This window comes from Vipera berus, assembly GCF_964194415.1.
Source record: "Vipera berus genome assembly, chromosome: Z".
Taxonomy (NCBI): domain Eukaryota; kingdom Metazoa; phylum Chordata; class Lepidosauria; order Squamata; family Viperidae; genus Vipera; species Vipera berus.
Window position 1 is genome coordinate 25,886,694 of NC_138205.1, and position 54,947 is coordinate 25,941,640.

A 54,947-nucleotide genomic window follows, 5' to 3' on the forward strand; every position below is an offset into this window, starting at 1 on the left:
TTTGTTAAATGGCTGTCTTGATTTTTGTTCCTAAGAACTTGAAGACACTTATTTTATGTGCTGGTTCACTGTATGTTTGGTATCTGTGATATCTAATTGCTTCCTTTGGGGCAAATGATGTACAATCTATTGAGGAGATACAAAATGCATTTTAAGAATCACATTTGAATTTATTTTCTTTTATTCTCATGCTTCCAAATATGTAGAATAGGGAGGATAAAAGTTAAGAATTTGCTACCAAATTCTTTCTAATACCATTTCAATAAGCAGTGTGTGTATATATTACACAATCACAACAACTTATACCATAAAGACACACCAAAACATATTTATTTGTTAAATATAGCAACACATTAGCTCTGTTTCATTTCTCCTTCTCTCGGAGATCAGTGTGAAATTAGAAGGCCCAGAGGGAAAAGAATGGGATTTTAGAACAATGGGAACTGAGAAAATATTTGTCCTTCTTAAGTCCTCAGAATCAGAATACATACTAGTATTTCACTTGTGAGTAAATAACTTGCTATCTGCCATTTTTTCCCCTGCACATTACAAGCCTTCCATTTATGGTGGAAGAATTCTCCATATACTCTTGACACATCTGAAAGATGCACTCTATTAACCAATTTTGAGTAAAGATATCAAAAAATAAATTTTCAATTTTTTAGTGAAGCAATTATTCCCCTTTCTGTTTCACAGAGATTTCATGAAAGGACTCATGAAATATATTTCATGAATATATTTCAGTGGAAAAATAATTTGACATATTTAATATTGGGAGAATTTTTCCCTCAATGGGTAGTCAGAACTTTTATTTTAGCTTCTGCCTCTTTCCAAAATAAAGAGTATGATGTATTCAAATAGCACCAACTCTGTTCCAAAAAGTATTATACAGTTACAGGATGAAAGATTCAAGCAAGAGCAGCATACATTCAACAATACAACCAAGTGGGTGGCATTATGCACATGGACAATTCCACAGTGTATGGACTAGACCAGACATGTCAAACCCGTGATGTCATGTGACGTCGCACAACATATCGGGATGGTCTTGCCATTGCCGGCAATGGGGTGGGAGCAGCTTTCGGATGACATGTCTGGCCCATGGGCTGGCAGTTTGACACCCCTGGACTAGACCAAGGATAGGCAACCTTGCTTCTTTTATGACTTGTGGATTTCAACTCCCAGAATTCCTGAGCCAGCATGGCAGGCAGACAGGTACTGATCAATCAAGTAGACATCATGGTAGCAGACAAGGGCCAAAAGACATTGGTGGTGATAGATGTAGAGATCCCAAGTGAGACTAACATAAGGGAAAAGGAATATGAAATGCTTGAACAGTTATGTGGCCTGAAAGTGGAACTAGAGAGGATGTGTAATGTTAAAGTCAAAATGGTCCCAGTGATGGCAGGAACACTCAGGGATGCAACTCAACTGAAAGAGTGGCTCCAACAGATCTCAGGAACAACATTAGAGCTCTCTGTCCAAAAGAGTGAATTGCTATGAACAGCAAAGATATTGCCAGAACCCTCAAACTCCCAGGCCTCTGGTGGAGGACCTAGGTTTAGGAAGATATAGACCACCCAAAGGGCTGAGAATGGAATATATACATGCTTGTGTCTGTGTTCTCATGTACTTCACTTTCTAATAGATTAATGGACAGACCAGTTATTCTGCATAGATCCACGTATAGTTTCAGATGCAAATATATAGAGAGATATAAGTGCATGTTTCTGAATCTGAAATAAATAAATGAATTTTGTCCAAGGGACAAATGTTGTTGAGTCTAAATCATGAAGCCCATTAATCCAGTTTTTATCTTATGCTAAAATAATAATAAAATAAAATATTGAGGAGAGCCAGGGTAGCCATAATGTTTGAAAAGAAGTAGATGTCAACAATTTTATTTTAATTCCCCATCAGGTCAGAGAGAAATGTTTGCATTGCAACTCAAAGAATTAAAAACACAGAATGGATTTAGCTGCTCCCTCCAAGGACAATGAAAATAGAGTTTGGTGCCATTTTTAACTAGTCACTGATCAAACTGATAGAATAGCTTGGCCGAAAATTCTATATGATGAGGCAGAAAACTCTGAGCCCATCTTGGAAAATAAAAACCCTGGTTGATGATGTGTATATATCAATGAATTTAAACCAATATTCAATTGTATCTATTTGCCTGCACCAAACAACAAGATTTGGGGAAAGTTCCAATATGTTTCATTTATTTTTTCTGCTCAGTAAAAACAGAATGGTCAACATATTAAACAACAAAACAGTTTAGATTTTAGGTAACTATAATTTGTAGCCCAATAGCTTTTTGATGGCTACCTTCACTTCTCTGTTTTTCAGGCTGTAGATAAGGGGGTTTATCATGGGTGTTGAAATGCCATATTGAATGGAGAAGAGTTCATCCACAATAATTGAAGAGGCTGAGTTAGGCCTCATATACCTAAAACATCCAGTGCTATAATACAAAGCCACAACAATAAGGTGAGCACTACAGGTAGAGAAAGTTTTTCTTTTTGCTTCTGTGGAGTTCAGCTTCAGGATAGTTGAGATTATATGGATGTATGAAAGTAGAATAATAATCAATGAACTACCTGCAAAGGCACTTCCTGTTGTGAAGAATGCCAGTTTATTGAGAAAAGTTTCTGAGCAGGAAAGTGCAAGAAGATTTGGAAACTCACAACTGAAATGCCTGATAATATTAGGTCCACAGAAACTTAACCTCAAAATAGGTAACACATTTATTGTGGAACATAAGAAACTAGTTGCCCATGCACCACCCACCAGCACCCTACAAAATGCTTTGTTCATAATTTGCACATAATGGAGGGGCTTGCAAATGGCAGCATATCGGTCATAAGCCATTGCTGCAAGGATGTAATGTTCAGTGGTCCCCATTAGAAAGACAAAGAACATTTGACTAAAGCAAGCAGAATATGAAATAGTCTGGCCTGCATAGAACATAACTAGCAACTTTGGAACAGTAGCAGAAGAAAAACAAATATCAAGGAAAGCCAGATGTGCTAGAAAAAAATACATGGGGCTTGGAAGATAAGTTGTAACCACCATAATCATCATATTTCCCACCAAAGTTGTTACATATATAAGGAAAAATACAAGGAAGAGGAAAATATTGACTGACAGGTTGTATGAAAATCCCAAAAGGATAAAGGAAGTCACTGTGGTCGTCTGATTTTCCATTTCCAGACTGTGTAGGAATTTCAAAAGAGAGAGACAGAGAGATCAAATAAACAAATGTATACTTTATAAGGTTATAACATGTGGCTGATGGCCTTTTTTAAGAAAAAGAAATTAACATAAAAACAAAAATAGAACTATACATTAAAGATAATGCTAACAAATTTGAAAGATTGTCACCAAAATTTAGGCAGACATTTTTAATTTAAATTAATAAGAGCCAGTATGGTTTAGTGGATAAATCACCGGGCCAGAAACTAGGAGACTGTGAATTCCAATCCTACATTAGGCATGAAACCTGGCTGGGTTATTTTAAGCAGTCTCTCTCAGCCCACAACATCAGATCTGAGTGACAAGCAGTTTGGTCAATTCTTGCCACAACAAATGGATTGTCTCTAGGTTGATCTAAACTTGCAGGAAAACACTAGGAAGAAAAAAATAGTTAAACTATTTAAGGACAAGTACACATCATACATAAAGAGGAAAATTAAACCTGCCATAGTTCCAATTTTTCATTTCTAGTTCCATTATAGGATAATCATTTAACAAAATGAAGCCTAACTATACAGTCATAAAAAGAATATAAAGAAAATAAGGGGGAGGGAAGTCTTGAATGTTTGAAAATGAATGTGAAGACTAAATTTCACTAGCTAGTCAATACTGTTCCAGAGATTTGGCATACCTATCACAGTATACATGTCTTAATTTCCTCAACTAGCTCCCCAGTCTTATAGAAAGACTTCCCACCATTCCAAGTAGCACATTGACTAAAATTAAGAAAATTTGCACATTAAACAGATAATACAGTTTAAATTTCAATACATTTTAAAGACTCAGTTTTACAAGCATAGTTTTCCATATTTTGTTTACAATACCTCTCTCTAGGTTCAAACTGAAAGGACTTTTTTCCGGAGGAGAGGAGAAAAAATATGCTATGTTTTCTTAAGAAATTTACCTAATTCTCCCTTGCTTCTCATTTCATAGAAAGCAGTGTAGAATAAATTCTAACTAATGCTCTCTATATATTTTTAGTTTCAAATTGTTGTACATGTTCTTAGTTGTGAAACATGTATAGGTACTCAATTTATATATTAATGTGTATTTAGTATCTATGTTATTGTATTGCTTTCTTTGGGATATGATGTTAAATCCAATCATACATATCTTCTCAGGAGACAGATACCATCCATGTGCAGGACTTACATTTGAATTTTATCTTCTCTTTTCTCTTTCCTGTTGCCCAAGGTGTAGAGTTTGAAAGCTGAGAATTTCTTAATTGGTCTCCTGAGTTTATTAATTACCCCATGAGAAGTTACAACATTTGCACTGTGGAAATAATGATGGTGTTTTTACTTGTCTAGATTCCATTGTAAAATCTGGCCTTGCCAATTTCTTCTTTATTTATTGCTTTTCTGTGAGAATTTGAAGGAAACCTATATCATTGGGGTCTTTTCTCCCTTTTCAATAACTTAATGAATAGATTGAAGGAAAAAGATTCCCGTTATTTGTGGTGCACATATCTGCAATTTTCATGACCCTGGCTGTATCAAAGCAAACCACCCATTTTTGTGATGCTTTGTTTTGGGTATTTGGTTATGCATTTAGTTCCACTTTAAGACATGAATATATATTTATGGCATAGAGAATATTCATCCACAGCAACTAAAGAAGCTGAGCTGGACACAGACATGTAAACAGGCAGTGTTGCAGAACAAAAACACAATAAATGATAGAAAAATAAGGGAAGTTTTCTTGTTTTCCTTTGAGGTTATCTTGAGATACCATACATTATGGGGTTTTGGACAAAGAGTTAATGTAAAAACAACAACAACAAGAGTTAACAAATAATGTAAAAAGACAACAAAACTGCTTAGCATTAATGGAAATTGGTACACTATTCAGGTTAATTTTTGTACAAGATAAGGCAAGAATAAATGAAAATTCAGAAGTATGTAATTTAATCCACAGAAAATTAGATTTATAACAGGTAATGCATTGACCAAGATAACACAAAATTAACAGGATATAGGGAACTGTATATGGCAGCATAATTATTTATAAGTCAATGCTGCAAGAAAGTTGTCTTAATTTATAAAAGCTTTAAAAATATGGGGAGATAAAGAGTAAAACAAACTCATTTCTTCTTAGGAAATCTATACAGCATATTTATCTTATTTCACTTTGCTAAAAGCCATCATATTAGGTAAAGACATAACTGAAATTCTCTGTAGATTAATTTTCAGTGTAATTTCTAGCAAAGACTCTCTCAATGCTCTTTTAAACTATGGGGTGATTTTTTTTTTTTTTGCATTTGAAATAACTTGTTGCTTTCTTTGGAAAATGATGTGAAGCCTAATGATCTAATGTTATCTGATGAAAAAAAAAATCAAAATTAACTTTTCCTGTACTCATTATCAAGGAGATAATTAGACATTTGTGATCATTTATTGAAGCTTATTATTATTCAGTATAGGTTCATTAAAATATTGTTTCCTTCAACAATCTTTATGGTGACAGGAGACTAACCAAGAGTTTAGAATTCATCTTCCATTGTTCCCAGAAAGATATAATGAATGAAGGGGGAATTCTGAGCTAACCAATATAAAGACCTGTAATCAGTTTCTTATTAATAATCCCTTTGATGCTTAACTAGTTTTCTAGATATGAGAAAGCTGTTGCATCCCTCTTGGAATGATTGAAAAAAGTCATTACTCATAAGCAAGTGATTTTGAATGCCTTCCATCAATATCTAGAATGGTTTTATTTCTCTAACAACTTTTTGTACAAATAATGTGGAAATAAATATTCAGGTGGAATTTCGGTCCTTTTAGAACTCAAGTCAGGTAAGTCTTATATTAAATAATATTTCTATGATGGTTGAAATACAATATAATAGTATCTAGGAGAAACAGGTTTACACTAATGTATGCTTGAAATACACTTTGGTGTAATGATTAAAGGCACTGGGACAGAAACCAGGAGACATGAGCCTTAGACATAAGATTTGTTGCCTTAGGCACAAATCCAGCTTGAGGGCCAATCACTCTCTCTCAGTCCCAGGAAAAAAGAAGTTCCAAACTATTTCTGAAATAGGCTGGCAAGAAAATTGTATGGATGTCAATGGAGTTGAAAGGCCATGCTTAACTCTTAATAAATTATATGATTGTAATTGATGAAGCAAATAAATCACAACTTAGCAATAGCAATAGCACTTACATTTATATACCATTTCATAGTCCTTTACAGCACTCTCTAAGCAGTTTACAGAGTCAGCACATTGCCTCCAACAATTTGGGTCATCATTTCACTGACCATGGAGGGATGGAAGGCTGAGTCAATGTTGAGTTGGTCAGGATCATACTGCTGGCAATTGGCAGAGTTAGGCTGTAATACTGCATTCTAATCACTGTGCCACCATGACTCTTGGTCTTACTGATTTTAGATCTTACTCTCATCAATCAATCAGTCAAGGCTATTTGGAGCCTATCTGTTGATTTATTTTCCCTTTTTTCAACTTTTCAATGAAATTTTTAATTCATTTTGATATCACAGTGAAATCTGAACACTGCACTATTGTTAAGAACAAAACAATGGTGTGCTAGCAAGAATTACAAAGATTGTGAAGCCATATGTACTTGCTTAGATAAAAATTCACTAAACAACTATGTCAATGAAAAACATTCAGTACCACAATACATTAGCCATTACTATGAGGGGGGGGGAAGTCATTCACTAAAATCTTGCCTTAATATTGAATTTGGTGGGTGTTTTTGCAATTGTTAATCATCTAGCTTCATGTCCCATCCATAATCAGGTCAAATCTCCCAAAATAAAATAAAATGCCTCCCTACTGAGATGAGATGAAGCTATAACATTGTCTCTGTTTGAAAGTTAAATGATACAAAGGTAGTAATGTTGATAATCACAATAAAATTTGACACTAATTTATGTCTTTTCCCCTTTAATGCTGAATCACTTCCTACTTCCTACCAATGGTGGGAAATCTTACATCATATTTCTTCCTCACTCCTTCAACTGCAAGGAATTATTTATATCTCCAAGGTAAGTAGTTATAAAATAAATCATTGAATTAAACAAAAATCAGCACATCATATTTTTGGAGAGGATCTGAATCAAAATTCTTATTCTTATTTAATAATAATAATAATAATAATAATAATAATAATAATAATAATAATAATAATAATAATAATAATAATAATAATAATAATAATAATTTTATTTATATACCGCCCTTCTCCCGAAGGACTCAGGGCGGTGAACAGGGCAAACATATAAAAATACAAAAAAGTACAAAAGTTAAAAGAAAATTAAACATATGCCCAAGCTAAAAACAGTAAATACATGTATTAAAAATGACAATAAAAACCCAACCCATCCCCCATCAGGCCAAGCCGGCTTGTTCAAATAAATGCATCTTGAGATCGCGTCGGAGTGTGACATTCCCCCTTCCCATTATTATACTGTTAGATTTATAAAATCAAATGCTATTACACACACATGGACACAAACCCAAGTACTTATACACATGCACAGACACATATTTTTTAAGCAGAAAGTATTTATCCATAGGAAATTCATAAATACCTCCTAACATTAAAAATAAATAAATAATTTAGTTTATTTCCAGGTAGCTCAGCCCCCTGGTATAAAGAAAGGTTATAAGCTTCAATTAAGCATGTTGCACAGAATCTTCTTTTTGAGATACAAATGAGAAACTATAATTTATTAATATAAATATATTAATAAACACACATACACAAAAAGAGATATAAAATAATCATATTTTAATGTCTCAAAATATCCTTCAGAATATGAAAATGCCATAACTTTACTTTACTTCCTTTTCTAACAACAATGAAACTAATAAAACTTGCAAAAGATCTTAACTCTAGTAGGTTCCCCAAACATCATCTAGATTTTTATGTCTTATTTTCAATCATTATAGTCTTTTCCAAGCTGGAAAATCTCCTTCAAGTATAGCATTTTCTTTCATTAGAATATTCTGCTGCAGTTGACAAATGACATCTCATTCTTGTCAAAATTATATGCCTGGTTAAGCTGGATTAGCCCAGCACAAATATCTGCATAAAAAATGTGTCTTATCTGAGTTTTGCCTTACTGACAAAAAAGAGGATGTCACTGTGTTTTTAGTTTTGTCAGTAAGCTTCTTGCAGTTTGTACTTTGCAAGCTGTCTTGTTATCTTATCATTGTAACCATAGTGAGTGTCACATGTTCAGCCAGTTTACTATTGTGTGGGCATGCCTAAAGCAAAAGTTACTTTTTCCCCCTCTTCTTTGTGGTCTCTGGGATATAGACATCCTCTTTTTTGTCAATGAGGCAAAACTCAGATAAGACACATTTTTTATGCATATATTTGTGCTGGGCTGATCCAGCTTAACCAGGCACATAATTGTGACAAGAATGAGACATCATTTGTCAACTGCAGCAGAATATTCTAATAAAATAAAATGCTTTTTACAAGTTTCTTTGTAATTAAAAGGTTAAATCGTAGAATATATGCTTCGGGTTTTCTTTGTTTATCATGCATCAAAAAGAACCATGATTCATCCCCTCTGATAGAGTTTTGATTACTCTTCTGACAGGATTAATATATTTTATTTATTTATTTATTTATTTGATTTGTATACCGCCCTTCTCCCTAAGGACTCAGGGTGGTGAACAGTGACATAAATAACAGAATGCACAAATACAGATATTGAAAACAAATTAAACCCTAGTTTTGCCTAAATGTAGAAGATAGTTACCTTAAAACAATAATTACAACAGAACCCGTCAGACCAGACTGGATTGCTTAAACAGATATGTTTTTAGGTCGCGTCGGAAGGAGCAAAGGTCAGGAGCCATCCGGAGCTCAACCGGTAAACGGTTCCATAGGTCAGGCGCGCCCACAGAGAACGCCCTCCCTCTGGGAGTTACCAGATGGCATTCTCCGAACGGTGGAACCCTTAGGAGGCCCTCTCTGTGGGAGCGCACTGGATGGAGAGACGTTGAAGCTGGCAGCAGGTGATTCTCAAGGTACTCCGGACCCATGCCATGTAGGGCTTTGAAAACCATTACTAGCACCTTGAATCTTACCCGGAGGACAACTGGGAGCCAATGCAGCTCACGGAGTAGAGGTGTAACATGGGAGTATCGGGAGACTCCCAACACAACTCTCGCGGCTGCATTCTGTACCAGTTGGAGCCTCCAAGTGGTCCTCAAGGGCAGCCCCATGTAAAGAGCATTGCAGTAGTCTAAACGAGAGGTCATGAGTGCATGAGTGACCGTACATAGGGCATCTCAGTCTAGATAGGGCCGTAATTGGCGCACCAGGCAAACCTGGGCAAAGGCTCCCCTAGTCACAGCTGTTATGTGGTCTTCCAAGGAGAGCTGTGAATCTAGGAGGACTCCCAAGTTGCGAGACCTATCTGTGGGGGGTAATAACTTACCCCCTATAGAAAGAGATGGAATGTTCTGAATATTCCGAGATTCCGGTACGTATAGCCACTCAGTCTTGTCAGGGTTGAGTTGAAGCTTGTTCTTCCCCATCCAGACCCGAACTGCTTCCAGGCAACGGGACATCACATCAAGGGCATCACTGAGGTGGTTTGGGGTCAAAATAAAAAGCTGGGTATCATCAGCATACTGGTGATACCCGACTCCAAAACCACGAATGATCTCACCTAGCGGTTTCATGTATATGTTGAATAGGAGAGGTGAGAGGACCGATCCTGGAGGGACTCCACAAGTGAGAGGCCTTGATCTCGATCTCTGCCCTTCTGTTAATACCGATTGCGAACATCCCATGAGATAGGAGGAGAACCACTGGAGAACCGTGCCTCCCACTCCCAATCCCCTGAGACGCTGCAGCAAGATACCATGGTCGATGGTATCAAAAGCCGCTGAGAGATCTAGAAGAACTGGGACAGAGGAACAGCCTCTGTCCCGAGCTCTCCAGAGATCATTTATTAGTGCGACCAATGCCGTTTCTGTGCTGTGTCCGGGCCTGAAACTCGATTGGTACGGGTCCAGATAGTCAGTTTCCTCCAGAACCAAAGGGAGCTGATGTGCCACCACACTCTCAACAACCTTAGCAAGAAAGCGAAGGTTGGAGACCGGATGAAAGTTGTTTAATATAGTTGGGTCCAAGGTAGGTTTCTTGAGGAGGGGTCTCACTACCGCTTCTTTCAAGACGGAGGGGAAACAACCCTCACTCAGGGAGGCGGATATCACCGCCTGGAGCCAGATTCGTGTTCCCTCTCGAGCTGAATAAACCAGCCAAGAAGGGCACGGATCTAATAAACAAGTGGTGGAGCTCAGCTTCCTCATAATTCTGTCCACTTCCTTTGGGGTCACAGGGTCGAACTCATCCCATATAACATCGACAAGACCATCCATGTTCTGATCGTTAGACTCTGCCCAATCGGAGTCTAAGCCGGTCCGAATCCGAGTGATTTTGTCTGACAGATGTTGGCAAAACTCCTCGGTGCGACCCTGTAAGGGATCCTCCCTCACCTCTTGATTAAGGAGGGAGCAAGTTATCCTAAACAAGGTGGCCGGGTGGTTATCTGCGGATGCAATGAGTGTAGCGAAGTAATTGGACCTCGCCATCCTCATTGCTGCAAGATAAGATCTAGTAAAGGATCTTAGTCGTGATCGGTCGGATTCAGATCGGGTGGATCTCCAACGGCTCTCTAGGCCCCGTCTCCGACGCTTCATCTCCCGGAGCTCCATGGAAAACCATGGAGCGAACTGGGATCTGCATCGGGTCAGGGGCCGCAAGGGAACAACTAGGTTAAGTGCATCCATGGCAGCCTTTTCCCAGGCTTCCACTAAGGCATCAACCGAGCTGTGAGCAAAGGAGGCAGGTGGAGACCCCAGTGCTACCTGGAACTTCTCAGGGTCCATTAAGCGCCTGGGACGGAACCATCTTGATGGTTCCACAACTCCACAACGAGGGGTGGCATAGTAGAAGACCAGTCTCAGGAGATGATGATCGGTCCATGACAGGGGTGTAATAATTGGGGAACCCCCACCAAGATCATCTAACCACCGTCTAGATAGAAAAGCCAAATCAAGCGTGTGGCCTCCTACATGAGTCGGGCCCCGAATTACTTGTATCAGGTCCATGGCCGTCATGGAAGCCATGAACTCTCGGGCTAACTCAGATGATCCTCCTAGGGATGGTAGATTGAAATCACCCAAAACTATAAACTTGGGGAATTCAACCACCAGCCCCAGGATATCGAGAAGCTCAGGCAGGGCCGTTGCTGTGCGACTAGGCAGTATATCAGCAGTAGGCCTAGTTGGGACCTAGGGCCACATCTTAGGAGGAGGGATTCACATCCGGCTATTTGGACGATGGTGGCTTCCTGAGGACAAATAGTCTTTCTTATAACTATTGCACTCCCCCGCCCCTACCCTGAGCCCGAGGTTGGTGAAGCACTCGGAAGTCTGGTGGGCAGAGATCAACCAGAGGCACGCCACCCTCTGGGCCCAACCAGGTCTCTGTAATGCAAGCCAGGTCCGTATGCTCACTTTCAATCAGATCGCGAATGAGAGGGGCCTTGTTGATTATGGACCTGGCATTCAAGTACACCAACCGGAGTTCAGGTGGCTGTTTATCCTTGTTCCCGGAGCCTTGGGAAGAAACCTGAGGGTTGGAGCGCCTCACCGCTTGTAGATAGCGGGGACGTAATCCCAGATGTCGATAGGGTCTTTTGTCTTTACACCTGCTGCCATTCCCTAATGTCGTAGGAATAGGTAATCTTACGATCTGTTCTGGAGCTCCGGTGGCAACCAGCCTTATAGAGTGCTAAAGCTTTTGATAAGTTAATGTTTTAATTGATAAATATTTAATTTAATAGACAAATTGGATAAGTGGTACTGATTAGACAGAAATGTCTGCTATGTGGCAAATTGCATTGTATGACCGTATAAATTATATGATGCATAAAAATGTAAATTTTATTTTTTCTATTAATTATTTTAATATGTAGACATTAAACCAGGGACCCAGGCACCACACAACACAATTAAACATAGGTACAAAACAATCACATTTCTTCTTTTTCTCTATTGTTCTTTGGGTATCTCTTAAACTGCTTCAGTTTTAGAGGTCCTTGAAAAAAACAGACACTTAACCAGAATTTATGACTCAAAAGATAATTTCATCTAGACCATAATTGTATATGAATTATATAGATTGTAGAATTGCATAATTGCATTTTTTTCTGCCACTTGTAAAATGACAGAATAGAAGACAGAATCCAATGCTCAAATTTTAGATATCATTCCACTTGCAGAACTGAGAAAACAATTTTGTCCTCATCTAGTAGATCTTTAAAATTTGCTCTTCAAGATTGTGTTGTTGTTAGTTGCAAAGTCATGTCCGACCCATAACGACCCTATGGACAATGTTTTTCCAGGCCTTCCCATCCTCTACCATCTTCTGGAGTCCGTGTGGGCTCACGCCTACTGCTTCAGTGACTCCATCCAGCCACCTCATTCTCTGTCATCCCCTTCTTCTGTTGCCCTCAACCTTTCCCAGCATTAGGCTCTTCTCCAGTGAGTCCTTCCTTCTTATTAGGTGGCCAAAGTATTTGAGTTTCAGCTTCAGGATATGGCCTTCTAAAGAGCAGTCAGGGTTGATCTCCCCTAGGACTGACCGGTTTGAACACCTTGCAGTCCAAGGGACTCACAGGAGTGTTCTCCAGCACCATACTTCAAAGGCCTCAATTCTTTGGTGCTCAGCCTTTCTTATGGTCCAGCTTTCACTGCCATACATTGCAACTGGGAAGACCATAGCCTTGACTATACGCACTTTTGTTGACAGGGTGATGTCTCTGCTTTTTAGTGTGCTGTCTAGATTTGCCATTGCTTTCCTCCCCAGGAGCAAGCATCTTTTAATTTCTTGGCTGCAGTCCCTGTCTGTTGTGATCTTGGAGCCCAGGAAAATAAAATCAAGATTTTAAGACTCTTGAAATCCAGAATTCTGTTGGGTAGTCTACAGCAAAAAAGTAATTCAAAATCCAATCATGTAAGTGGGCATCTGATCACCAATAATAATAACAATGACTATAATGATAATCTATGTACTTTCTCTCTCTTAAAAAAGCTGCTTTATACTTTATCCCTCATTCTTGCTGCTGACTCATTATTCCTCTCCTCTCTAACATTTCAGCAATTTGTTTGAAAGTAAATGACTGTGTTTAAACTATAAACACAATACTTGATCACTTCAGTCACAAAGAGACCAAAATTTAATGACAAAGAGATATTGGCATTGTTGGGTTTTGATTTGTAGATATTATATTATCTTATTTTGTTTTTTATAGTTTTCTTTTACTTCTGCTTTTTCTTCCATAGGTCAAAAATATGATCATTAGCAATAAAACCATAGTAACTCATTTCATCATTTTGGGCTTTCCTAGTCTGAAGGACTTTCAGTTTCTCCTCTTTGGGTTGCTCATTTATGTCTTGACTTTGAGTGGACACCTCATCATTATCAGCATAGTCTACATTGACCGACATCTTCATACCCCCATGTACTTTTTCCTCAGCAACTTCTCCTTCTTAGAGATATGGTACACTTCCAATATTATCCTCAAAATGCTAGATGTTTTTCTAACAAAAAACAAATACATCACATATACTAGCTGCATTGCCCAACTCTACTTTTTCATTTCATTTGGCGCAGCTGAATGTTTTATTTTGGCAATCATGGCATTTGATCGCTATTTAGCCATATGTAATCCTCTACGATATCAAAATCTCATGAGTAACAAAAATTGTCATCAAATGGCAGCTTGTTCTTGGATTGGTGCCTTTATAATTAACATACCTCCACTTGTGGCCCTCTGTAAGCTACCATTTTGTGGACCAAATGAGATCAACCATTTCTACTGTGATGTATCACCTTTACTGAAACTATCTTGTGTAGATCCAGATGAAGCTGAATTGTTCAACTTCCTTGTGGCTACTAGTATCATTGTTAGTTCATTTTCCCTAATTTTGGTCTCTTACATCCTTATGTAAGATCCTTATGGCCTGAGGGGGGATTGGTGGGGTTTTTTATCATTCTTATTGGGGTTTTTACTATGTATCTATTGTATTTTAATCGGGCATGTATTTAATTATCTTTTAATTTTTGTAAATTTCTGTGTTTTATTCTTGCCCTGTACACCGCCCTGAGTCCTTCGGGAGAAGGGCGGTATAGAAATGATAATAAATTAAATTAAATTAAAATTAAATTAAATAATTGTCACTGTTCTGAAAATCCCCTCAACTACAGGCCAGCAAAAGGTTTTTTTCTACTTGTGGCTCCCATCTGGCTGTAGTCACTATTTTTTATGGCAAACTGATGTTCACGTATGTCCGTCCAACCTCAAAAACTTTCAACAGTTCAGTGAACTTCAACAAGACTGTATCTGTGTTTTACACAGTGGTCACTCCCATACTGAACCCTATTGTTTACTGCCTGAGAAACAAAGAAGTCAAAGATGCCTTAAGGGAAAGCTATTAGTGGGAAGCATGGAATCACAATGAAATCAACCTGCATCAACCTCGGAGTCTTAGTAGACAATCACTTCAATATGAGCCAGCAGTGTGCTGCAGCTGCCAAAAAAGCCAACACAGTGCTAGGCTGCATTAACAGAGGGATAGAATCAAGATCAAGTGAAGTACTAATACCACTTTACAATGCTTTGGTAAGGCCACTCCTGGAATACTGCATCCAGTTTTGGTCACCACGATGTAAAAAAAGATGTCGAGACTCTAGAAAGAGTACAGAGAAGAGCAACAAAGATGATTAGGGGGCTGGAGGCTAAAACATATAGGGAACGGTTGCTGGAATTGGGTATGTGTAGTTTAATGAAGAGAAGGGTGAGGGGTGACATGATAGCAGTGTTCCAATATCTCAGGGGCTACCACAAAGAAGAGGGAGTCAAGCTATTCTCCAAAGCACCTGAAAGCAGGACAAGAAGCAACGGATGGAAACTAGTCAAGGAGAGAAGCAACGTAGAACTAAGGAGAAACTTCCTGACAGTTAGAACAATTAACCAGTGGAACAACCTGCCTCCAGAGGTGGTGAATGCTCCAACACTGGAAGTTTTTAAGAAGAGACTGGACAGCCATTTGCCTGAAATGGTATAAGGTTTCCTGCCTGAGCAGGGGGTTGGACTAGATGACCTCCAAGGTCCCTTCCAACTTTATTATTATTATTATTATTATTATTATTATTATTATTATTATTATTATTATTATTATTATTATTATTATTATTATTATTATTATTATTATTATCAACATTTTGTATCTTACTAGTTTTTTGATAGCTGTATTCATTTCCTGCTTCTTTAGATTTAAAGCAAAGGATTGAAATGTAGAGGTTCAAATCCTCTGACATTTAAAACAATGTGCCTGCAGCATACATAATTGAAAAATCTGAAGAAAATATTTTCTTTCTAATATGGGGATGGGAAGGACTAAAACAAACTTATTTTTTTCTAGAAAACATACCTGCAAATTGGTCTTATTTCACAATATTAGCAGATAACATTTCATTTAAAGACCTAACTAGAATTCTCTATAGATTGGTTTTCAGTGTAATTTCTGGTCTTTCTCTAAATGCTTACTTAAAACATGTTGTGATTTTCTGTATTTGAAATACCTAATTGCTTCTTTTGCAAAATAAAGTAAAGTCTAGCAATCTAATGTTATCTTAGGGAGCATATATTTTTAAGGTTAACTTTTCTTGTACTCATTAGAATATGTGTTGTCAGCAAGATAACCATACTGTCAGGACCCACCTCAATCCACATCTTAGGAAATAAGAACTCTTGGATGCAAGTTAGTCCAAAAGGAAAATGTTTACTAGGATGGAATCGATTGTGGGAATACAAGACGGAATCTGAGAAAAGTTACATTTCAATCCTATATAAACCATTCCCATTCCAGCCCCTCCCCTCATCCATTTGGTCAGGCTGTGGTCAGTTGCTAGGTGTCAGGTCCTTCCATGGGAAAGGGAACTCTCCTTGGTTTTATGGTTATTGCTTTCCTTTTCAGTTGTAAATGAAGACAATCCAGACCTGTCTGTCCCCCTCCCTTCCCCAGTTAAAACATCCCCTGTTGTTTGAAAATCGCTTTAGTAACCATCCTCTCCCCCCCCCTTGGAGAGATGGCAGAATCCCCAGAAATAGCACGTTGTTCTACCTATACAATTATGAAATGTGATATAAATGGATTCTGACACATACATTTGTAATCACTTATTGAAGCTTATTCAGTATAGTTTCATTAAAATATTGTTTCCTTCAACAACTTTTATGGTAACAAAAGAAAGAAATCTTACATTCCTCCCAGAAATATTTAATGGACCAAGAGAAAATTGTAAATTAACTACTATAAAGACTTGTAATCACTTTCTTATTAACAATTCCCTTGATTAAAAATTAGTTCACCAGCTATGTGGAAGCTGTTACATGCCACTCAAAAAACAGTTTTAAGGGGAAAAAATATCAGTTCCTATCATGCCTAGCTATACTATTATATAAAGTAGCTAGTGGTGAGAAATATTTCCAACACCAATTACGGATAGCTGATGTCAGTACAAAAATGGACAATGTTAAATACATTTACTTGTAATAAAGTAGTTTTCTGGAAAAATGTCAAATGATTTTATCAGTATACGAAGCAGAATATTGCTATGCTTGATTCATAGTATATGACTCATTTTCTCCATAAATAAATATGTCCAAATAAATCTGAAATATTTTTAAAATTAATTCTATAGAATCATTGCCATGGAGAAAATTGACTTGTTTTCATATTTTTTCTAAGACATAAAAAGTTAAACAGTTGCAACTTTCAATTCACATTGAAGATGCAAAATATTATAATATTCCACTATTATAATATTGGAAATATTGAAGGATACTTTGGGGGAAAAAATGGAACCAGAAGTTAATATCAGCAATGGCAATAGTGAAATTTTCTTCTATGGACAGACTTTGTCCGAAAGATGTTTCAGAAAAACTGGCAGAAGAGGAATAAGTCTTATTTAACAACATAAAGAATCTGATCTTGAAAATAGACCAACAAATGTTAGACTACAAGAATGACATGAAAAAAGAAATGTTATTGAATATTCAAAAAATATTGATTGATGCTTTAAAAATCAAAAGGGAAATACAATTAATAAAGCAATAAGAGTGATGATAATTCTTTTATATTGGAGTTACAAAAAGAGTTTTGTTAAAGGTTGGTTAAATCTTGTGTAAGGATAAAAAAAAGAAGTATAAAGAAATCAAGTTCTACAACATTACTTGAATAGAGTAACCATTAAGCATTTAGTAAAATGATGGAATATAAATTTGGTTTATTTGATCAAGGTTGAAATAGTTATGGTGTTATTTCTGGTGACCCTTAATGGTCTTTTAACACCAATTTTGAAATGATGGGTTTTTTATGGATTTGTTTATATATAAGCGATGGGACATGGGATGGTGAAATAATTGGTTATAAATTAAAAGGAATTAAGTTACTGAAATTATTTAAATTTGATGTGATGAAGGTTGGAAATAACTTCTTTATATATTTACTTTCTTTTTTCTTACTTTTTTCTTTCTATTCTCTCCTTTTTCTGCATGTTTTACTTTTTCTTTCTATTCTTCATTTTTTTTCTTTTGTAGTTTGTGTTCATTTTTACAATTATAAGCTTAAATTGCACTAGAAATGAATTTGGAAATCCACAAATCTGGGTTTATTATCAGTCCTTCTGGGTAAACCAGGTAGGAAATAAGACTACATGAGCTAATTCTACTTTATATTAAGGCTACAGTAGCAGAAACATAAAGGTCTGAAAGTAGAAACTTCTCATTGCCACTTTTAACTGCTTGATCCATTAGGGTAAATCCTCCCTCAGTTCCTTTCTCTGACCATTAAGCGGGGGGGGGGAGGGGTCCTTCCTCTCTTGTCTCATTGCTTCCTAGGCAGCATCTCTTCTCCTTGTTCTCCAAGGTCATCCAATTACATCACCCTCTTCTTCAGAATATTCCTCTCCTCACAAGTTCCCAAAGAAAACAAATTATGAGTTACGAGAATTAAATGTAGTGGTATTGTTTCCCTCTTCTCCTGACAACTCCCTGTGACCACACAAGAAATCTCATAAACCATTTGCTCCTTTGGGAATCTACTGATCTTGTATGCCTTGTATGCCTGATATGAAAGGAGCCGATTCATTGCCCCCTACGCAATGTCTTAGTATACTCAAAACTCCCTTCATCCCAGAAAAGAGCTCCTCCTCTTTGTTTGTCATGTTTTACTCCTGACACACAGGTAGCTCCTCATGATAGGGTTTGTTGGGGTATTGCTAGAGAAGTAGGTGTATTACAAACTTGTGTTAATTATTGGCAAGAAGTTTCAAGTGGCAGTATTTTCCCTTCTGGAAAAAAAAATCTTTTTTAGGTGATAGAATATCACCTTTATATAAAACAGGTAATATTATCCTCAGAATACTTTCCACCTGGGCATTTTTACAAAAAGAACTAAGGATTTGTTTTGATTAACTAAACACTCATCTAAATGAGTGAGCTTTAACTTTGGGGTGTATTTGCTCCCTTCATACTGAAAAGTTCATTTTAAAAGGTAAGTGCATTTTTTCCTGCCTCCTTTCCTTCAAGCTTCCTCTCTCTTCAAGAATCTTCACAATGACAAGCAGGTTTCTGAAACAGTGATCAATTCTTAAACCACCTGAATGCTCCTCTTTATTTACAAGTAGACTGATCAATAGAGAAATATCCATCAGATACTAATAGGGTGCCAGTGTATGGCAACTTTCATGCATTCTGGTTTGAACTCTCTCTTTTCCACATTAACTCATTAACATATCAGACTCACAAGATTAGAATTCGTGACCTCCCAATTTCTAGCCTGGTGCCTTTAACCGGTATACCACACTGGTTCCATATCTTTACTTTCATGTTTATTCTTGTTTTACAGATGAATAAGCAGAAATGGAGAACCAAACTGATTTTATTTTGCTTGGACTTTCCAGTGATCCTCAACTACAGAACTGGTTCTTCTTGATCTTTTCAATCATTTTTCTCATCACACTGTCAGGAAACATCACAATCATTCTGATAATCAGAATAGACCCTTCTCTCTCTGTACCCATGTATTATTTTTTATCTCATTTGTCCTTTGTTGATATGTGTTATTCAACTAATATTGTTCCTAAAATGTTAATGAATTTTCTTATGAAACAAAAGACTATTTCCTTCACTTCCTGCATTTTACAAATGTTTTGCACCCTTCTACTAGGTGTTACAGAGATTTTCCTACTGTCAGCAATGGCATATGATAGATATGCTGCAGTATGTCACCCACTTCATTACATAATGATCATGAATAAAACAATATGCACTTACTTGGTTCTAGGAGCATGGCTAATAGGTTTGCTATCTGCAACAATAAACACAGTGCCCATTTTTAAGTTACACTTCTGTGGCCTCCGTGAAATTAATCACTTCAGCTGTGAGCTTCCTCCATTATTGAAAGCATCCTGTTCTGACACTTTTCTAAGTAATGTGATCCTTTTGTCTTTTGCTGCTATGTGTGGTCTTGGTTCCTTCTCACCAACATTGGTCTCTTATGTTCATATTATCTCCACCATCATGAAGATCCATTCTGCAGAGAGCAGAAGTAAAGTTTTTTCTACATGCAGTTCCCATCTCATTGTGGTAGGCTTACAGTATATGACAGGAATGTCCCAGTACATGAAACCCAGCAATGTTTCTTCTATTACATTGGATAAGATTATCTCTATTCAGTATAACATTTTGACCCCAATGCTGAATCCAATTATCTATAGTTTGAAAAATAAGGAAGTGAAGAGAGCACTTAAAGGAATGTTTAAGCAAAAAATAAATACTTGATCTAACTTATTGTACTTATTAGTTACATATGGATACTTATGTATCCATAAGATGAGTCTGCTTATTTTTGTGTTTGTATATGTAAAGAGGTGAAAAGAGGGTAAGAAAAGAGAATGTGGTTTTACCGCTTATAAAGTTCATTTACATTTGGAAAGCTTCAATTTATTTTAGCAGTAGTTTGCTGTCCAAGCTTGTTTCATACAGTTTCTGAAGGTTTTGTTATCAAACTAGGTAATATCAGCAGCAGGATTTTCTTGTCCTATTTCTCTTATCTTATAAATGTCTTGTGTGCCAGTGTGGTCAGCTGGTTGTGTGATTGGTTGTTCGTTTGGAGCTATATTTAAATTCTGAGCAGCTGATTGGTTCTCTTGTTGATTGGTAGTTCAAATGGTCTGGTTTCTTAAATTTATATCCACAAGATATAAGTATGCAATGCAGATGACTGCAATCTGATAAATTACAATTCTTTTAGGACTCCCTATGTCCATTTTATTTACCCAACCTGATTCTTTTGCAGGCTTCTTCTCCAAACTGTATTAATCTGGTTAAAGTCTAGGGGATTCCAAAATCATGGTTTAATGCTAATGAAGGCAAATATATGTGTCCCAGTATAATGTTGCAGGATCTAATCTGAGTCAGTCACCAGAACAAGAGACTTGTTCTTCCAAGCTTTCATACCCATGCTGGAACTCATTCTCAGGGAACTTCTCAATCTCCAGGATGTGTGGAAATATCCTGGAGATTGAGAAGTTCCCTGAAGATGGGCTCCAGAACAATTTGAAGGCTTGGAAAAATAACTTGTGGTCCCAATGATTGGTTTTATGTTGTTTCAGTTATAACTGTCCTTTTTTGTAAATTTTACCTGTTTTCTATTTCAATTTTAAGTATATTTTGCCAATATTTCTTTTTTTTACAAGATTGTTTTTTTGGGTGACACCATTAATACATTAATCAGCATGGTTTTATATATTTTCCTTTTGAACAACTCCTTTTCTGAACATCAGCATCATTTATTAGCTAGTACTTGAACAGGAGACCAAAAAGCTCCATGGTTGGAAAAACGGGGGAGGGGGAAAAGAGAGATTCTGAAATCTAGCAAAATATTACTGTGTTATTGCTAAATGTATTTATGCATTTAGTTACTAGAAAACCAGAATAACACAATGATGTCCTTGTCAGTAAAGGCAGGAAATGGTACTTATTGACTAAATTAGTAGCAAATATAGAAATTTTTAGAAGGAAGTAAGTGCTGTCACACTTATAATAATGAATAGCACAACAGTTCATAAACTCAGTTTGCATCTTCCAAACATAGCTGCACTTACATCATGGCTGTTCTCAGAAAAAGTTTAATTCATATGCAACATAGGAAGTTTATTTTAAATATGACATGAATTTTCTTTGTATGCAGTATACTACAAACATGCAATAAATTTATTCCCCCCCCTCCTCCTCCATCACTGGAGGTTTTTAAGAAGAGATTAGACAATTATTTGTCTGAAATAGTTTAGGGTCTCTTGATTGACCAGGGGGTTGGGCTAGAAGACCTCCAAGTACCTTCCAATACTGTTAATTTTATATCCTGTTTCACCCTACATTTTTTTCTGTTTATGTTTCAAGTTCTTTAACAGATAGTGCTTATCTCCTCCCCTAGTTATGCACTTAGGATAAAAAATACAGTAGGAAAGACACTGATGTTTTTCAACTTAATATGAAATGGAATCTCAGATTTTATTTCAGGTTGATTATAAAGCTTAAGGAAAATAAAATATTTTATCCTATGTCATTCATTCACTAATTGTTTAAAATGGAATTTGGTTACTGTTTGACACCTGCAAGACTTTAAATGGTTCACAGAATTTATAGTGTAAAACTGTAGATTTCAGAAAATAAAATAGAAAAATTCCATAATCATAATTGCAATTTAAGTATTCAAAATCATTATTAAATTTTAACATTTAGTGTGACACTAAGCTTCTTAATGTTTTCACCTGCTTCCAGATGGTCATGAGTGGAGCCATTCTTTGTGGATTAATTATTTCCAGATAGGGGAGCTTCTACATGGAACACCCACTGTCAGGGCATGTCAAACTCGCAATGTCACATGAAGTCACATGATGTATCATGACCTTTTCCCCATTGCCAGCAATGGGGTGGGCATGGTTTTTTCATGACCCATCTGACCCGGGGGCTGGCAGTTTAACATGCCTGCTCTATGCCTTGTGGTAGAAGGTGACTCGTACCATGTACTCCATAATTGTTCAAGTAGATTGTACTCGAACAATTGGTAAAAAATGATCTTTAAGATATTTAGGCTCTAGGATATAAAGGGCTTTATGAGTAGAAACCAGAACATTTAATTGCACATGAGAACTTACTGGCAGCTCCTTTAGTTGATGAAACAGTATAACATGAGAATGTGTGCAGCTAGGTCTCATGGCATCGGACTCCATTTCAAATACATTGTGGGGCTTGAAATATGTTTCTGAAAATTTTGGATTGCACACACTTTCTAAAAGAGTAAAGTATGGCTCCAATTGGTTTCTTTACAAAAGCTGTGCCTGCACTGTAGTTAAAAATATGAGTGAAAGACATATAGTAGTTCTTTTGAAAAAAAGATAGAAATAGAGGCAGAGGTTGCTATACATGGGGAGACAGAATGATAGATAGATAGAGAGGGAAGATAGAGAGAGGGATAGGGAGAGGAAAATCTGAAAATATTTTTATTATACAGTTATATTTGGAAGTTTGGAAGATCATATAGGAGCCGTGACCAGGGGGGCTTTTGCCCAGGTTCGCCTGGTGCGCCAGTTGCGCCCCTATTTGGACTGAGATGCCCTATGCACAGTCACTCATGCGCTCGTGACCTCCCGGTTAGACTACTGCAATGCTCTCTACATGGGGATGCCCTTGAGGACCACTCAGAGGCTTCAGCTGGTGCAGAATGCGGCCGCGCGAGTTGTGATGGGAGTCTCCCGATACTCCTGTGTAACACCTCTTCTCCACGAACTGCATTGGCTTCCAGTTGCCCTCCAGGTGAGATTCAAGGTGCTGGTGATGACCTATAAAGCCCTAAATGGCTTGGGTCCGGACTATCTAAGGGAACACCTGCTGCCGGCATCAACTTCCCATTGTCCTGTGCACTCCCATAGGGAGGGCCTCCTTAGGGTGCCACCGGTCAGGGAGTGCCAGCTGGTGGCACCCAGGGGGAGGGCATTCTCTGTGGGTGTGCCTGCCCTTTGGAAAGATTTACCTGTGGAACTCCAGACTGCCCCCGACCTGTGCTCATTTCGCCGGCACCTGAAAACCTGGCTTTTCGTTCTATCTGGCCTGGACTGAGGGGGGTTTTAGTTTTAAGTTTTAACATTGTTTTATTTTTGGGCTATTATTAATTTAATTCTTTTTAATTCTATTTGTATCTTAATTTATATTGTTTTTTAAATATTGCCCTGTAAACCGCCCTGAGACCTTCGGGAATAGGGCGGTATAGAAACCTAATTAATTAAATAAATAAATAAATATTAAATATAATAAATTATGGTGTAAATCTTTCAGCATATCTGTAGCCATTCTTTGAGAGATGATGAACATGCCTTTTTAAGCATTTAATCATCAGGTAACTATTACTACATCATCATCATCACTACCAGCATAATCACTGATAAGGAATCATGTGGGAAAAAATGCTGTCAAAAACATTTAAACATTGATTAAGTCTTCAGCATGGTCATAAAATGGGCAGAGGATTTCCTTTAAGAATCAAGTTTCAGATTATCAATATACAGATTTAATGAAGGACATGCATACAGCAGTAGCAATAGATTTTATTTTGAGACTACTGGTTTTGCATCATAGTGACACAGCTGAGGGATTGCAGGACTTTGCACCCCATGGCTGATTTCGGCCTGCCAGGGGACCCTAAATGGGTCTAAAGTCGGCCCGGAGAGGCGTCAAAGAAGGATGGCCCTCCCATTGATCATGGAAAGATGGAGGTAAATCCATTTGATCTGGGAGAAGCCTTTCAAACTGACAGGAGAAAGGCTAGATGTACCTCAGTGACTAGCCCAAGCTACTGGCAGCTGAAGTCCAAAAGCACCAACTAGAATAGACTGTGAACAGCGTATTTGAAACTAGGTGAGAATATAAATATTTTCTCTTCTATCTTGCAACTGATTTCCTGGAAAAGATCCCCAAGAAGCAAAAGTCCTCTGAAAGTGAGAAGGAAGGGGATCACCCCACCCTTCCATGGAATTTAATATAAAGCTATAGTCTGGATAAACCTGAAAATTGTGGAAATTGTTAAGATCTTCTCTTTGAAAGAGGATTGATGGAACTACAAGAAAATAATTTTCTGTTTTAAAAGTTGGAAAATGAATAGCTACTGACATCTAGTGTTCGACTAGAGTACAAAATTATAGCTGTTTTGGCTCAGAAACTGGCAAGATACCCAGAAACAGATAACAACCTGGCCCTTTGATGTGACTCTCAGCTAAGCTGCAGAGAAGAGAAAATACACTGGGCTATCTGCTACAGAGTGAGAACTACAATTGTATTCAAAATCATTATTAAAATTTAACATTTAGTATGACACTAAGCTTCTTAATGTTTTCACCTACTTCCAGATGGTCATGAGTGGAGCCATCCTTTAATTATTTCCAAATAGGGGAGGTTCTATATGGAACACCCACTGTCAGGGCCCCTCCCTCTATGCCTTGTGAGAACGGGTACTGGGCCACAGCATGCCAGGAACCAGTCAGCACAAACAAGGAAAGCCCCAGGCAGCAAACAAAACCATGCCCCCATTATTTATTTATTTATTACCTCTCTCCATGTAACCAGTCCCTGGTGCTGAAAAGGTTGGGGACCTCTGTACTAGGGGAATGGGTAAAGCATTGCATACTTTGTAAATTGAAAAAATGGGGATAATTTATATTCAAATAATATTTCCAAGCAAAGAGGCAGTACAGTCCTTGGGAAGTTTTAGAAGCAGCCTACTTTTTGGACTTCAGAATAAAAAATAAAATAAAATAACCTACCATGTTTTGAATTTTCACTGTTCCATACAATAAATTATTTTAAAAGCAAGGGAAAATTCCATATTTTATCTTGAACTCAGGGGGGAAAAACTATATTACTAGATGTTTTGTTATCAGTTTGAACATTTGAAAGTCTATGTCACAAAATGTCATTGATGTCACTAAATGTCACTAAATATTTGCCTAAAGAATCAAAAGCAATGGCATATCTATGAATCAAATCAGCAGTTAATTAAAAAATACTGTGAAGATGGCAAGGAACTGACAATGTATAGTGGGGTAGATGAAATAACATGATCGGGGCAAAAGGATATAATAGTTCTTTTGAAAGTATTACTATACAGTACCCATATGGAAATATTCTTATTCTATATTTATTCAATCTAGTGAATTCTGATGAAAGTATTTCAGCATATATATAGCCATTCTTTTAGGGATAATTAATATTTATTTATTTAACATTAATATCTCTCAGAATATACGAGAAAGGGAAAAAATGGCTAAAATAGTCCCCAAAATAGAGAATTATCACTAGGGAAACATCATCACACTCTGAGTTTGCAATTCACTAATCTTCACTAACTTAAATACTTATTGGAGGGGGGGGGAACCTGATAAAAAGACCCAGGCAATATACATTTGAATTTGCTAAAGAATTAGGTCATAAATTATCACTTGATAGGCTTCCCCATTATGCACTTTATATATTTATGGTATAAATTGGGACTTTTCAAATTTTAGTCAAGAGATAAAAACATGCATTGAGTGGAAGCAGGATATCTGTTGAAACATAGATGGCCATCAAAACACAGAAGCCCAATGGACAAACACTTAAATCTATACACACATACTGTAGAATGGACAGTGATAATGAAATTGTTCAAATGAAATAATAATAAGTTTAACATGTAAGCCCTAAACTCAGTAAAGTAGAATAACAATGCTTAGGTTTCTCATGGGCAACTCAAAACCTTTTTGAAACAATGACCATACAGCAACATAATTTGCAGCAATTCTAACATGAACTCAATAAAAATGTCTACAAAATAAAGCGACACTGGCACAAAACAATTCTAGCATTCAACTTTTTTGTAAATATTCTTTTAAGTGCCCTCTTCACTTCCTTTTTTTTCTGACTATAGTTAATTGGGTTCAGCATGGGGGTCAAAATGTTGTACTGAATAGAGAAAAGCTCATCCAGTGTAACTAATGCATGGTAAAGGTAAAGGTAAAGGTTCCCCCGCACATGCGTGCTAGTCGTTTCCGACTCTAAGGGTCGGTGCTCATCTCCGTTTCAAAGCCGAAGAGCCAGCGCTTGTCTGAGGACATCTCCGTGGTCATGTGGCCGGCATGACTAGACACCAAAGGCGCACGGAACGCTGTTACCTTCCCACCGTAGTGGTCCCTATTTTTCTACTTGCATTTTTACGTGCTTTCGAACTGCTAGGTGGGCAGAAGCTGGGACGAGTAACAGGCGCTCACTCTGTTACGCGGCACTCGGGATTTGATCCACCAAACTGCCGACCTTCTGATCGACAAGCTCAGTGTCCTAACCCACTGAGCCACCGCGTCCCTAAACTAATGCATGAGGAACTCTTAACCTTTAATTTGATCTCTAAAAGCTGTCCTGACTTCTGTTCAAGCAGTACAATATTTTCACAGCAATAATACACTAGAAACATTTCTGAATACTTCTACAGCTCTCATACTATATTGAATTTTATCGATTCTCAGTCACTGGTGGGGAACATAACTTCTCAATATCAAAGTTTAATTTAAAGTCATTCATGGTCTATATTCTCAAAAACAGATTGTCTAGGCACCCTTTCTATAGTAAATGTCATAACAAATTTTTTTGATAACAGCAAGATGAGTATCTTGAGTTATTATATTCTAGTGATTTTGAGTTATTAATTACTGTGGTTAAAAACTGAAATTTGCTATTATTTCAATAATTTGTATTGTATAAAATATACAAGTTAAATAAAGTACAATATACTAACAAATAGAAATTAAGAAAGGACAACATTTTTCAATATGATAGAGTTCCTATGAAAAGAGGGGAAATTTGTTGTTTGTTCAGGAGAAGAATGGAGCAGAAAAAGAGCCAGAGAAAGAGAAAGAGAAATTCACTTTTTGAGCTATGGACTTTAAGGTTCATATAGCATTTACTTTTTTGTAAATATTCTTCTAAGTGCCTTCTTCACTTCCTCATTTTTCAGACTATAGATAATTGGGTTCAGCATGGGGGTCAAAATGCTGTATTGAATAGAGAAAAGTTCATCCAGTATAATGGAAGATACACTGCTAGGTTTCATGTACTGAGACATTCCTGTCATGTATAGCATACCCACAACAATGAGATGAGAGCTGCAGGTGGAGAAAGTTTTTCTTCTGCCCTCTGCAGAATGGATCTTCATTATGCTGATGATAATGTGAATATAGGAGATCAAAGTTGGTAAGAAGGAACCAAGTCCAAAAGCCAATACAGAAAATAAAAGAATCCAATTATTAAGAAAAGTATCAGAACAAGATGCTTTCAATAATGGTGGAAGTTCACAGCTGAAGTGTTTAATTTCAGAAAAGCCACAGAACTGTATACCAAATATGGGAACTGTGTTTATGATTGCAAACAACAAGCCCATTAGCCATGCACCTATAACCAAATAAGTACATAATGCTTTATTCATGATCATTGTGTAATGAAGTGGGTAACAAACAGCAGTATATCTATCATATGCCATTGCTGAGAGTATAAAAACTTCTGTAACACTTAATAGAAGACTGAAAAACATTTGCGTAACACAGTTGGTGAAGCAAATTTTCTTATGTTTCATAAGAAAGTCCATTAACATCTTAGGAACAATATCTGCAGAGTAACAGACATCAACAAAGGACAAATGAGACAAGAAATAATACATGGGTGTGGAGAGGGAAGGATCCATTCTAATGATCAAAATTATTGTGATGTTTCCTGACAGCGTAAGTAGAAAAATGATTGAAAAGATCAGGAAAAGGAAGTACTGTAGTTGAGGATCACTGGAAAATCCAACAAAAAGGAAGACCAATGAATCAGTTTGGTTCTCCATTTTTGTTTATTCATCTGTAAAACAAGAATAAGCATGTAAGAAGAGATACAGGACAAAGTAAAACTCAGCTTAGGTGATACTAAATCTTTTGCTTTCAATTCTTTCTCACATTCACTCAGGTTCATACTGAGCAATATATATATATATATATTCTGTTGATGCATCAGCTTAATGGAATTTGTTGAGAGCTAAAAACAAATATATAAAATATAAATATATAACTAACTTCTATATATAACTAACTTCTATTATTATTAACTTTGCATATCAGGACTTCTGGGTATAGTTTAAAGTTAACAATTATTAAATATATATTAGATTGCATTCAATTAAACGTTTGAATGAAGTGTATTTTACACACACTGGATCCATCAACTTTTGAGAGTAACAGCTTTTCTGAAGCATTAGAATTTTTCTGTTAGTTCATTGTAGCCAAAAAATAAAGTGGAAATGTAGTTAGATTTAGAATTGCTCACAGTTCAAGCTATATGCACAGCATCATGAAGGTTTTTCAAGGTAGAAGAATTTATTATACTTTCAAAAAATGAGCAAAAGGGTTACATTTATCTTACCTTTCAAAATAAACATGAAGATATGGACTGCATGATACCCTCTACTTAAAGTCCATTTATTTATCCTTCAATTGCAATGTTGTTTTCCAAAACAACATATTGGCAGAATTTACTCCTGACATATTATTATCCATTCTGTATACGGGATGCATTCCTCAATCTTGCAAAAATGGTATCTCCAAAGAGGCATGAAAACACCTTGCCAATAATTATCAGAGGCTTATAGTTATTCCTCCAGTGGTTGTTTGTACAAGAAAGAGCTCATTAATTCTTTGTATTTAAAAGAAAAAAAGAAATAAAAAATGATAAAAACTATTTTTTTAAAAAAGGAAAAAAGAAATTAAATGGAAACAACACCTTCCCCAAATAATAATAATAAAACCCACAGGACAGGTACAATGGAAGAGAAAGCACACTTCCATCATACAGACACATATCCCAGAGGAAGGAAGAAACCTCCCATTGTTCAGAAATATACTATTATGAAAGGTACTGAAACTCATTGAGAGATCAAGGAGGACAAGGGTGAATATATCGTCACAATCCTGAACCTAATCAAGTTCATCCCCATGTCTCAGTACTATATCCAGAAAATATGACTGCAATTGATATCAGTCATCCATTTCCACCACAGCCCTTTAGAGCTGCAGACCTAATGTCTTCTCTACAAGAGAACAACATAATATGGATAAATGTGCCTGTGAACAATACAGCATTCTTATCCACCTGAAATAAGAAATTTATTTTCTTAAAAGATAGTGCATATAAAATATTTTTAAATTACTACATGTGAAATTTTCCAAATGATGGGGGAAAAAATCACTAGAACTTAGTTCCTTTATTCAATATCAAAGAAATATTCAGAGCATTATAGTTCAGAGCATTATTCAAAAAATATAAACATGATAATGAAAATTTCCTTCTTTTGGCAGAAACAACAACATTGATACAAGAATCATAAAACTAATGTTGAGCCTCAATGAAAAATTGGAGAGCCCTGAAACATATGTACAAAAAATCTATTTCAAAGTATCTTTGAAAAAAAAAAAAACAAAATGAGGAGGTTTAACAAGATTTTATTACCAAAGAAATAGCAGAATCTTTTCACATTGACATGAAATTCTCTAAAATGGAAAATAGCAGAAAAAAGAGGAAGAAGACTTCTTTTTTTACCACAAACTTCATTTCTGATCTAAAACTAAATTCCAGCATTACTTTCTTTTATTTTATTAAATTTATATACCGCCCTTTCCCGAAGGACTCAGGGCGGTTTACAGGGCAGACTAGTATCAGGCTAGAAATTGGGAGACTGTGAATTATAGTTTTTTTACTTAGGCATGAAGCCTGCAAGTTACTCTTTTTCTCTCAACTCCACCCATTTAGCTTTTGTTATTGGAGGGAAAATAGGAGGCATGTTGAGTTGATCAAAATTAAAGATATAATTAAAAAAATCAATCAAATAAATAAATATAGATAGTATAACAAATTGAAACAGGATAAAAATTGATAAAAAATTCTATTCTATGCATTATTTAAATTTGGTAGTGAATGATGCAGAAAAATAACTTTTGGCACCACAAAATTCTTTTATATTATACAAAAATCATAAAATGAGTTTTTAGGCTCAATAAAAATTGTTGTTGTTGTTAGCTGCGAAATTGTGTCTGACCCATCGCGACCCTATGGACAATGTTCCTCCAGGCCTTCCTGTCCTCTACCATCTTCTGAAGTCCATTTAAGCTAACGCCTACTGCTTCAGTGACCCCATCCAGCCACCTCATTCTCTGTCGTCCCCTTCTTCTCTTGCCCTCAATCTTTCCCAGCATTAGAATCTTCTCCAGTGAGTCCTTCCTTCTCATTAGGTGACCAAAGTATTTGAGTTTTAGCTTTAGGATCTGGCCTTCTAAAGAGCAGTCAGGGTTGATCTCCTCTACGACTGACTGGATTGATCGCCTTGCAGTCCAAGGGATTCGCAGGAGACTTTTCCAGCACCATACTTCAAAGGCCTCAATTCTTTGACGCTCAGCCTTTTTTATGGTCCAGCTTTCACTGATATCATTGCAACTGGGAAAACCATAGCCTTGACTATACGCACTTTTGTTGACAGGGTGATGTCTCTGCTTCTTAGTGTGCTGTCTAGATTTGCCATGGCTTTCCTCCCAAGGAGCAAGCGTCTTTTAATTTCTTGGCTACAGTCCCCATCTGCGGTGATCTTGGAGCCCAGGAAAATAAAATCTGTCACTACCTCCATTTCTTCCCCATCTATTTGCCAGGAATTGAGAGGGCTGGATGCCATGATCTTGGTTTTCTGAATGTTAAGTTTCAACCCAACTTTTGCCCTCTCCTTCTTCACCCGCAACAAGAGGCTCTTTAGTTCTTCTTCACTTTCTTCCATTAGTGTGGTATCATCTGCATATCTTAGGTTGTTGATATTTCTTCCAGCAATCTTAATTCCAACTTTTCATAAATCTAGCCCTGCCTTTCTCATGATGTGCTCTGCATATAAGTTAAATAGGCAGGACAACAGTATACAGCCTTGCCAGACACCTTTCCCAATTTTGAACCAATCAGTGGTTCCATGTCCAGTTCTCACTGTTGCTTCTTGGCCCACATATAGGTTTCTCAAAATACAAATAAGATGGTCTGGTACGCCCATCTCTTTAAGAACTTGCCACAGTTTGTTATGATCCACACAATCAAAGGCTTTAGCATAGTCAATGAAGCAGAAGTAGATGTTTTTTTCTGGAACTCTCTAGCTTTCTCCATGATCCGGCATATGTTGGCAATTTGATCTCTAGTTCCTCTGCCTCTTTGAAATCCTGCCTGTACTTCTGGTAGTTCTCAATCCACAAACTGCTGGAGTCTAGCTTGTAGGATTTTAAGCATAACTTTACTAGCATGAGAAATGAGTGCAATGGTGCGATAGTTTGAACATTCTTTGGCACTGCCTTTCTTTGGAATTGGAATGTAAACTGATCTTTTCCAATCATCTGCATATCTTAGGTTGTTAATATTTCTCCCAGCAATCTTAATTCCAACTTTTGAGTCATCTAGCCCTGTCTTTCTCGTGATATGCTCTGCATATAAGTTAAATAGGCAGGGCGACAGTATACAGCCTTGCCAGACTCCTTTCCCAATTTTGAACCAATTGGTGATCCTGTGTCTAGTTCTCACTGTTGCTTCTTGACCCGCATATAGGTTTCTCAAGAGACAAATAAGATAGTTCGGTACTCCCATCTCTTTAAGAACTTGTCACAGTTTGTTGTGATCCACACAATCAAAGGCTTTAGCATAGTCAATGAAGCAGATGTAGATGTTTTTTTCTGGAACTCCCTAGCTTTCTCCATGATCCACCGTAGGTTGGCAATTTGATCTCTAGTTCCTCTGCCTCTTTGAAATACTGCCTGTACTTCTGGTAGTTCTCAATCCACAAACTGCTGGAGTCTAGCTTGTAGGATTTTAAGCATAACTTTACTAGCATGAGAAATGAGTGCAATGGTGCAATAGTTTGAACATTCTTTGGCACTGCCTTTCTTTGGAATTGGAATGTAAACTGATCTTTTTCAATCCTGTGGCCACTGTTGAGTTTTCCAAATTTGCTGGCAAATTGACTGAAGCACTTTTACTGCATCGTCTTTTAAGATTTTGAATAGTTCAGCTGGAATACTGTAACCTCCACTAGCTTTGTTGCTGCTCAGCTTTTCTAAGGCCCACTTCACTTCACATTCTAGGATGTCTGGCTCGAGGTCAGTGGCCACCTCATTGTGATTATCAGGGATGTTAAGTTCATTCTTGTATAGTTCTTCTGTGTAATTTTGCCACCTCTTCTTAATCTCTTCTGCCTCTGTTAGGTCCCTGCCATTTTGGTCCTTTATTACGCCCATTTTTGCATTAAACATTCCCTTCATCTCTCCAATTTTCTTGAAAAGATCTCTGGTCCTCCCTATTCTATTGTTTTCTTCTATTTCTTTGCACTGTTCATTTAAGAAAGCATTCTTATGTCTTCTAGCTATTCTCTGGAATTCTGCATTCAATTTGGGCATATATTTCTTTTTCTCCCTTGCCTTTTGCTTCCCTCCTTTCCTCAGCTATTTACAAAGCTTCCTCAGACAGCCATTTTGCTTTCTTGCATTTCTTTTTCTTTGGGATGGTTTTAGTTGCTACCTCTTGTACAATGTTGCGAACCTCTGTCCATAGTTCTTCAGGCACTCTGTCTGTCAGATCTAATTCCTTAAATCTATTTGTCACCTCTACTGTATATTCAACAGGGATATGATTTAATTCATACCTGAGTGGCCTAGTGCTTTTCCCTACTTTTTTTCAGTTTAAGCCTAAACTTTGCAACAAGAAGCTCGTGGTCTGAGCCACAATCAGCTACTGGTCTTGTTTTTACTGACTGTATAGAGCTTCTCCATCTTTGGCTGCAGAGCACATAGTCAATCTGATTTCTGTGTTGACCGTCTGGTGATGTCCATGTGTAGAGCCATCTCTTGGGTTGTTGGAAAAGAGTGTTTGCTATCACCATCATATTCTCTTGACAAAATTTTATCAGCCTGTGCCCTGCTTCATTTTGCACTCCAAGGCCAAACTTGCCTGTTATTCCGCTTTTCTTTTGGCTTCCTACTTTAGCATTCCAATCCCCCATGATGATAAGGACATCATTTTTTGCTGTTAGTTTTATAAGGTGCTGTAGGGCTTCATAGAACTGGTCAATTTCATCCTCTTTAGCACTGGTGGTTGGGGCATAGACTTGGACTACTGTGATATTGAATGGTTTGCCTTGGATTCGAACTGAGATCATTCTGTCATTTTTAGGATTGTATCCCAGTATTGCTTTTCCTACTCTTTTATTGACTATGAAGTCTACTCCATTTCTTCTGAGGCATTCTTTCCTGCAGTAGTATACCTGATGGTCATCTGAATTAAATTCACCCATTCCTCTCCATTTTAGCTCGCTGATGCCTAAGATGTCAATGTTCAGTCTTGTCATCTCTTGTTTGACCACGTCCAGCTTTCCTTGATTCATGGATCTTACATTCCAGGTTCCTATGGAGAAAAAATCTTTACAGCATCGGACTTTCCTTTCACCACCAGACACATCCACAGCTGAGCGTTCTTTTGGCTTTGGTCCAGTCACTTCATTCTTTCTGGCGCTACTAGTACTAGCCCTCTGCTCTTCCCCAGTAGCATATTGGACGCCTTCTGACCTGAGGGGCTCATCTTCCAGCGTCATATCCTTTTGCCTTTTGGAACTGTCCATAGGGATTTTGTGGCAAAGATACTGAAGTGGGTTGCCATTTCCTTCTCCAGTGGATCACGTTTTGTCAGAACTCTCTGCTATGACCTTTCTGTCTTGGCCCTGCACGGTATAGCTTATAGCTTCATTGAATTATGCAAGCCCCTTCGCCATGACAAGGCAGTAATCCATGAAGGGGCAATAAAAGTTAGAGATCATTTAAACAAATTTATCAAAAATATGTTTTGAACTATGAAACATATTTTTGAAGAAAAAGAAAAAAGTTTATAAAGATCATATTACCAAAGAAATTGCAGACTCTTTTCTCATTGACACCAAATTCTCACAATAGAAAGCAGCAGAAAAAGCAGGAAGAAAATTTATTTTGACTACAAATCTCTTCTGTGATCTAAAAACAAATTTCAAAATAACTTTGTCTATATTAGATACAACAGCACTATCCTTAAAATAAAGGTTTATGACAGAGGTCCCCAACCTTTTGGGCACCAGGGACCGGTTCTGTGGAAAGAGGTTTTTCCGCAGACCAGAAGGTGCATGGTTTTGTCTGCTGCCTGCATCTTGCGGATAGGGCTTTGTTTGTGCGGACTGATTGCTGTCATGCTGGTCCTCGGACAGAGGGTTGGGGACCCCTGGTTTATGATATTATATTTATATTTATATTATAGCTTTTTCAGTATTATAGATAACATGGAATATTTAGAATTGGAATGAATATGAACTACTGCAGATATGTAAACATTTACAATTGAAATTGACAGGAACTTCACAAGGAATGTGATGTTGATGGTACACTAATGCATGAGGAACTCTAAGCTTTAATTTGTTCTCTAAAAGCTGTCCTGACTTCTGTTCAAGCAGTACAATATTTTCACAGCAATAACACACTAGACACATTTCTGAATACTTCTACAGCTCTCATACTGTATTGATTTTTATCAATTCTCAGTAACTGTTGAGGAACATAACTTCTCAATATCAAAGTTTAATTTAAAGTCATTCAAGGTCTATATTCAAGGTCTATATTCTCAAAAACTGATTGCCTAGGCACCCTTTGTATAGTAAATGTCATAACAAATTTTGTTCATAACAGCAAGATGAGTATTTGTTTCAATCAGAGTTATTATATCCTAGTCATTTTGAGTTATTAATTACTGTGGTTAAAAACTGAATTTTGCTATTATTTTAATAATTTGTATTGTATTATATATACAAGTTAAATAAAGTACAATATACTAACACATATAAATTAAGAAAGGACAACATTTTTCAATATGATAGAGTCCCCAATGAAAGAGAGGAAATTTCAGCGTTGCTTGTTCAGGAGAAGAATGAAGCAGAAAAAGAGCCAGAGAAAGAGAAATTCACTTTCTGAACTATACACTTTAAGGATCATTTAGCATTTACTTTTTTGTAAATATTCTTCTAAGTGCCTTCTTCACTTCCTCATTTTTCAGACTATAGATAATTGGGTTCAGCATGGGGGTCAAAATGCTGTATTGAATAGAGAAAAGCTCATCCAGTGTAATGGAAGATACACTGCTAGGTTTCATGTACTGAGACATTCCTGTCATGTATAGCAAACCCAGCACCGTGAGATGAGAGCTGCAGGTGGAGAAAGTTTTTCTTCTGCCCTCTGCAGAATGGATCTTCATGATGCTGATGATAATGTGAATATAGGAGATCAAAGTTGGTAAGAAGGAACCAAGTCCAAAAATTAATACAGAAAATAATAGAATCCTATTATTAAGAAAAGTATCAGAACAAGATACTTTCAATAGTGATGGAAGTTCACATCTGAAGTGATTAATTTCTCGAAGGCCACAAAACTGTAAGCCAAATATGGGAACTGTATTTATGGTTGCAGCCAATAAACCCATTATCCACGCTCCTGTAACCAGGTAAGTACATATTGCTTTATTCATGATCATTATGTAATGAAGTGGGTGACAAACAGCAATGTATCTGTCATATGCCATTGCTGAAAGTAGAAAAACATCTGTAACACTTAGTAGAAAACTGAAAAACATTTGGATAACACAACCGGTGAAGGAAATTGACTTTTGTTTCATAAGAAAGTTCATTAACATCTCAGGGACAATGTCTGAAGAGTAACAGATATCAACAAAGGACAAATGGGTGAGGAAATAATACATGGGTGCAGAGAGAGAAGGATCCATTCTTATGATCAAAATTATTGTGATGTTTCCTGATAGTGTAATTAGAAAAATTATTGAAAAGATCAAGAAAAGGAAAATCTGTAGTTGAGGATCATGGGAAAGTCCAAGGAAAAGGAAGACGAATGAATCAGTTTGATTCTCCATTTCTGTTTACTCATCTATAAAACAAATAAATATATACAAATATATATAAAGATATAAGGCAAAGTATAGCTCAGTTTAGATGATATTAAACATTTCTACTTTCAATTCTCATTGCATTGAATTAAGGTTTTGATTAAAAGTTTGGCTTCCTTTTACATGCACACACACACACATATGCACACATATGCACACATACACACACAATCATGAGTAATTTGTAGGCAGATGTCTTAAGATGCAAAGTTAAAACTAAGAAAATTTGAGAACATGTTGACCTTAAGCTCTAAGTCAAGCAGGAAAATGAAGAGTCTACTTAGTGTAGTCTATTCCTGAGGCAGTTATCAAGCTGCATTCTTGGAAAACTTGGAATTTTCATAAAGCTCATTGAGGTTCCTAAAATTAAAAAAGGAATAAATTCTCTGAGTGTTACTTTAGCTATCATTGCTTAGAATTATTTCCAAAGTGTCCAAAGTTCAGTTGATCAGCTGAATTGGAACATGCCACAGAAAGTTCTGTAAAGTTTTGGGAGCCTGTACTAGTCTTATCCAATGAATCAATATAAAAGTTGCTATATGAATATAGAACATTTTTATTTTAAAAAGAGACATACATTGGCATTCCATTAATATTTGAGAGGTACATATTTTCTGAATCATTAGCATTTTCCTATTAATCAATTGTAGCCATCAATAAAATGGAAATGTGCTTAGGTTTAGAATTGCTCACTGTTCAAGCAATAATCAGGAATATTTTTCAAGGCAGAAGAATTTACTTGAATGTTCTTACAGAAAGTGACCAGAAGGATTGCACTTACCTTACCTTTCAAAATAAACATTAAGATAGGGACTGAATAATATCCCCAACTCTAAGTCCATATATTTATATTTATGTTAAGTGAACAAAATCAAGTCCAGTGTTCTTTTCCAAAACAGCATATTGGCTGATTTATCCTTGACATATTATTATCCATTCTATACAAAGGTATCATACATTCCACAGTCTAAAAAAATGGTATCTCAGAAGGGACAATATTCCCACATGAAAATTCCTTGCTAACAATTAACACAGTTTATAGTTATACTCATTTCTCCTATGAGCTTCTCCTTACGAGCCGTGGTGGAACAGTTGTTAGAATGCAGTACTGCAGGCTACTTCTGCTGATTGTGGGCTGCCAGCAGTTTGGCCATTCGAGAGTCTCACCAGCTCAAGGTTTATTCATCCTTTCATCCTTCTGAGGTCCGTAAAATGAGGACCCAGAATGTTGGGGTCAATATGTTGACTCTGTAAACTATTTAGAGATTAGGCTGTAAAGCACTGTGAAGCAATATATACGTTTAAGTGCTATGACTGAACAATGAAAAGCACATAAGTTCTTCATATTTTAAAGAAAGGATGAAAAAGAAAGAAAAAAACTTGACAGGAAGCACTATTTTAAAAAATGGGAAAATAAAACAAAACAAAAATAATAAAAAACACCCATGCCTTAAAGAACATCTATTTAATTCCTAAACACCTATTCCTTATCATAGATAGTGATCATTATATTGATTGGCAATCTATGTTTTGCATAATGAACCCAAAGCTAAAGGTTCCTGATTTTTAAATATCCCTAGACACACTCAAATGAAGTAATCATACAATATAAAAATTTAATGATGAAAAATAAGGTTCCACATTTACATAAGAAAAAACAAATGCACAGGTACAGTATAGGTGGTATCTTGCTCAATAGTAGTAACTGTGAGAGGGATCTTGGAGTCCTAGTAGACAATCACTTCAATATGAGCCAGCAGTGTGCTGCAGCTGCCAAAAAAGCCAAGACAGTGCTAGGCTGCATTAACAGAGGGATAGAATCAAGATCATGTGAAGTACTAATACCACTTTACAATGCCTTGGTAAGGCCACACCTGGAATACTGCATCCAGTTTTGGTCACCACGATGTAAAAAAGATGTTGAGACTCTAGAAAGGGTCTATATACTAATAGGAGAATTGAAAACTGTGAAAAATCAGTTAAAACACATATAAAAAGAATCCAGTAAACTATCACTTTGATAATGTTAAGTGGTTTCATTCTATTTTGTTTCTTAAACAAACAAACAAACAAACAAACTCATTTGTAATCTATTCTTCATTGTGCCCAGGAATATTCCTTTATCTCTTAAAGACATAGATTTTTACATTTATTATTATCATTTGCAGTGATTATGTACATCCTATATTAAACAATTTCCATTCGATTTTCTTTTGGACAGATCTTATTTTTCTTGAATAATCTGAGATGGAAAATCAAACTGAAATAAAAGAGTTCATACTCTTGGGACTCTCAAAAGATCCTCATCTACAAGATTTTCTTTTTCTCTTGTTTCTAATCATCTTTTTAATGACATTATTAGGCAACATGGTGATTATACTGGTGACCAGGATTGAGTTTACCCTGCAGATTCCCATGTTCTTTTTTCTCAGACATTTAGCTTTTGTTGACATCTGCTATTCATCAGTTACTGTCCCAAAATTGTTAGGAAACCTCATAACAAAGAAGAAGACAATTTCTTGGGAAGGATGCATTGCACAGAATTTCTTCCTTTTCCAAACTGTTTGTGCAGAAGTGTTCATCCTCTCAGCAATGGCTTATGACCGATATGTTGCTATATGTGACCCACTACATTATACCATAAACATGACAAAAGAAACCTGTAGACAGTTAGTGGGTGCATCCTGGGGAATGGGTTTCTTGTATGGTATGGCAAATGCACTGCCTTTGTTAAATCTGCATTTTTGTAGTGACAATACCATCAGACATTATAGCTGTGAACTTCCTTCACTTTTGGCCTTGTCTTGTAAGAACAACCTCATCAATTATATTGTTCTTCTTATCTCTGTCTTTATATTTGGTTTGAGTTCATTTCTTTTCACCCTGGTGTCTTACATTTACATCATTTCAGCCATCCTGAAAATTAATTCAGCAGAAGGCAGGCAAAAAGCTTTTTCCACCTGCAGTTCCCACCTCATTGTGGTGGGCTTATTTTACACTACAGGTTTTATCCGGTATACGAAGCCAAGTTTAGAATCACTCGTGGATTTCGACAAAGTGATCTCTATTCAGTATAGCATCTTAACACCAATGTTGAATCCCATCATATACAGTCTCAAGAACAAAGAGATCAAATCTGCTTTGGTGAAACTGTTTGGAAAGTATAATCCCATTTTTAACCCATGAAAAATCATCTGTAGCACTTTACTCTGAACACCATAGCCATTCTAGCTCTAATCAGGAGGAAAATATCCAGAATGATTTCTATATCTCTTCAAAGTCCGCACTAACTAAGATGGGAGGATAATTATACTTGCAATGTGATAATCCATTTATCCTGGCTGGTATAAAGCCATAGATCTCCACCAAAACATATAAGGTTGCTATATTTTAATATAGATGCAGATACACAGCTATATAACTCAGGGATTTAAATTAGTTTAATTTGTTTCTTCTTTAAATATGCATGTGATTACCCAACAAGTCATTCTTTGTGCATTTATCTATAATACATTTTACACTGATTCATTTTTAGGTATAAGAATTCAGTTGCAAATTTAACAAATTGAAATATGTTGTTTTTAGAGTGTTCGTAATTATGTTATAGGCGGGTTAAAGTGTATTATGTATTTGGTTATTTACATAGTTGATCAATGTTAGTTAGATTATGATTATTATATATTTGTAACCCTGTAATCAGCTTTGGGAAGTGGGGGAGGGGGAGGAGGTTAAGGGGTGGGTTGGGGATGGGATAATATTGTAACTTTTATAAAACTCTTCAATAAAAAAATAAATATGTTGTTATTATCTTTTGAGTAAGGCTTGAGATTTGTCATTTCACATTATTGTACATAGTTCACAATTGTTGAAATTGTAATGGAAAGACACTCACACAGATGGTTGTACCACCATGTAGAGAAATTTATGTATTAGAGATACAATGAAATTATATGCTTAATAATAAAGACTAAGATAGCATTTTATATGGTTGATAATTTAACACCTGTTTACATTTTTATACTTAGTTAATTTTAATGGGTAAATCAATAGCACAAATCTTTCTTCACTGCCCTTTTATTTAAAAGTACATCATCACTTTCTTCTTTCTATAATTTATTCTGTGTAATCATTAAGACTATAAAATATAAGTTCATTTAATTTTTGGTTTACACAAAAAGTTTGCAAGGGCTTTCCAGTTCAGCAATAAATGTAGACATTGGTGTTTGTTTGTTTTTTCCTGGCTATCTCTTGTTGGGTAATCACATGCATCATCTTTACCAAACATTCCTCCACTGAAAGTATTGCAGAATCTTTGCATCATTGTGCAGTTATTATATACAAAAAGAAATTCCTATGACTTTTTATAACTTTTGTTTATCAGTCCCAAAAGAAAGATTTCTGGTATAGCAGACTTTAAAATACTCTGAGTCACTGGATGCATTTGAATTCAAAATTTTTCAGCTTGTTAATAAGTCCGTCAAACATAATAAACGTCTCTTCTTGTTGTTCACATTTGTAACATAAATTTGAAGTGTTACAGGAGAAGGCAGTCCTTCAAATAACCGTCTGTGCCATGTAGGGCTTCAAAGGTGATAACCAGCACCTTCAATTGCACCCAGAAAGAACCTGGGAGGCAGTCCAGGTCATGTAATATAGGTGAGCAAGGCTGTGAACACTTAATAATGTGTTACTGGTTATAACTTGTGAATGGTGTTCAAGAGTAGCCCCGTGCAATAGGGCATGAAATGTAGAAAGTAATATCTACAGGAGCAATCTACATGATAAGACAAAAAATAACTATTGTTACAAAGATTTCTTTCTTTTTTATGTTCTATATTATTTTACTTGACAAAATAACTTTGATTGTTTTCATTAATTATAGTTTATATTACTACTGGGGAAAAAGAAATGGAAAATCAGACCAGAGGGACTTCTTTCATTATTTTGGGATTTCTAGGCGAAACATCAGTTCAGATTTCCGTCTTCTACCTATTTGCTTTGATCTATGCAATCACTTTGATTGGAAATATGATGATTATTATGTTAATCAATGTAAATCATCTCCACAATCCTATGTACTTCTTTCTAAATCACCTGTCTTTTCCTGATATCTGTCTTTCTTCCACCATTGTGTCTAAGATGCTAATTAATTTCATGATCAGCCAACAATTTCATATAAAAGCTGTGTCACTCAAATGTTTTTAATTCTTCTGACAGCATGCACTGAAGTTTTCCTTTTTGCAGCAATGGCTTATGACTGATATACTGCTGTTTGCAAGCCATTGCATTATGTACAAATTATAAAAACAGCCTTTTGTAGATTGTTAGTGGGTGGTACATGGACAATAGGTTTCTTCTATGCTCTGGTAAATACAATCCCTATTTTGAATCTAACTTTCTGTGGACTAAATATTATTAGGCATTTCAGCTGTGAACTACCATCTCTACTTGCCTTATCTTGCACAGAAACATTTCTGAATCAGATTATTTACTTGATTGCTTGTTGCTCTATCTGTGTATATTCAATAATTATGATTCTGGTGTCCTATATCTACATCATTTCCACTATCCTGAAATTAAATTCCACAGAAGCCAAAAGGAACACCTTCTCTACTTGCAGTTCCCATCTCATGATTGTGATTTTGTATCATAGCATAGGTTATTTGAGACACTTAAGATGCAGCACAACCTCCTCAGTCATTGTTGATCAATTGTTCTCAGTTCAGTACAACATTTCAACCACTATGTTGAATACCATTGTCTACATTTTGAAAACCTGGGAAGTGAAGGAAGCTATGAAGAAACTAAGGGGCTACAAATCCTTAGTTTCACATTCTTCGTTCTTCTTGTGCCATAACCATTATTGGACATTGGTGATCATGTTGGTGATCCTGTTTTTATCAGCAGCTGCACAAAAAAGTGCTGCTGAGTTTTGTCCAAACCAGCCCCTTAGATTTTGAAGCCATGATGTTCATCTTCTACCTGTACCTCATTTGCTTTCAGTCTTTCCCTGGAGGATTAAATGGAGTGTGCCTTATTTTCTGGGTGTTGCATCACATGTCCAAAATATTCTAACTTTCGTTTTTTAATTGTTTTGATGATTTCCCTTGGCTTTCCCAGGTCGCTTATCACCTCCTCATTTCTGATTTGTCAACCCAAATGAGAAATGTTATACTTAACAGCTGCCTTTAAATCCACATTTCAAACCACATTTGGTTTCACATATGGCAGGAAATTATTGGATATTAAGCCCGTGCTTTTGTAATGATGGATCAATACACTAGCTTTGAAACATATTCCAGGACTCAAAATCTTATTTGACACATCAGAATATTTAATATGGAACTTCCAGTTTGCTGCTGCAGCCACCACAGACATTTAGAACTTGACCTCCATCTTCTCTTCCACATCTGATTTCCCTTTGCTGGGGGACCTTGGAAAGGGTTGAAAATTGCCCTGTAGGGGTGATGAGCAAGGAGGGGACCCCCGCTTGATTGTGGGAGGGCAGCAGCTCTTCTGCTTGATCAGGGGCAGCCCTCCAAACTGGCAAAGGAAAGACCGGCCATAGCAATATGGCCTGTCATTAGGCTGCAGACAGCCGAAGTCAAATTCACCATCAAGCGCTTTGAAAGCAATGTGGATGAAATTGGGTGAGATCTGATCTTCTCCTTACCCTAAGTATCTTCTCTTCCTGTAAAAGCTGTTCAAAATATCTATCCCCCTGTGAGGAGAGAGGGAAGGGAATTTCTATCCCACCCTCTAAGAATAGCAGTGTCTGACTACTCAGAGGAATCAAAGCATTGGATTGGAAGGAAAGGAATAGCCAGACCACGCATTGCTCCTGGAAGCAGCAGGAGGAACACTCCGGCCTGATGATGACGGATGGGATTTCATCGAAACGTCGCCACAACTTTCTGAAGATGAAAGGAACGCGGGAAGAAACCCGAGACTCTAGATCTACACATACAGACACCCGCAAGAATCTACGAAAACAAATATATATATATATATATATATATATATATATATATATATATATATATATATATATATATATATATATATATATATATATATATACCAGTTGCAATGTATGGCAGTGAAAGTTGGACCATAAGAAAGGCTGAGCACCAAAGAATTGAAGCCTTTGAACTATGGTGCTGGAGAAGACTCCTGCGAGTCCCTTGGACTGCAAGGCGATCAAACCAGTCAGTCATAGAGGAGATCAACCCTGACTGCTCTTTAGAAGGCCAGATCCTGAAGCTAAAACTCAAATACTTTGGCCACCAAATGAGAAGGAAGGACTCATTGGAGAAGACCCTAATGCTGAGAAAGATTGAGGGCAATAGAAGAAGGGGACGACAGAGAATGAGGTGGCTGGATGGAGTCACTGAAGCAGTAGGCATGAGCTTAAATGGACTCCAGAAGATGGTAGAGGACAGGAAGGCCTGGAGGAACATTGTCCATAGGGTCGCGATGGGTCGGACACAACTTCGCGACTAACAACAACAACAACTTAATTAATTAGTCACTATTTCATAAGAACAGGCTTATGCACAAATATACCATGCCCATTCACATTAAATACTTTTTTCCTATGAATTCAATGAATTCAATTTGAATGTATGTTATTTTTGTTGTTGACCAGTCAAAAATAGCAAGAATCACACAGAAATAAGAAAATAGGGAAAGATAAGAATCACAGCTAGCACATGTTTACCAGATAAAGTATTTTAAATATAGTTCTTTGTATTAAGACTCCAGTGAAGACATCACTTTGAATAGTTAGCCAGATGTTTAGACTGGATTTGGCATTTTAATTCACATACTGAGTTCTTAGCAAGGACCCAGAATAAGTAGATGTTGTTGTTTAATGGTGTTATTATTGTTATTAGTGTTATGAAATTTTGATCCAGCTTAATTAAACCAATATTAAATCTTTTTGGATGAAGTTGCAACTTAAAAGCTGCTATCAAAGACCCAAAGGTGCTTTTTTCAGAGGCAACAAGACATTGCTTTTCCTTGAAGATGTTTTGCTTCTCATTCAAGAAGCTATCTAAGATTTTGCCTTTCTCACAAGAATTTTGAAATTGTCTTTCAATGTTTAATGGTATTTTTTTTTTCAGTTGGTGTTGCTGTTCCTATTATGCTTATGCTTACAATTGGCAATTATTGTACTCTTTTGAGCCAATATATCACAGTGTATTTAGCTATTAATTTAAATTTATATGCTACAATTTTGAGTAATTTATTCACTGCTCAGTTTCAAGGTGTACCTACCGTATATTATAATTATTTTTTTTATTTCTTCAAGAATTTTATTCTCTTCTGACATCTAAGCCCACTTTCAATGTCTTAGGAATCAGAATAGTGAGATTGCATCATCATAACAATTTCCATCACCACCAGAATTACCACCACCATCATTCACCTTGGTGTAATGGGAATACAGCTGTTGAAGTTTTACATTGGCACACATTAAAAATGAAATTTAGTTGCTTGCTCTCAAAGTGTACACATATATAACACACATTTAAACATGCTATATACAACATATGTCTAAACTTATAATCTTACATACAAATACATATAAAACAGTTTCTCTCTTATTACACTACTGAACAAAAGTTAATTCCAAAGTGAATAAAATCTGTTCATCTTTGTGCCTCATTATGTTGGATGGAAGTGGGGTTATTGCAATGACTTGAAACAGGCAAGTTATGGATTATCAAAAGAACAAATTAAAATATCAAAGTATAGTTATGTACCAAATCAAATATAGATGAGCACTTCAGCAAAGAGAGTGGAGAAACCCCAAGAGATAGGACACATATGTGGGGTACATCTGTATGAAAAAGTAGGGTTTCAGTGGTTGGACATAAATAGGGGAGGTTTGAAAGTCTCAATTGTTCTCACAAGGAATGTAATTAGACATGTCTTTTCATAGTATTGTTACAAATATATGCAAAGGATGATTTGCATAGGGATCATCCTGCAATCAATGTGGGATTACACTTTGGAGATATCAACCCATTGATAAAAAAATGATCCTCTTGACTCTTGGCATAGTTAGGGTAACATAAAGTAAGCCAAGTCTCTATGAAATCAGCTCATTGGGAGACGTGGAAATGTATTTATTTATTTATTTTACATTAAATATAGAAAATCAGCAACTATGGAAATTGTATGTAGTGGTCATGTAATGAAGGATCTGACTAAGAAATTTACCAGTGGAGATGGATTTGGAAAACAGTCTATACAACTTGCATGAGTTCCTTCCCAACTATTATCTTGAATGTTGGAGGCATCAGTATTTAGGAAAAGGCTAGAGAGGAATCATCAGTCAGATACATACGGCAGAAAATGTGGCAGACTTAATAGATTATAAGTCTTTGTTTTTATGTCTGTTTTTGTAATTAATATATTTTCAGTTAATTTTTATTGATAAGCCCATTTTATGGGCAAATATCTAGATATGAGCCAAAAAAAATTTAAGGAAAGGAAAGGAAAGGGAAAGGAAGATAGCTTTTAAAAGAAAATTCAGTTTTTGTAGCCTAAACTGAAATGATTTTATTCAGAAATATTTGAACAGTTTCAGATAAAGAAATCAAAACCTGAAATAGATTGATATTCATTGGCTTATTTGCTTAATATTCAACATCTGTTTAATGGCCTCCCTTACTTCTTTAGTCTTCAGACTGTAGATAATTGGATTTAACATGGGTGTAGAAATGCTATATTGCACAGAAAACAGTTCATCCATAACAACTGAAGAGATTGAATTGGGTCTCAAATACCGAAAGTAGCCAGTCGCATAGAATAAAGCCACCACAATGAGATGAGAACTGCAGGTGGAAAAAGTTCTCTTCCTAGCTTCTGCTGAATTCATCTTCAGTATTGTAATGAAAATGTTGATATAGGACATTAGAGTAAGTGAAAATGTGAACATCCCAACTATGCCACTAGTAACAATGAACATTGTTTTACTTGCTTTGGTTTCAATGCAAGACAAAGCAAGAAGAGATGGAAATTCACAGGAGAAATGTCTGATAATATTTGGACCACAGAAAACTAGCTGTAGTACAGGCACAGTATTTGCAACAGCATATAATAATCCAGTTGCCCATGCACTTCCCACTAACTGTTTACAAAATAATACATTCATTGTTCTTATATAATAAAGTGGATTGTGTATGGCAATATATCGGTCATAAGCCATTGCTGTAAGAATACATCCTTCTGTACTTCCTGTTAGAAAGATAAAAAACATCTGAGTAATGCATTTGTTATAGGAAATGGTATGGCCATTGAAGAAATTCAGGAGAACTTTAGGGACCGTGACTGAAGAATAGCAAATATCTAGAAAAGAAAGGTGATTCAGGAAAAAGTACATGGGATTTCGAAGATGATTGTTGTTCTTTATTACCATCATGATGACTATATTCCCCATTAATGTTAATGCATAAATGAGTGAAAATATAAGAAAAAGAAAAATCTGGCCTGGAATGTTATATGAAAAACCAGATAGAATGAAATAGGTCATTGTGGCATTCAGATCTTCTATTTTCATTTCAGCAAACCACCATCTACAGTATGGACAAAACATTATAATATTATACAATATAAGTATTATACAATAAAACATATTACACTTACTAGATAAACAAAGATGACTTGTCTGAATAAAAATAAAATAAAAATATATCATATTAAAGAATTAAAGGAATAATAAGCATGTAACCTTCAGCCAAAATTTAGCATTCTTAATCATTACTTTATTCCATATAAATAATCATGTTATTCCATTGATGATACTTCGATCATCAGTAACTTTTATTAACTGAACCATTTATTTATTTAAAATGTGCAAACATAACTTTCTTAGAGGTGATTACTTTGGATTCATGGCTCTTTTTGATAAGGCTTTCAAAAAAGACAACACAAACAGAAATATATTTTGAAACTGTGATTGGTAGTAAGGAAGAAAATATTGAGTATTGCAAAGGAAAAGCATATACATTAATGATAATTGATGACATATTGAAGATGAATCTTAATCATCTAAGAGTTAATGATCAAGTCTTTAGAAAGACACTCTAACATTTCACGTTGTTAATCTAGAAAGTGTTTTGATACAGGACCTATACCTACAGTATAGCACATAGCTCCTATATCACAGATAATGAACTTGAAAGCATAATTTTGAGGCTATTGAGGAGAACATCTAGGAAATAACAACCATGTCCTTTAAGAAATGGAAGTGTTATTTATTCCCCAGCTTTTCCCTCCGAATAATATAGCTGAAAGTAGTATTTGACACAATTTCTGAAAACTATATTGACATTATTTTGTTTTTGTTTTGAGGGAAATTCCTCAAAACCTCCTTCTCTTTTATTCTTTTTAAAAGAAAAAAAATATGTAGAACAATAAAACCAATTATACACTAAAACTTCTAGACCACTCTTTTTTTCCTTGAATGTATAATACATAAAAGGAAAATGCTTAATAATATGTACAAGATGAATGTTTTTGTTGGCAGTACTTCATCATTGTAAAATCATATGTACTGCTTTTTTAAAAAAATGTTTAAAAGTGTCTATTTCATTATAACAAACACATGAATTTGATTACCCATAAAATAGATGCACATAATATAAAAAAATAATTGGAAATAAAATACCTGATACACTTCAGAAAGGTTTGTCTGCTGACTTAAATCAACAGACTTAAAAAAATATTATTTATATTGTTGAAACAAGTGGTAAGGAGGTCTTCTGAACCACAAAAACATGAAAAAAATAGAAAGACTTATCCCAAAAGACCAATTAAGATTGTGTGATTAAGTCTCTTTGAGTATTTAGAAATAATTTTATCTAAAATGGTTGTTTGTTAGTACAACTTTTAGTTGAAGCTTTGGTTTACTGAAGCAAATTGAGCAAGGATCCCCGAATTTAATTGTCAATGAACAAAATAAGCAACTATCACTCAGCTCATAAAATTCCAACATTTTAAGTTTTGAATTGTCAAACTCCTGCATCTTTCTTGCTCTTCCACCCTTGTCAGGTCAGCTGAAGATCAAAGTAAAGGAGAAAAGTAGTTTTTCTGTGCTGCTTTCATACTTTCTGTACAATGAAGTCTATGATTAAAATCTTTTATGTTCTCAAACATTCTTAGTCTGGACATTAGCCCTAATCTCTGGCCCCCTAAAACAAAGTTTTATGCAATAATTATCTATGTTTAACAGCTAATAATGCAAAACACACTGTATTTTTCTTACCCTTATCTAAATGTGTGAGACGCTTTCTTGGAACAAAGTAATAAAAAAGCACAAGTTGGTATCATTATTCCTTCTGGAATTCAGGGTAGAAATAATCAATCAGGAATCCATCATTGTCAAACAAAAATATATGCAGGGTAGATATGTCAAATATATTTTGCTTTATTTTCTTTTTTTATAGAAAGTTATAGTGCAAATACATTAATTTTTTGTCCCAAATAGTTTATCAAACAAACAAGCAAAAACAGGGAAGAATGAAAGTCATGGGGAAATTGAGAACACTTGAACAAGTCCAACCTGAGAACGAAAGCATTAGTCTAGACATTGACTTCTAGCCTTGCTTTAATCATAAAGCCAATTGAGTGACTAGGAAAAATGTAGCAGCAAGTGTTCCACAGTATAACCAACAACAAGGAAGTAAACAACTATAATTCAACCCAGAGTTTTGGGTTAATTTAGATTTGGACTTTTAATATATCTAGTCCTTTCTGCCCTTTCAATAATATCCTACAATCAGATCCCAACCTCAAGTTGAAGATCAAGGTAAAGGAGAGGTCATAAATGCTGCTTTCATACATTCTGTACAACCTGGCATTTGTAAGAATTCCTTATATTCAAATTTCCCAAATATTCAAAATTTAAATGTATGTTAACACCTAATCTCTAAGTATGATTTAGTTTCCAAGGCAAATTCTTTCAGGATATAGTTTTCAGCAATAGAACAGTATATTTGAAATTACTAGAATAGAAACATGGAGAGTTGTTCACTAGATATTTATCAATAAATTTCAAATAATATGTTTCTACAATGCTGAAAATTAAATCTTGGAACTGAAAAAAGCAGCTTCATAATAAATATAAATATGATAAGGACGAATAAATCCCCAACTTTTCAGATAAATTTGCTACTCATATCATGCTATAAAATAAATTTGATCATCTGTTTGTTTTAACCTTGCAGCTCATTTCTTAAATAACTACATTAAAATATGTTTAGAAATATTATTTTTGGCAGGGGATAGATTTACATTATATGCTATAATGTGAAAGAAAGACAGAGATGGAGAAACTGTAAGAGGAAATAAACCACAGACTTACTGTAAATCTCAGTGTATAGTTTTATTACAGTTCTTTAAAAATATTTTCATTGTCATTAAAAAAAATCACCCTGCTTAGATAGATATTAGAGCAAGACACATAGTGTTGGGAATTTGGAGGAAGGAGCATTCCACACCCCTGCTATATTATTAACTGTAGGTATTGTTTTAGGGTTAAAGACTGGGCCAATGCTTTCTAAATAGTTTCTCTACAGCAGATATCTCTTTGCTTTTCAGACTATATATGATGGGGTTTAACATAGGAGTTAAAATGCTATATTGAATGGATATTACTTTGTCCAGATCCATAAATGATTCTGAGCGTGGCTTCATGTAACAACCCCCCCCCTGCAAAGTAATATAAGCCAAACACAATGAGATGTGAACTGCATGTGGAGAAAGCTTTCTACCTGCCTTCTGCTGAATTAATTTTCAGAATAGCAGAAATAATGTAAATATAAGAAACAAGCGTGATTAAAAATGAGCTAAGACTAATTTCTGACAGTGATATAAGAAGAATGATGTAATTGGAGAGAGTACCTACACAAGACAAGGCCAAGAGTGAAGGAAGCTCACAAAACATAGTATCTGATGTTGTTGCTACAAAAATGGAGATTTAGCAAAGAAAGTACATTCAGCACAGAATGAAAGAATCCCAGGATCCAAGATCCACCAACCATTTTATTGCATATCTCTCTTGTCAAGTATCTGCTATAATGCAGGGGGTCACTTATTTATTTATTTATTTATTTATTTATTTATTTATTTGTTTGTTTGTTTGTTTGTTTGTTTGTTTGTTTATTTATTTGATTTGTATACCGCCCTTCTCCCGAAGGACTCAGGGTGGTGAACAGGGACATAAATATCAAAATGCCCAAATACAGAAATTGAAAACAAATTAAACCCTAGTGCCCAAATGCAGAAGATAAATTACATTAAAATAATAATTAAAACAAAACCCATCAGACCAGTCCGGATTGTTCAAACAGATAGGTTTTTAGGTCGTGTTGGAAGGAGCGAAGGTCAGGAGCCATCCGGAGCTCAACCAGTAAACGGTTCCACAGGTCAGGCGCACCCACAGAGAACGCCCTCCCCCTGGGGGTTACCAGACGGCATTCTCCGAACGGTGGCACCCTGAGGAGGCCCTCTCTGTGGGAGCACACTGGGCGGAGGGAAGTTGATGCTGGTCGCAGGTGCTCCCTAAAATCTGTACAATATATTCTTCCCAAGAAATAGTTTTCTGCTTTGTTAGGAAATTTGCCAACTTCTTGGGAACAGTGACTGAAGAACAGCAGATGCCAACAAAAGCTAAATGGCTGAGAAAAAAGAACATAGGTGTCTGAAAGTGAAGCTCAGACTTGATGACCAATATGATTAAAATATTTCCCAAGATGGTGACTAAGAAAATGATCATGAACAAGAAAAGAAAGAAATCCTGTATGTATGGGTTATTGGAGAGTCCCAACAGAATAAACATTATTGCAGTTTGATTTTCCAGTTTAGAGGATTCAGGAAACTTCTGTCAATAAAATAAAATAAAATAAAACACAGTAAATGATATATAGAAATATGAAAGTGGACTTCCATTTTAATATACATATTAATTTAAAGATCAAATTTTAGCTCAATACTGGGAATTATAAAGTATGGTACTTTATTTTTTTACATACATTTCACCCAATGCAAAATATAACTGTTGAATTTCTCATTTTAGCAATATGTTTTGTTGATTGCTATGATGTTTCAATTCATTTGCTATCATAATTATTTTTTAAAAAAATTCCATTTATATCCCGCCCTTCTCCGAAGACTCAGAGCGGCTTACAAGCTTAGCAGTAGCCTTCATTCTATGTATATGCCTGCTTATTACGGCTTTCACACACACCCCAAGCGGCATTATTACAAAGTCAGCTTAATTGCCCCCAACAATCTGGGTCCTCATTTTACCTACCTCGGAAGGATGGAAGGCTGAGTCAACCTTGAGCCTGGTGGGATGCGAACCTGCACTAATTGCAGGCAGCTGGTGTTACTTAAGGAGGCATTAGTATTTGCTGTGAATATCATTTGCATCCTCATGTATATATTTGTGAAGTGAGCTAAAGTCTTAAATCAAGAGAAATTTTCCCTAAGAAAAATGTTGATAAAAATGTTGAAACAGATCTTGAGTCATCTGTTTCTTCAAAATATCCAAATGGAAAGATTTCAGGAAGTTGCGGCACTTGGAATTTACCCATTGGAAAATCCATTCTTTTCAGCTGCCTTGTCCTCTTCTGTACAAGAATCCACTGATTTGCTCTTTCTGGATTCCATATGCTTTGCCCAGTTTTTGACCCCTTCCACCTTTCCAAATAGGTATCATGCTAGTCATGTTGAATGTGATTATACAGACACAAACATGTTGATTTCTCTCCCCCTCCTCCAGCAGAAATACAAAAGTGATTTGTTACTTTCTTTTTCTTTTTTTTTTGTTCCTTTCTTTTCAGCTTTTGGAATATTGGGTTTTTTATTTGTTCCCCTCCCCCCCATGCTAAATAGATGCAATATGTGATGCTTTTTAAGAATAGCTAAGTAAGGCTAGATAGTGGCATGTGCTTTGGTAAATTGGAGAAAGAAAATTTCAAATATTAAGTGACCTCTCCCGACCTCCCACTTCTAAAATCTAAATGGATATTTTTTTTACAAAGGCAAATGTAATAGGTTTTAAAAAATGGCACATAACCAACACTTAGTTCTATATTATTACTCTGAACTCACATGTACCTGGCATGTGAGCTACCAGAAGGCAAAGGAGAAGGAGGAAAAGGAAACTTGATTATTATTAATGAGCAGAATAAGTCCAACTGTGACCTTCAAACAATGCTCTGTTTCAGTAATAATCTATTTATCATATCTACAAAAACCAAAGCCATGTACTTCTACTCTACCCTGATTTGCCTGTAATGTTATTTTAAGAAAGACTTTCCACCAGTTGTCTCATCGTTCTTATCCTGAATTATGGGGAAAACCCTTTGGGCTAAACATGAAAAGACAACATGTGTGAAAAGAACATGTTTTATCTAACTTGTTCAGTTAGATAAAAATGCTTTCTTGCAAACACAGAGAGAGATTTTAAAAGAGAAGTTACCTTGAAAGAAGAAGTTACTCTGAAACTTAGAAACATTTTACATCTTATTTTAGTAGTCTTTATTATGCTAAACTGTGTGAGTTCCATATGGAACAAGATAATAAAAAGAGATGAGAGCTGATGCATCATTCCTTCTGGAATTCATGCAATTAAAATCATCTGGGAAAATAAATTCCCCAAGCAATAATTTGTAGTTTAAATAAGTTTCAACAATGTAAGGTTTGCACTTGTCATACATCTATATCTTCCTATCCTGTCACTTGTGTTCTGAAATCAGATCCTGATCCCCAGTTGAAGATCATTTTTAAAAAGACGTTTTATCTGGAATGTTGTTCCATAGCTCTTTATTTATCAACAAGTGACAAAGAATAGGCTTTTATATAATTTGTAGTAAATCTAAACTTGCCCACAAAGCATGCAGAATTGGCCAATAAATTATTTCCTCCGCAAGTCTATCCACATGAATCAAATTATATGCAATTTGACTAAAAAGGCTAACAAGATAACAGAAGCAACTAAATAATAGCTGTGCGATGAATACATGTGATACATTTGCTAAGACTGTTTTCAGTGGCAGTCATGGGGAGATATAAAATTGATGAGGTTTCCTAAACAGAATGCATTATATATTCTTAAATTCTGATATTAAGTGATAGATCCAAATTTTGCAGATAAATATGCTGACCGTATCATATAAAGGTAAAGGTAAAGGTTCCCCCGCACATGTGTGCTAGTCGTTTCCGACTCTAGGGGCCGGTGCTCATCTCCGTTTCAAAGCCGAAGAGCCAGCGCTTGTCCGAGGACATCTCCGTGGTCATGTGGCCGGCATGACTAGACGCCAAAGGCGCACGGAACGCTGTTACCTTCCCACCGTAGTGGTCCCTATTTTTCTACTTGCATTTTTACGTGCTTTCGAACTGCTAGGTTGGCAGAAGCTGGGACGAGTAACAGGCGCTCACTCTGTTACGCAGCACTCGGGATTCGACCCGCCAAACTGCCGACCTTCTGATCGACAAGCTCAGCGTCCTAACCCACTGAGCCACCGCGTCTCTAATATACTGCAGCTCAGTTCTTATATAACTACATAAAGACTCCTTAGAAATTAATATTGTTTTACAAAATGAGTTACATTACATACTTCAAGATAAAATAGAGAAATGCATACTATGAGAGAAACAAATGGTAATAAATAAATCTCAATGGATACTTTTATCCTGATTTTTAAAAGTCTGGTCATTTGAGCAAATCTATCGTGCTTCAGTTGAGTTGTCCCACACTCACAGCAGTGCTCAAGCAGAAGGCCTCAAGCTTCATATCATAGCATAACTACTCTTAATGTAGGGGACTTGGGGAAAGTAGCAACTGTCACACTCGCTGTGTCCTTATTATTTTTTTCATTATCGAAGTGATGGGGATATTAAATCAAGGGCTGTCAGTACGGTTACATGAGAAAAGCCCAACATTGCTCAAATACTTTTTTCTATATCAGATAGGTTTGTTTTTCAAGCTGTATATTTTCTATATCAGATAGGTTTGTTTTTTTTATCAGATTTAACATTGGAGTTAAAATTCTATTTTGAATATTAATCACTTGTCCATATCCATGAGTGACTCTGTACTTCATATAGTGAACAAAACCTGAAATGTAAAATAAGCCCACAAAAATAAGATGAGAGCTGAATGTAGAAAAATATTTCTGCCTACCTGCTGATAGTTTAAATTTCAAGATTGTGAAAATCTGCTCAGGGTTCCGCCGGTGAGAGATTGCCGGTGGGTGACACCCAGGGATAGGGCCTTCTCAGTGGGAGCGCCTGCCCTCTGGAACCAGCTGCCGGTGGAGCTGAGAACTGCCCCCGACCTCCGATCATTCCGCCGGGGCCTGAAGACCTGGCTCTTTGAGCTCTCGGGCCCAGGCTGAGGAGAAATTTTTAATTGGGGTTTTTAAGCGTACAGGGTCAATTTAATATTTTTTAATTTG

General features: G+C 36.1%; 6 protein-coding genes across 6 annotated transcripts; 2 read left to right on the plus strand and 4 right to left on the minus strand.

The window, feature by feature from the left end:
* Positions 1–2,292: 2,292 nt before the first annotated feature.
* Positions 2,293–3,207, minus strand: LOC308678813 (olfactory receptor 5BS1-like; the record flags this gene model as incomplete). Its single annotated transcript, XM_081346046.1, has 1 exon — positions 2,293–3,207. The coding sequence occupies one exon, from the start codon at positions 3,205–3,207 to the stop codon at positions 2,293–2,295; it is 915 nt and encodes a 304-aa protein (XP_081202172.1).
* Positions 3,208–9,693: 6,486 nt separating this feature from the next.
* LOC308678814 (uncharacterized protein) lies at positions 9,694–39,657 on the plus strand (the record flags this gene model as incomplete). The annotated part of the gene is given in 6 exon segments (XM_081346047.1): positions 9,694–9,723; positions 13,598–14,262; positions 14,488–14,536; positions 14,538–14,752; positions 17,946–18,018; positions 38,719–39,657. Coding segments are annotated over 6 exon segments (1,971 nt in total).
* On the minus strand, positions 27,368–28,288 carry LOC308677213 (olfactory receptor 5AR1-like; the record flags this gene model as incomplete). The annotated part of the gene is made up of 1 exon (XM_081343429.1): positions 27,368–28,288. One exon carries the CDS (start codon positions 28,286–28,288, stop codon positions 27,368–27,370), a length of 921 nt encoding a protein of 306 aa, XP_081199555.1.
* LOC308677211 (olfactory receptor 5G9-like) lies at positions 35,518–36,438 on the minus strand (the record flags this gene model as incomplete). The annotated part of the gene is made up of 1 exon (XM_081343427.1): positions 35,518–36,438. The coding sequence occupies one exon, from the start codon at positions 36,436–36,438 to the stop codon at positions 35,518–35,520; it is 921 nt and encodes a 306-aa protein (XP_081199553.1).
* An 848-nt stretch (positions 39,658–40,505) lies between the features above and the next one.
* LOC308678815 (olfactory receptor 5AN6-like) lies at positions 40,506–45,742 on the plus strand (the record flags this gene model as incomplete). The annotated part of the gene is made up of 3 exons (XM_081346048.1): positions 40,506–40,509; positions 41,782–42,352; positions 45,634–45,742. The coding sequence occupies 3 exons, from the start codon at positions 40,506–40,508 to the stop codon at positions 45,740–45,742; spliced, it is 684 nt and encodes a 227-aa protein (XP_081202174.1).
* Positions 45,743–46,102: 360 nt separating this feature from the next.
* On the minus strand, positions 46,103–47,115 carry LOC308678816 (olfactory receptor 5BS1-like; the record flags this gene model as incomplete). The annotated part of the gene is made up of 1 exon (XM_081346049.1): positions 46,103–47,115. Exon 1 carries the CDS (start codon positions 47,075–47,077, stop codon positions 46,103–46,105), a length of 975 nt encoding a protein of 324 aa, XP_081202175.1. The 5' UTR covers positions 47,078–47,115.
* Positions 47,116–54,947: the final 7,832 nt, after the last annotated feature.